The 72,089-nt window shown below is 33.4% G+C and overlaps 5 protein-coding genes across 21 annotated transcripts; 3 read left to right on the forward strand and 2 right to left on the reverse strand.

The window, feature by feature from the left end:
- Positions 1–311: 311 nt before the first annotated feature.
- Positions 312–5,050, reverse strand: LOC102617824 (probable metal-nicotianamine transporter YSL6). The gene is made up of 7 exons (XM_006470033.4): positions 4,403–5,050; positions 3,661–3,833; positions 3,103–3,200; positions 2,572–2,709; positions 1,978–2,167; positions 1,629–1,761; positions 312–1,381 (listed from the first exon to the last, which is right to left on the reverse strand). The coding sequence occupies exons 1-7, from the start codon at positions 4,755–4,757 to the stop codon at positions 447–449; spliced, it is 2,022 nt and encodes a 673-aa protein (XP_006470096.1). The 5' UTR covers positions 4,758–5,050; the 3' UTR covers positions 312–446.
- A 16,706-nt stretch (positions 5,051–21,756) lies between these two features.
- Positions 21,757–23,379, forward strand: LOC107175856 (protein LAZY 1). The gene is made up of 3 exons (XM_025095021.2): positions 21,757–21,762; positions 21,845–21,911; positions 22,559–23,379. The coding sequence occupies exons 1-3, from the start codon at positions 21,757–21,759 to the stop codon at positions 23,377–23,379; spliced, it is 894 nt and encodes a 297-aa protein (XP_024950789.2).
- A 462-nt stretch (positions 23,380–23,841) lies between these two features.
- LOC102616844 (ABC transporter I family member 11, chloroplastic) lies at positions 23,842–30,504 on the reverse strand. 16 transcript variants are annotated; one of them, XR_008052451.1, is made up of 13 exons: positions 30,289–30,504; positions 30,145–30,202; positions 29,408–29,487; positions 29,236–29,287; positions 28,987–29,120; positions 28,503–28,617; positions 28,334–28,420; positions 28,067–28,115; positions 27,373–27,457; positions 27,019–27,111; positions 26,217–26,342; positions 24,460–24,586; positions 23,842–24,297 (listed from the first exon to the last, which is right to left on the reverse strand). XR_008052451.1 is itself a non-coding variant. In XM_025095441.2 (12 exons), exons 1-11 carry the CDS (start codon positions 30,375–30,377, stop codon positions 26,264–26,266), a joined length of 921 nt encoding a protein of 306 aa, XP_024951209.1. In that variant the 5' UTR covers positions 30,378–30,504; the 3' UTR covers positions 23,842–24,297; positions 26,217–26,263. The 16 variants fall into 16 exon arrangements, 9 of the variants coding, with proteins under 9 accessions (XP_024951209.1, XP_052291243.1, XP_024951211.1 ...); XR_008052452.1 differs by having other exon boundaries at positions 24,460–24,620; XR_008052454.1 differs by lacking the exon at positions 27,019–27,111 and having other exon boundaries at positions 24,460–24,620; positions 30,289–30,502.
- LOC127900279 (protein LAZY 1-like) lies at positions 24,044–25,562 on the forward strand. Its single transcript, XM_052434890.1, has 3 exons — positions 24,044–24,151; positions 24,221–24,324; positions 25,499–25,562. The coding sequence occupies exons 1-3, from the start codon at positions 24,044–24,046 to the stop codon at positions 25,560–25,562; spliced, it is 276 nt and encodes a 91-aa protein (XP_052290850.1).
- A 29,281-nt stretch (positions 30,505–59,785) lies between the features above and the next one.
- On the forward strand, positions 59,786–63,025 carry LOC102616073 (uncharacterized). 2 transcript variants are annotated; one of them, XM_006470027.4, is made up of 5 exons: positions 59,786–59,953; positions 60,053–60,157; positions 60,293–60,492; positions 61,580–61,809; positions 62,558–63,025. In XM_006470027.4, exons 2-5 carry the CDS (start codon positions 60,066–60,068, stop codon positions 62,834–62,836), a joined length of 801 nt encoding a protein of 266 aa, XP_006470090.1. In that variant the 5' UTR covers positions 59,786–59,953; positions 60,053–60,065; the 3' UTR covers positions 62,837–63,025. The 2 variants fall into 2 exon arrangements, with proteins under 2 accessions (XP_006470090.1, XP_006470091.1); XM_006470028.4 differs by having other exon boundaries at positions 59,798–60,157.
- The last annotated feature ends 9,064 nt before the right edge of the window (positions 63,026–72,089 follow it).

Genomic DNA, 72,089 nt, shown 5'->3' on the forward strand with positions numbered 1-72,089 from the left:
AGGGCATCGGGCAAGTAGGCACGTGTAAAAGAACAAGCTTGATCTTGGGACACAAAAAATTTTGTTTGGGTCCGTTTAAACAAACCTTCAATGCTTAATTCACAATCTGCAGCAACAATCAATTAATAGTGTAGCCATGATGTAAATATGCAGATATCGATCCTACTCATCTGAGCCAAGTTCATCTCTTCTTAATGTGGCTTGACAACTGTTATTCATTCTTGTCGTCATGGACAGGCGTTCATCTATTCTTGATGTGGCTTGACAACTGTTCTTCATTCTTGTCGTCATGGACAGGCCTTGCGCGTGTATGATAATGAATAGATGTTCTGAAATTCCACATCAAGATACACTACAACGTACATATTTACATAAATAATCCAGTTCACACAAACTGATAGAACAAGTACAACAACATGGCCTAAAGGGTTTCCCAGTTTCCCTGGTCAGCTACCGACAGCAGGCCCAAAGTACATGCAAACGGGTGGATTGACCCTGAAAATTGAGAGGATTGCAGATGGTATTGTCCAAATACCATCCCCACATATTAGACCCGATGCAACTGCCCCTGCATAATCCTCAGAATCCTTTCGATTGACTAGCTCCCATATGAATAATATCACCGTCCCAACAAACATGTCAATTGCAAAGTACGCTCCAATGTAAAATGGGACTGCCATTGCCATGGGAACAGGAATGAACTGTGAGATTTTTGTCGGAGTTGCATCCCTTAGAAGATTTATAACCAGAGCAGCCACGAAAAACCCACAACATAAGGCCAGGCAGTGCTTGGGAAGCTCCGAAAATCCTTCGATGCCGAGAATGGCCATTTCTCTGAATATGACAGCATATGGTGCTTTGTACGGACCATCAGGTGACCCAATGTCAAAAGCAGTCCAGTACATCCAGAATGTGAGTGGGGCTATGACACAACCCATGGCTGTTCCTAGCAACTGGCTAACAAACATAGACTTGGCTGATGACAGAGTGAGGTATCCTGTCTTAAAATCCTGCATAAGATCAGCTGCAGTGGAGACAATGGACATCATAACCCCACAAGCTGCTAACCCAGCAATAACCCCACCATCGGTGCCAACCAGAGATGCAATGATGAAAAGGCCAATCTTTCCATAAGTTGAAGCCAAGTTCCAGTCTGTAAGTCCCGTGCCATAAGAGTTGCAGAAGGCTAGAGCTGGGGCAATAAGGTATGAGCAGAGAACTAAGTACCACTTGAGAGGTGGAAAGATGGTGGGAATTGTTGCTGTTGATATAGCTGCCAGACCCACATATCCAGAAGCAGCAAACCAGGTAGGTATCCCGTCTTTTAGAAACACAATCTCTCTTTTTTTCTGCTCCAGAAGCAATTTGGAAGTCTCAGTATCTGCCAAAGCATATGCAAGCATAATGATTATCTGTTTTAACTTCTGAACAAATATCAACAACAGAAATCTAACACAATTAAACAATCAAATTGGTTGAATCAGGCAGAAGTTTTGTTTGGGAAAAAAAAAAATTATAACTGGCTGTCAGAAGCTGAAACACTGGGTGCAAATGGTGAGCAGAACTATCTACCAAAATTCACAGATTCATCAAGATTTCACAGATAACGAAGGAACATGTATCCCCACCTTGAATGTCATTGACAAATGGAAGTTTGCTATCTTTGGTGCTTCTGTTCCACATTTCCTTAACAGTTATAGTGATTATCTTTATCAGATTGTAAAGACCATCCCCAAGGATAAGGGAAATAGCTATGAATACCTGCAAAAAAAAAAAAAAACAATTGCAGAAAAAGTAGCTTTAGAGCAGCCAAACAAGAGGAGACTGCTTTGCCAATGCAGAAGTGCAAGAAATAGAGAGATCCAAAACAGAGTAAATGCTTACAGACAATGAAAAAGCAACCTAGGAAAAAGTAAAATACACATAAACAGTAACAGAATTGGATTAGAGGCAATGAAAATGTCTGATTCACCTTACCTTATACCCATAAAGACCTTTAAAATCATTGCTACCAAGGTCAGCTGGATACCAGTCACCAGCATGTTGGGAGATGAAGGGCCAAAGAAAACCCCATGATATGATGGCCCCAAGAAGAACTGAACAGTTGACAATGTGAGGGCAAATAAGACCGCATCCAACATAAGTTGGACTGAAGTCAAAATAAAACCTGTATTTAAAAAAAAGCAACAATATTTAGAATCCCAGGACATCACCAAATAGATAAGATATGCACAAATTTTGACTAATTCACCAGAGAATGAATATTTGAAAGATAATACAAACAACACTTGAGGTAATGGGTATACTCTCTCTCTCTCTCTCTCTTATTTATTTTACTAAAGAACAGTTTTTCTTCATATGGTACCCATATCTGAGTACAGATATTCCATATGAAAACAAATAGACATTTAGGCTAGATCACATTGCTACTGTATCACATAATGGAGTGAAAATTGAGCAAAATAGGACAAAGAAGAAACAAACAAAGGTAATATGAATATGCAATAATAGCACAAATGAAATATAGAGAGAGAGAGAAGTGTGAGGAAAGTAAACCAAATAGATCCTTACGTGTTTTTAAATAGAGTCAAACCAAAGCTCGGAAAATTATCAAATCCACATGAATTCCCAACACCACTGAAGAACCACTTAAAGCAGCTCCAGAAAAAACTTATGCTCAAATATTTTCCAAGGCACCTGACTTGCTTCCTGAAATAACAAAAGAGTAGTAATTAGGAAGAAAGCAATCATTTTATTTTTCTCTTTATTTTAAGGTTCGGTAGGTGGTGAGAGAAGGCTTCAACTTTCCAATAAACATACAACATACCGAAGACTATAACAAACACAACTAAGGGGAAAGTAAGAAGCCATCAATAATTAGCGGGCACTACTTTTTGAAAATTGATAAATATCATGGACTTCCTGTAAGCAAGGATTGTGACACACATTAAAAATTCTTCTTAACTGGACCCTACAAAGTCATTCAATGATCCTTGCAGCCGGACATAACTATTTTAGTAACTATCCCCCATAGTTTTACATAAATTGGAAGTATATCACGACCTAAAAAATAATGAAGAGCATCATGTGAGTAACAAATACCCGGCAAGCTCTGCTCCAGTGTTGGTGTGAAAGCTATTAATTAACATTGCCGTGGCTGTTCCACTGGGATATGTAAGTTTATAATCCAAGATCATAACCTGATACAACACCGATGAAAAGAATGAGAAGTTAATACCCAAGAGGATAAAAAGGCCAATCATGGTGGTGAATCAACATGCTGAGACTGTAATAACATGTTTAAACGGTACTAATATACCAAAATTTATCCAATTTCAATTTCTTATAATAGTTAAAATCAGTTACAACATTTCCCAGGGTAAAAATCCTTTTCACCCAACAAGTCTAATATCATGGGTATAAACAAAGAAAAGAATAGAATAAACTAGATTAAGTCAAACATAGCAGGAAATAATTATAATTAAATGATTGAAAAAGTATGCATGACTGAGTGTATGACTTCCAGAATACAAACAGCTAACAAACTGGACTTCCACTTCAATCCAAACTTATGTTTAGCATTTATAAAAGCATTTTACCATGGTAAGCACTACTAGCAACACTAACGGTGTTGATAATGAAAGTGACAGTGGAAACTACCTTACGGAGTGGAACAAGACTGAAAAGTCCAAGGAAACTGACAACTACTACAAAACCAATCATCCAACCCAACCCTGGGTTCTTGACATCTTCTGCCCGGTTACCAGGGTAATCAGCACCAATTAGTTGATATGTTCTTTCATCCATTGCAAGCAAAGATGAACCGAATCCCCCTGATGGAAGTTGCGTATCCATAATCACATCAAACTCAAGAAGTTCAATAACCAAAAATATAAAATGCAAACAAAAAGACATAGGGTCCATTGAGCCATAGCCCTAACGTGTTTAACACTTGAGGCTGCAACTTGGAAGTTAAGAATGATTTTACCCTTCAGTTGTTTGATGAAAAACTCATATTATTTTTACTATTTTTGTTAAAATTATTAATTGAAAATCCTATTTACCAAAAACTATCGCCTTTTATTTCACAAGTTGAGCTTCTGTTTCACAGCAGTTGCGGCTTGTAAGCCACAGAATCAATTCCTCGAATCGGTCAACGAGTAAACAGATAGAGAAACTCGCGGGTGCATTAAGAAGTACTTTTTTGTCCAAAATGTTTGAAGAGGTACAATTCTACAAGAGCATCTAAAGTCGTTTTCCACTATACGATCTTAAAGCTCCATCTCAAGAAGCACCAATCAAAGACTCCCCTTTTATGACTTTTTTGAGAATCAAACGCAAGTACAAACACCGGTAAATGATTAATTGATTAATAAACACATATTAATTGACTAATCATTACCGCTAAAAGCGAGGCCATAACAAGCTACCACACAAGTTTGAATGACGGTGTTCTCTTGTCTCGTAAAAGGCTTAATCGAAAACCCTAGCTTCGACAAGAAGCTCGTCCACGACTTCACGAGGAAGAAGCCTAACAGTCCCGCGGCAACGTTGAGCGACGGAATAATTCCGACCGTCAGATTGAGCTTGTGCGTGATGATGCAGAAGAGCGTCCCCATAATCGCGCTCGCCACCAGCCCTCTGATCGTTATCTGATCCTTCCATTCCGGAATCGGCTGATCCGCTTCCTCCTCCTCGTCATTAACGGCCGCGATCTTCTCAATCAACGGCTCTGACACTTCTACTTCGGTTCCCATGATTTGAAGATTCCGTTTTGGTTTCTCCTTCTAAATGTTACGACTGTTCGAGGGTATACTACCGGCGGATACACGTGTTTTTAGGAATGCTATGGGATTTGCGTTTTTGCAAATAAGGGCATATTTGTTCTATTTTTAACAAATGGGTCCCTAACCCCTAAATAATTTGATCCTTTCAGCTTCAGACAGACGGCAGACCAATTTCTTCACGGCATAAAATATGTGAAAGTACGTACAATTAAGCATTAATACGTTATTGCTCCCCTTTGCATTGGGGTGTGGTGTGTGGATGAGACAGCCAGCAAGCTCTCTAGATGATTGCGTTGAGCACTTCGATGTAAAATACCGACCTTTTAGTTAGCTGGTCGAGTGAGAGTTTGACACGTGTTACCCGCGGGAATTGCAGTGATCAGTTTTCGTCGTTTTTACAGTTATTCGATTATGCCTTTGTGGCAATGGGACGCAGCCAAGTAGAAGTAATGTTTTTTTTTTTTAATTCAAATTATAAATAATTCTGATATTTTTATCTTGAGTAATAATGCTATCTACTTCAGGAAAAAAAGAAAGTGCAATAATGTTATCAATTATTGTAAAAAAAAATAATATTATCAATTGAAATAATAGATATATATATATTTTTATGGTCAACATAGCAAAAAATATAAAAAAAAAATACTAGCATTCTAGGTGATATTACTCATCACGATGCGGAGCAGTTGACCAAACCAAGAGAATTTTCAAGCAAATGGTCCTATCAATTCATCAAATGAATATTTTGAGAACCATAAAATGCCAACGTTTATTTCTAGAATTTTGGTGGGTGTAATTGCAATGTTTTTTAAAATCGATCTAAGGTAGACAATTATTTGTCATTTGCTCACTGGTATTCCGTATTCATGTTGAGGGCATAAATTTGAATTTATATATAGTTCACTTTCACCCTTTGATAAAGGTAAATTTCTTTTCGTATATTAGTGGGACTAGTTTTTGAAATTAATACTTAATGCTCCTGCGTAGATTTCGGTTTGACAGTTAAATTGAAAATATTTTTCTATGAAAGATACCGATTCAAAAGGGCACCTTCGTCAGTTGGGTTTCCAGGATGGTTACAATTGGGCATACATTTAGGTTCAATAATGGGCCTGCCTCCAAGACAACTTATCTAGACAATTTCGATTGAGAAAACGAGAACTTAAAATAGGGCTATTTTCAGAAACTTCCTCTGAAGTTTGATATAATTACACTTAGATGGCGAGTTTGATTGTATTCTCACTTAGCTCTCCTGCCGTTAGTATACATACGGTTTGACCATTAGTTGACTTATAAAATTATTAAAATATCCAAGCCACTTAAACCAAGCCCAAGATTTTGCGCCAACAACTTCATACGGGTGCTTTTACCAATGAGTGTGTTTATAGACAAAAATAGGGTACCATACATTTACCTCATCTTCTCTCCAAATTCAACCTAGGTCTTGACTTTTCCGGCAACAATCGACGGTGGGTGGATGGGCTTTTGACAGCAAGTTGATCTCCGGCAGCACGTGGCTCTACCTCCGCCATTTTGGCCGCAATATTTCTCCCTAGTTACTGGTAATCTTAGCTATGCTTATATTGCAAACTCCTTTTGTTTCTCATTTTAACATAAAAAAAAATCACCATGTTCATTTTCATGTTCATGTGCTTTTTTAAAAAATTTTTTGTGAGAAAGTCTATCTTTAATACGAATGAATCTCTCTCGTCTTTCCCCATCACCTTTCTCTCTCTGGAAAGGCTTTTTCCTCACTCCATTATCTTTTAAAAAACATGTAGAGACAAGAGCAATTAAGTAAAATACACATATATTGTTGTTTTTAATGTATAATATAAAGTAATAAAATATTGTTTTTGTATTTCATATATAAATAAATAAATATTATGACACAAAAAAGCAAAAATAGATTGCTCTCCCCATTTTGGCCGCATTTTCCAAAAATCATTACAGCTCTTGGTACTATGACTCTCCTCCGTCTATATATTCTTCACACAGTACACAATACTTGCTTCCCCCCATTCTCCATTAATCAGTTAATTTATATGATTTTAATATTTGTTTTTTTTTTAATTTTACAGGAAAGGAATAAACATTTTTTCATGCCCATTTGCTCTCTCAACTAATTACTACTGTAAGTACTCAATATTTAAACTAAAAAGTTGAATTGAACCAATCTCTTCCTTCCTTTTATATAAATAATTTTTCTTTTACTTTTTTAACCATATTTATTTATACCGAAATGAAATGAAACGATATTGATAGATGAGTGTAAGATTGATTAATGATAGATGAGTGTATAAATGATTATAGATGAGTATTAGGATTGATTGTAGTGTAAATATAAAAAACGGTTTAATTAAATTGGTAGGTAAAAAATGGCATATGAGGTGTTCGACAAAATGCCTATTAGGGTTTGTTTGTCTAATTTTAAGTAGATTAAGTAGAATGGCACATTAATGCGAAGACAAATTTTGTAAGCTCATCATGTAGCACGACAAATCTGTGAGAAAGGGTTTAAAACGACATTTACCAATTCTGCAAAATCACGCACGTGACAGGGCCCATTGAGCGTGAGAGGGGCACAGAAACGTGTGCGCGACGGGCGCTAAAACGCGCGTGCGACGGGCACTGAAACGTGCGCGCGACGAGCGCAGTAATGCACGCGTGACAAGCACTCGTCGCGCGGGCAACAAGTGTTGAATGTTAGAAAATGTATATTTATAAAAGAGAAAATCGTCATTTTACACTTCAAGTTTTACTAACACCCTTACTTTTATGTATTTAAACTTCTTGTCATTTAATTATGTGTGTTGTATTATAATTAAGTATTTTAGGGGTATCATAGTTATTTCACAATGAACGAGAGATCAGACGGCAAAACGAACATCACTTTTGAACTCAGGACGGTTGAAAACCTTAGGAGGAGCATAAAAGAAAAAATGACACTGTTCACACGTACAGTACTATTCACATGTACGGTAATGTCTACATTACTGTTCATGATACTATTCACATAGACGGATCGATGACGTGGCATTAATCGATGATGTGGCATTGACTGATGAGGTGTCACGATCTTGTTGGACTAAAATTCTTATGCACTGTTGATCGATGACGTGGCAGCATATCAGTGGACCAAAAATCTCGCGTACAATACATGCGTTACACAGGATTATTTTCAACCAAACCGCGTCACTGTTCAAGCCGGGTCAAACCGTATTACTGTTCAAACCGCGTGGTCAAACCGCGTACTGTTGACTGATGACGTGGTGCAATCCTGAGCGTCCGAAATATTTTTGATCCGATGGTCATGATTTACTCAATGTATCTATAAAAAGGGGGCTCTCCCCCCTAATTTGATATCTCTGAATCCATTTTTGGACTCCATTTTCTGTAATTCCTTCTCCATCTATTATTTTCTACGTATTTTAATAAATTTCCATTTTGCCCTTAGTTCAATTATGAGTAGCTAATTTTCTTTCAAGCTTGGGTTGAATGTGAAGTCTCAACATATGTCATGGGCTTTATTTGGTAAATTTACTTTTTCTTCCCCTCTAATTTTTGTGGATGATTTGACTTTTCGTTGACAAATAATACTAATCTTGTCTAAATATTGCCTTAGTTTCACCGACTCTCTAATACAAGGTTATTATTATTTGGCACGATAAGCCCTTAACATCATATTGATTAGAGTGTGGTTCATGAGGTGTGGATACCCCCCTCATGATTTAATTGGCACTAATAAGAAATATTTAGCCCATGGTGCATGTTGATATGGATCCAAATACCCAAGCGCTACAATTATTATAGTTTCCACTTTAATTTAATTCTGCCATTTCAATTCAAATATTAGGATATTCCAAATCATCTTTACCATAAATCCAATTACCCTTATAGAAAATTAATTCTACATATAATTAAAATCTACCTCCTCGTGGGATCGACACTCGTCACCATTAATCTGTTCTATAATAGATTCGTGCACTTACGAGTTTAATAAAATTTGCACAACAACAAGCACTCGTCGCGCGCGCAACGAGCGCAGTAATGTGCGCGCAACGAGTTCTATCGCACACGCGACAAGCGACCATTGCGCGAGCTTTGTTGCGCTGTCGCGCGCATCGCATTTTATGTGCCCATTGCGCGCGTGACATGCGGCCATTTATTTTTAATTTTTGGTTTAAGTTTCTTCTAAAGGAACATGAGGTGATGGATTTTAATGGTAGTATTTTTATTTGTCGCATGAAGTGTGACAAGCTTGTCATACAAAATTGTAGAAAGATGTTTATGTGTTTATTTGTAATATTTTGAGCTATGATTTTGATTAATGAATAAAAAATTGGATTTGTAGATATAATGGCCAAGAAGCAGTGGTCTAAGCGTAATCCACCCGGTCCAAGAAAGGAACTAGGCAAGATGAAGATTCCGGCATCGGAACATTTCCCCGGGCGTATTACAAATACCTCTAAATTTGGAAATATCATGGAAACCATCAAGAGGAAGTTGACAAGACAACAATTAAGATTATTCAAGAAAGACGTTTTTGGCCAGTTCGCAAAGATGGATGCCTATGTCTTCAGTGGCGCAATTGTGCACAACGTATTACTTAGGCAAGTAGTACATGATAAGCATGATGAAGATTAGATGTGGTTTGAATTTTGTGGCCAATTAGCACGATTATCGATCGGTGAGTGGTGTTTAGTTACTGGACTTAAGTATGGTGTATACGACATACACGGAAAAGCAAAGGTTGAGGTACAACACATGTTACGTGATTTGTACTTTGATGGTGATCTAGGAGCGAACCTTAAAGAATTTGACGCAAGATTTGAGGATTTGAACTTTAATGACATGGACGATGTTGATGCGCTAAAGATCGCGCTGTATTATTTTGCAGATTGAGTGCTTAATGGTAGAAAAGATGAGCGTAAACCAAATTCAAAGTTGCTACACGAAGTCGATGATCTTGAGTACTTTAAAAGTCTTCTATGGGGTCGTTCCTCTTGGCAAACTGTATACGACAGTTTGGATACCGCGCTGAATAAAAAATAAGAGCTTTTCAAGGATTTTAGTATTAAAGAAGTGAAGTACAACATTTATGGCTTTTGTCCTGGGGTGTAGATGCGTTGAAAAGACAAAAAGTTATGCTTGTTTTGTTCTGTACTTTATAATCATTAGGGTTTTTTTGGTTCCAAAATTTATATTTTCACTCGGTACAAGCTTGGTTGTTCGAAGTAAGTGAAGGGTTTCTAAATGAAAAGTGGGCCATCAAAACCAAAAAGAAGAGTCCGCGTATATTGAAGTGGGAAGGTGTTTCATCCATAAGAATATGTTTTACTGAGATGTATAAGTTTTTCAACGACAAGACTCGTATTGTAAGTATTACATATATTGTTACATTGGTTGCGAAGATTTATTAAATTATAGATAGTTCGGTTTACAAGAAATTTCGATTTCTTTATGCACAGGGAGTTGTTAAACAAACTCTCAATCTAACCACGCACGAGAAGGACTCGCTATTGTGAAAAAGCGTGCAAGCTTACACAAAACGAATCCCACATTGGGTGTATAATGTAATAAAATTATTGAACTTAGTTATAACGTTATGTTACCAATCTCGAACTGTTGCAAGTTGTATAATTTATTTTCGTTATTTTCGCTGCAGCATCAACCCAACATGTGCGTGTTGCCCATCAAAGAGGACAAAAATAAGACACCAGTTGGTGATGAATATGAAGCGGATGCTGAGCCACCTGTTCACGACAAATATAAAGTCGACGACTCGCATGATGTAGAGGTTATATGCTATTTTCAACATTTTAACTATTTATTTCACGAAAATGTAGGATTTAATAAATTATACATAAAGTTTTTTTTTTCTATGGTCACAGACAAGAGCAAAGCTTTCCCATGATGATGTTATCTGTCGAATAGAGAGGATTGATTGTTCGATTATTGACATGAAAGAAATGATGAATACGATGTTGTCGGAAGCTCCAGCTGAGTGTAAGGAGCAGAGACAATTTAGAAAAGAACAGAGAGAGTTTAGACAAGAGAAGAGACAATTTACGAAATCTGTTACGAGATTTATTAATTCATATATCGGCAATTCATTCAATCGCTCTTACAATAATACCCCAATGAGTAGCTCTTACACGGTAAGCTATTTAAATAGTTGTTCCTTTTGGTTGACTACATTGTAACTACAATATTTGATAATAACAGTTTTTTATTGTTGATAGGCCCCTAACGATGTTGGAGATCAATATGAGCACACCCCAATGTCATTGTATAGATTATATGGGGACTTAAACGATGACAGCACGCAAATCCTCAAGGAAGCACATCCCAACATTAGCAAATTTGGCCGTCCATATAGGACGTCAAATGTCCTTGGAAGTCCATACTTACACACTTACAAGCGAGTAAGGGGCATTAAGAGTCTCCCTACCGCAGAGCCGACGAATGGCGAGATTGACGAAAGGATGATTGTCGATATCAATCCACTTAGAGGATTGGATGATCTGACACTATTTCATGAGTTTGAGCAATGACTTGCTGGTAACGTTGCAGTTGATCATTAGATCCGTCAATCGATGCAATTTTATAGAACATTGTTGGGGAAAGACTCAATGAGGTGGCTAGGTGACGAGGTAATTATTGTTAATCTTTATTTAATTTACTTATGATTACATTAAGTTGGTTGTTCGACATATGTATTTGCCACGTGCAGCATATCCATGAATACTACCGGTTGATAAGTGAAAAGCAGAAGCAATATCCAAATGCCTTGTATCAACGTTGCACGCATATGGATGCCTTTTTTTGGGTAAGAGACTTGCTGTTCTAATCATCGATTTACTACCTTATACTAAAATATAACATTGAGATATTTGATTGCGATGAATTTAATAGGTTTTTTTGAAGGCTCAGTGGAATAACGGTGATTGTGATCTACATTTATTAGATTATACCAGGCTCAACACCTACATTGATGGCCGAAAAGACATGAAATCAAAACTGTTTGCGGACATTGATATGGTGTGTGTTCCTACATGGTTCAATATAGTTCTGTTAATAATAATTTCAAGATTTTATGATATCTTAACATTGGATAAGACTTCTTATGGCCATCTACAAGTTTTAATTCTAATTAATTTGGAAGACAACCATTGGATTGTAGGTCGGGTAGACTTTCGGCGCAAGCAGATCTCTATCTATGACTCAATGAAGGAGTTTCGCGAGGACAAAACGTATGGTAAGCTATTGAAGCCACTTTAATTTATCTTTCCCCAATGGCCGGAAGTTGTTGGGTTTTACGACATCCGACCAAACTTACATAGTGCAGAACCCTGGAAACTGGTGAGCGTTGAGGATGTGCCTCAACAACAGCCCGGAAGCGGCAATTGTGGGGTATTTATGTTAATGTTTACAATGTACGTAATGTTCAAGCTACAATTAATTATTGAATCTTGTGTCGATCGAACTTCCATTCATATATTTAAGATTGTTATTATGTCTGTTTTGATACCTTGTGTTAATGAGTTGATTGTTGCTTGGTGAAAATCAAGAGTTGCCTTCTTTTTGTAATTTCATTGAGATGTTGGTTGGTGAGAATCTGTGTTGTGTTATAGGTTGATAGTAGCTTGTGTCAAATATTGGTGGTTTGGTTTTTTTTAGCAAAATTGAATCCCTTATTGGTGGAGACTGGTATAGTCTGTTGCTGAGAGAAGTAAATTATGTTTTTGTAGTTTTTTATTTCACTTCCAGGCAAACATCTTGTAATTTGGGGAGACAACATTTATCTATCGGGAGACGAGCAATTGTTGCTCGAACTTTTCAGACAAGCAATTGTCGCACAGGAGACAACATCTTGTCTCCCCAAATTACAGAATGCTTGGCTCGAAATTACAGAAACAAATTTTCTGTAATTTGGGGAGACAACATCTTGTCTCTCCAAATTACAAAATGTTTGGCTCGAAATTACATAAACAAGTTTTTTGTAATTTGGGGAGACAAGATGTTGTCTCCCCAAATTATAGAATGTTTGCCTGGAGGTGAAATCAAAAACTACAAAAACATAATTTACTTCTCTCGGCAACAGACTATACCAGTCTCCACCAAACCACCAATGTTTTACTTGTCTAATGAAATAATAACTAAATTCGAATCCATCAAGTTGTTTGTCACCCAACTGGCAACACAAATAACAATATTTTAATTTGTGCCGAGACCTCGAAACATTAATATCAGTTAATTGAATTGAAAAATAACACTAACAAGAATGACACCATCACTTAAATAACAGTCACATGTGCATTTCCTCAGCTTACAATTGATCACAATCACAATTTGACTGAATTTCATCAGCCTATACATCTAGCAGTCACCCATATACACAAAAAGAACAAAAATAATAACTACACTAACAGTGTACCATGATAGCTGAGTTATACTTTATACATGGCATTATCACTATGTTAGTATCACATAGATACAAAATATACAAAATATACAAAAACTCAATCTTGTGCATATGATTGAGTAGAAAAAGATGATACGACATCTCAATTGCCTTGCTCGTACTGAAAATGTGTTGTATCATCAGATCCCTCAAAAGAATGTATTGTATGGGATTAGTTCGGGTGCTGCTATCTTTACAAAAAATGTGACATTTGTGCTACTGACATGCTGCTGAATGCACTGTACTTCATACTTGTTACTCTTCAGTTACTTGTTCTTCAATTGTAAATATACATAATTAGAAGATTATCTAATTTTCATGTATATATTATTTCATCATTTTAAACAAAATATAAATTAGATTATTAAGATAATACCATGTCCAATGACACTGGACTGAGTTGACACCATGTTTTCAGTAGATGCAGCACTTGAAGCAATGCCATCATCAACATACTTTGAACCAGAGCAATAACTTTTTCCCTATATATATATAAGTATTAGTGGTTGATAAGTTGAAGGGTAAATATTAATGCATAAAAATAAACAACAAAATTGTAATCACTCACCTTTGATGAATTTCGCTTTAGTTCCGTTTTCTTCAACTTCAAACACTGCATAGGTGTCTTACAACCCCTCTTATTGTGGCCCCACTGAGCACATCTCGAGCAGATCTACTGATAATTAGTGGTTGAAGATTATTGTGCAGAAGTAGAGGTCATTTACTCTCATCAGGCACTGGATATAATTGGTGAGAATAAGTGTTCTGAAATGATGTTTTCTTCAACAACGGGTGGACATAGTCATTCACGTTGAATCTCATGGCATCAATGCAACAAATTGCATGTTTGCAAGGTAGCCCTGATATGTCCCACTCATTGCAATCACAATGTTTTCCTAACAAATCTACAACAGTCCTCTTGGACACATCTTCCATGACCTCAAATGTCTGGTTGTGACCAAATATCACAGTCAATGATCTAGCCGCCTCTTTTTCTCTTGTAACTCTCCTCCTCACAACTAGAGGCAACTCATCCTACCAAGTGAGAACTTCTTGTTATCTCGTGTGAATGAAGGTCATTATTTTCCTCCTAATTTCTTCAAGCATTCGGAGGATCGGCATGCCTCTATAATTTTTTATCCAGTTGTTGAAAGACTCGGACATGTTATTAGTGACATGGTTACTTTTAGCATGGGCAGGGAAACAATGCTTCGCCCAACAAACCACTAGTATTTGCATCAATCAATCATGTCCAGTGGGACTGATTTTATTCAACTTAACCATATATCTCCTGAAATCATAAACATTTGCACTTTTATACATTTGCCAGAATGGTTTTTTAAGCAAAACACTAGGAAATTTTTCTTTGAAGTTAGCATAAATGTGTCTGCAACAGTATCTTTTCAAAGCATGAGGAAAAACCTTATCTAATGCATTCAGTATCCCATTCTGTCTGTCACTCATAAAATACAAACCTTCCTCATAATTGCAGCCTATTTGTTCATACAATTTCTCCATAAAATACACCCAAGACTCTGTGTTTTCATTTTCTACTACACATATGGCCAATGGGTAAATGTCATAATTGGCATCCACACTAACTGTAGACAACAACACTCCCTTATAAGGTCCTTTTAGAAATAACCATCAATGCCTATGAATTGCCTACAACCCCCAAAGAATCCCCTTCTGCTTGCGTCAAAGAACACAAAGAATCTCCTAAAATAAGGATCCACGCCACCCCCTAATCAATCTTCATCTAATGATACAATGGATCTAGGATTCGAAGAAAGTATGACATGCATATACCTGAATAGTTTGGTGTAGCTTGCTTTATGATCTTGTCACAACAGTTCTAATGCCTTGTTTTTTGCCCAATATAGCCTTTGATTGCAGCAAGTTATCCTATATCTTCTGAACAGTTCTGATGCAATGACATCAATTGGCAGTTGAGTATTAGCCCTAAACAGATGAAGAAAGGAAATAGCTATCCATGTTGATGTTGCTTCGTAATTCTCGTTGTTTTTTGCACAAGTATGCTCTTAACAGTATGTCTTGATCTGAAAATGGCCTTTATTCCAGTTAGGACTAGCATGTAGCCTCCAAGTACATCTTGTAGTAGCGCACATAAGTGTAACTCTTGAATTTTTATTCTTTACTCTTTCTAATATGAATGCATTTTTTATTGCATACACCTTCACAACATTCCTGAATTCATCTACATCTTTGAACAATTGACTCGGTTTAAGTACAATATTTTCACCATCGACTGCAAACTCAAAACCACATGAGTTTCCCTCATATCGACAACAAACTTTGTTCGCAGCCTCATCATCGGTTTCATCTGAATCACAACAACTATCATCACCAAATTGGTAGTCATCTAACCCATCATCAAGCGCAGTGCCAACAACTTCATTAACCTCTCATTCGCTATCAGCGTGAGGCAAATCATTTTCAATATTATAATATGTACATTCATCTGCAAACACATCTCCATCGTCATTTGCTGCCATAATCTCAAGAGAATCTTCTATTGCCGTCATTTGCTCAATGTGAACCTCATCATTCAAATTAGGGAGAGCAAACTTATTCTCATCCGCCAAGTCAAACCAGTCTATTTCAACTGGCCTTTCGTCTCTATCATATGTGAATAAGCACACGTTAATAAGTGAAAATAAAGTAATAATTATGAATAATAATAATAATAATGACATTACTAAACAACAACAACAACAGTTACAATAATAAAGAAAAATAATGATAATAGTAATACATTTTAATATTTTTGATGTGACATGCCTGTCACCTATAAAACAAAAACTGAGTTCGTGCGACAGAAATTATCGCACGGGAGACAACACTTGTCGCCCAAAAATACAGAATGTCTGTATGTGAGACAAGAGCATGTCATCGCTCAAAAACAATGTTTCACTTGTCGCCAAAAAATGCTATATGTCGCTTAAAAAAACAAAAATTGCCTTCGTGCGACACAAAACTGTCGCACATGAGACATCAAACTGTCACACAAAAACACAGAATGTATGTGCGACAAGAGCATATCACCGCACAAAACACAAAAATAATATTTTTGTGCGACAAGAGTTGTCCCTCGTGCGACAAATTTGTCGCCTAAAAACACAAAAACTGAATATGCGCGACATCAGTTCATCGCACGTGCGACAACAATGTCACCCAAAAACACAGTTTGTATTAGTGTGACAAGGACTTGTCGCACCTGAGATATTCTTGTCGCCCAAAAACGTAGGAACTGTGTTTCTGCGACAGGAACACACAAACACTGCAAATTCATAAACATATCAACTTAAGCAAACTTTGGCGGGAAAAATAAAAATTACAGCTAAGACTCCTTCTATTTTACATACCCATTTGCATAACAATAATAAATTATTGGCTTTATATGCCTTATTCTAGTATGTATTGTGTAAATCACAAACATAAAATAACCAATAATTAAATTTTTTCAACTCATGGCCACATATGGCTGAACTCATTCTCCTTTTAATCAATTTTTCCACCACCAACCCATGAACAAGACAAATCAAACACAACCATCAACCATTTATAAAATCTCCAAAAATAAAAAAAATCAAAGATATTTAAAAATTTTAGACTTTGATAAAGTAACTAACTGTTAACATGAATATGTTAATAATATTGATTTTGATGACAACAAACTTTAAATGGTTTTTGATTAAAATATTTGAGCTATTCCTTAATAAAACGAAAGCCTTATAATCATTCCAATCATATTCATAAAAGATGGACTTTCAAATTAGAAAATGATTCTTTGCAAAATTTGGTTTAAAATGTGATTCAAGAAATAAACGATTAACCGATTAAAAACAGAGAGCTACATATTACCTAAGCTCTAACCGATTAAGAAAAATGGAAAACACAAAAAGCTGGGAAGGCTACTGGAACTTAACGGTGAACCGTTTATTTAAACGGTTAGCCGATAAAATCCAGAATTGAAGGTTGTACTCTTCTGGCACCGTTTAACAAAACCGGATAAGGCTAAATTATTTTGCAGGTTATTGGAAACAAACGGTGAACCGTTTATTACAAACGGTTAACCGATACTATCCAGAGAGGTTACTTCATGCAAATCCTTAACCGTTTAATGTAAACGGATAACTGATATTCATCTTGCAGGTCTCTGGAATTTAACGGCGAAAAGGTAAACTTAAACGGCAAACCGTTTATTTAAAATTTGGCCCAACGGTAACTTTTGACCAGCCTAAACGGTGAACCATCAATGGTTAACGACGAACCGTTTTCGGGCAGACAATTTGTAACGGCTAGTTTTTCAGCTCTAACTATAAATAAGCTCATTCAAATTCAAACAAGATTCATCACAACACGACCATTGAGTTTATATTCGAGAATACAATCTTCATAAAGCTTTAAAACACATTCTTGCTTCATCTATTCACACATTGGACATTGATTTGTAATATTAAATATTGTGTGAGAGAAAAACAAATTTTAATCTTCTACTTTGAGTGATTGTAAGTGTTGGGATACACTTGGGTTAAGAGATTGGGGATAATCTCTTGTTGTAAAGGTTCATTGACATCTTGGAAGTCAAGTGTAAGCATTTGAAGCCTTAGAGGCTTATTTAGTGAAATCCTCAAGCTCGGAAAGCTTGGAGGCGTGGATGTAGGCGAGGTTGGCCGAACCACGTAAAAATCTTCGTGTTTGAATCTCTCTTTCCTTATCATTTTATATTGTAATTGATTTAATTGTTATTCCATTAAATTCATTTTAGATTTGCATGATAATTTGTTTTAGAATCTAATAATTTTTAGAATCTCAATTCACCCCTCCTCTTGGGTTGCATACTTATATTTCACTAACCTCTTACAAACTCCAATAACAGTGGCATATTCTGACCGCCATTGATCGTCACCGATCGGTGGCCTTCTCCGACCACCCATGTTTTTCTTCTTCATGGGTTATGTATGCTCTTGCTGTATATTTCTTTTTGTTCCAAATGAGAGTAGGGGAGTGGAGTGAAAATTGTGAGAGAATGTCATCCATTGCTTTTTTGTGCTGGGGAAAGAGAAGAGAAAGAGAAATTCACTCTTTTACACAATGGATGTTGTGTCTAGTCGGTTAATACAATTTTCCAATAGATTTTAAACCATTTTTTATTATTATTTGATTTTTTAATAATTTCACCTTATCTTTTACATTTTTATCCTCGTCAACTAACAGTCAAACCGTATGTATACTAACGACAGGGGAGGTAAATGAGAATACAATCAAACTCGCTATCTAAGTGTAATTATATCAAACCTCAGGGGAGGTTTATGAAAATAGCCCACTTAAAATAATAAAACATCACGCATACGAAAACATAAATTCTTTAAGGCCATTGGGACTGGTTAGAGCATCTCAATCTTTCCATTTAGAATCACAAATGCAATTGAATTAACCAGCCAAAATTCTTTGCATTTCCTGGCGAATATTGAAAATATTTTCAATTGCATCCTGATTTGGGTCCACTAAATTATTACAAAAAAAAACATAGTATCGAACATACAACGATAATTGCCGGCATGGCCATCACATTACTAGTACTGCTGCAGTACAAAGTCCAGAGTTTTTTTTAGGCGTGCGTTCGTGTCAAAAACCATATGGGAAAGCCCAGTCAAATTTATCTGTTTCCACGTGAAATTCAGGTGTTCACGGTCTAACCATCCAATTGAGTCACAAAAGACCACACTCAATGACTCGAAAATTTAGCTGGCCATGCGTTTGTCTTAATGTATATCTTTAGCAAGTGACCCCACTCAATGGCTCAAAATCTAGCAGGCCATGCGTTTGTCTAAATGTAGATTTTAGCAAGGGGTGAGTGATTCTATTGTCTCTAGTCCGTCAAAGTTCAAAGGAGGGTAATATCACGTCCTGCGTTTTCTAGCTGCTTGTTGGCTAGCTAAAAATGAGGATCCCATAACAACTACCTCACCATCTACATTCTAAAGAGAGTGAGTGTAGATGGATTTGGCAAAAAAAAGAAAAGCTTGTGTATCGCCTTAATCAAAATTGCAACCATGGAGTAAAGAAGATGCTCGAAACAAAATTCCAAACAAAATCTGTTCACGTAAAAAGATCTATCAGATCAAAATGGAAGTAGATTGTCAGTAAAGTGAAAAAGCAGAAGCACAGTCAATAAATGAATGAAAGTTGCTGTTTCAGAGAGCAGCAACGATGCAACTGAACTCTGGAGTTTTCATCGAATATACACAGTCCCATAGAATAGAAGACACTGAATAAACTACTCAAAGGTCATGCTAGCTATATCTAACTCCTAGAGTATCATAATTATGCTTTGCTTAAATATAATACTCAGCATGCATGAACATTATGCTGATGTTGGTTGGAAGAAAGAATTATTGCCTGCAAACAGTGACCATACATGTTGCAAATATATAACTATTAAAACTACCTTGATGCTCTATCTGCCAGGACTCAAAAAAGCAGAGTAGATGATTTGTCACGAGTCATCATCCACGTGTACATCATTAAACAACATCATATGACGTTAATTGCATTTATTAATAGCAAATGAAAGTTCAGGAAATTTTATTCAGTTACCAAGATTCCAGATTAGAAATGGTAGGTTAATGAGATTACAGTTGCATGATGAGTATTGATAAGCACAACTCATTAGAATATTGAAACACGGAGCACAAAAGTACACTTATGTTTATCAAAACTACTCACTTGAAGAAAGGTTTCTCAAGTTGAAATGCTTGGGTGGATTTTGTCCCTATGCTTACAACAGCTTCCTCCTTAGCTTAATGCAACTTCCATTGATGCTCGTGGGACATGTTTATAAATCAGGGCCAGCAACCCAGATCTAAGTGGGCTCCTCATTAGAAGAATTCTATACATGGCAATGTCGGTACTTTGAGAAGACAAGCTTCTATTGCTGAAAGATGTCCTAGTCATGCCTGCGACAAGTGTACAATTGCATGATGAGCAACAGGACAAATCATAGCCTAATGGCTTTCATAGCATCACAACATGCAAAGCAAAATCAATCTCTGGAAGTAAAAATAGTGACGTTTCTTGAGATGATTGGGGGGAAAAAACCAAAAAGAAATTAATTGCTTTTATTCCAGAACCTGCATGTCGAGAATATTTCAAATTAATATGCACAAGTACTTGTGCATTCGACTCTGCATTTTCTGCTTAATACTGTGAGATAAAAGAACAAGATTGCATTGCAGCTCTTTCAGAACAGGAAACAATTAGGACAACAAAAACTTCTCAGGTACTTCTGATGAAGCCTACCGCAACATGACAGAAAAGACGGACGTAAGGAAATATGACCTTAAAGATATTTCAGAATTGTATTAACTATAAAGACGTTAATTTATTAATTTAAATAAGACACTCAAACATAACTACCTACAACACAACCCAGAAAAAATAGCAAAAAAATTGCACCAAAACTGTCAGTTAAGAACACCTGAGATTTACGTATTCTTTACTATGTTATGGAGTTTCTAAAGTATGGTCACAGAGATAAGAACACAAACAAAGATGACTAATTCAAGAAAGGAACAACAACAGAGAATATCATAGATGCTTAACTCAGCTCCCAAGGCCAGCACTTGCAACGGCTCCCCCATTAACTTGTACAGATAACAGATACTTGGAAGAGGCAACAAATTGCGACAAATGAGTTACAGCAGAATCTTTTACGTAAAAAATATCTTAACTGAACCATGACCCACAAATAAGTTTGTAGAATTGAATCCAGTCCCTGTGGGATCCCTCATGACTAATAAAATATATCTCATTATTTAATACTCATCTGTGTGCCTGACAACATTCAACCAAAATATTTTTGTCCTGCCAGACATGGTGGGCATTTCATTCACACCAGGTTCCTCGTAAGATAGTTGTAAATAAAGGATGATAAGACGTAAAGTTATTTTCACAGATCATAAACTTAATAACAGATTTTATTATGCTGGCATGTAATTTATCATTCAGATACATGATAATTTCAGATTACAGACTGACTTAAAAAAGAAATACTCATATTCTCATGAATTGCTGACTAACTTAAAAAAGAAATACTCATATTCTCATGAATTGAGAAGTGGCTAATTGCCATCTGTTCTTGTATCTTTGAATCCTACTCCAAATATCCATACACGCAAGGAAGCCGTAGCATTACCAGCTTGTGGGTCTCCAAACCACTCTCCAATTTACATGATTTGATCTTGACAAAGAACAGCCAACCAAAATCTTGTATCTTTCTATTTGTCTCGCCACTCAAACTCAAGTCTATCTGAAGACTCTTCTAGCAATGACTGTCCCTTAGTAATCATGATAAAAGATACTCATTATTTCGATCTTGAGCAATCTAATAATCATTTTTAAGGTCTCTCTCCCCTTACATATCTATATCTGTCTTCGTATGTGTTCCTTCATCAAGCCCTCGAAAGTGAGATCAAAATGAATGTAAGTACCTACTCTACAAATTTTCAAAACATCATAAATGTTACAAATCTTTTAACTTCATCTTTGCCTGAAATTGTAGCAGATACTAGGCTGGAAGCACCAGAGAAAACGGCAAAATAGCGTTGAGCCATTCAAGGATTTCACCCTTGGTATTATAACTACTTCATAAACTGTATTCCAGCTTAGCAATCCCTATGGCATGCTACCACTTACAAAAGAATCACATAACAACTTACTAAGATAACTTAGCCTGCTCAACGTGTAATCTAGCACATCAGTTTAGTTCAAGATTGTATGATTAAGTTAAACTCCTCTGGAATTACTTATATTTTGAAACTGATAAACTTCTGCAACTGCACTCGAGGATTAAAAAACAGGTCGTTCTCAGAACGCCAAAAAAAAGTGCCTCAGCAGCATAATTTTCTGCCAGAATCATATCATACGTTCAGGTTGTCCCAAAATTATCTCCATGAAAACTGGCGGAGAACACCCATCTTGGGCATAGGACCACCAGTTTTCTCCACAAGGAATAGTATTAAATAGGCAAATCAGCACAAGTATTGTGGCCTTCTTTTTTGTACGCGTCCTCGATAACTGCAGGGTTATTGCAATTAATCGGTCTCCAAGCAACCATGATTACAAATCTGAAAGCGTTGCAGCGACTAGAATAGGTCCATATTGCCCTATCGGGTAGAAAAATAAAAATGGAAAACCAGTTCACTTTCTCAAACTAACCGGTCGGATCTTTCTTCACATTTGTTGATAATGTCCTAATTCCTTTTGGGTTCAATTTCAGGAAACTACTGCATTTGCCTTTCAGCTCAGTCAACCCTTGATTACCAAGACTATGATTCAAAGCCAAACTTTGGATCAAGATATGGATCAAAATCCTCAAAGCATTCCAGAAGGGAGTATGAAAACTCCACTTCTGAACTTGAGGCCGAGGAAGCGAAAGAAAGCTTCAATGAAGAAACATCTGCAGTTATCTCCGAGCCCTTCCACGGCTTCCTTACCATTGGAACTCTTGGTATGGAACCCATTTCCAGTGAACCAGCAACACCAACGTTTGCTATATCTGGGGAAAACATAATCGACGAAAAAACAGAGGTCACAGAATATGACTTAAAGCTCATTAATGATCAACTAGAGAAGTTCCTTGAGGCTGAAGCAGAAGAAGAAGAAAATATTGAAACATCGGGAAGAAATAGTTATGTTAGCATTGTTACACTCTGTGACAACCCAATGGAAGGAGCCAATTCTGAAGATTATGGAAAGATGATGGTGTGTCCACTCCAAGGATATCTATTTGGGTCTTCAATTGAATTTCCAGAAACAATTATAGAGGTGAAGAAGGAAAAGGCATCACTTATGGAGCTGTTTCATAGAAGAGAGACAACAGACAAAAGTTCCATGGAAAAGTCTAGTAAAGTGGAGATGCCAGCCAAGCAAAAGCATAAATCTGTCAAAAATCTCATTAAGAAGATGTTTAAAAAGTTTCGTGCATCTTCCAAAAGCCCAACCCCTTCGGACAGTGATACTGCATTTGTTTCAACCAAGAAGAAGCTGCATAAGGTATGCCTTCTAGCACTAGATTTTCCAAGAGCTACTATTTACTAATTGTTTTTTGGTAGAAACCTCATATTAATAATCAGTAGATCATGATGTTGTAGTCTAAGAAACTTAATGCATTAATTCTGCAAACAACAAAGCCAAGACATCCAGGATAGATGGAAGTGAACTACTAGAATCAAAGGGTGTAGATTGTCTGTAACCTTTTTTCCATTTTAACAAAGAAATATTGGGAGTGAGTAATTCAGAGGTGGTTTCACATTTTCTACAAGTGTAAGGGCCTGATCAAGGCCATTCATTGAGAGTACACTGCATGGTGTAAAAGTCATCTGTGCTTAAAATGTTCAGATCTTATATTTCAAACCATCCATTTCAAAAAGGATCTCATAGCCAGGTTATCATCTGATGATTCTAGCACAAAATAACACAACCTTATGTAACCATTATTGCAGGATTATAAATTCTGTAACAAACAAGATTTTTACATAGTTCAAAATTAACTACAGAGTATATACTGGATAACATATTTTTCCCATTTTTATTTTATCAATCCTGTAACATGATTGCAGGAGTATCATCAATCCCTATCATACAAGAATGTTACATGTTACACAATAAATTTTTTGGGAGGGAATCTTTGTCAAATAAAGATGATAACTTCAGGCATATATACTGGATAATATTATTTCTGTTCTAACTATATATAAGTGCCATGCAGGTGATACAAATGTTCCACAGGAAAATTCACCCTGAAAAGTCTATAGCTGAAAAGGAGTTAAAATCCCGCACCAATAAGATCAAGAGCAGTCCTTATGAGGGTGTCCACACTGATGGAGGCCTGGACAATGACAACAAAAGTTCTCCCCCGGGATGTGAGTCGAAGGACCAGATAGAATATCACAAGATCGAAAAAATGTTGTCCCAATATGGGCTTAGGGGCAGTACTTCAAGTGGAAATAGGGAGCACTGGATCAAAACAGACGCAGACTGTAAGTATCTTTTTCTTAAATTTTTTAGTTGCTTTTTTTTTACCCATAAAAAAATAAGATATTATAAATTGCAAGCAATTTTTTTGTCCTTCACTTGGCCATGCATGCAAAATAAGCAGGAAAGAATCTGTGACCTTACCGTAGACAAATTCTTAGGAAGAAAAAATGCCATGATGCCAATAGGCTTTCAGCATGCATTCCAGCATGCCAGTTCTACTTCTTGTCCAGAGGAGAATAGAATGACAGTTTTACTCAACTTCTAACAACTGCAACATCTAGTTTTGATTATTTTTCTTATCACTGCCACCAAACGACAATACAGCTAATCTTTCTTCAGATAAGATGCATAAAATGAAAAATATCTGATAAATGTTTTCAGTAATTCAAGCATTCAAAAGCATAAGTATACTGATAAAAATGTATGAAATCTGGAAAATAACAGAACTGTAAGTAGAATAAATAACTAATGATATATAAAGGAAAGTTTGGAAGATAATAGGAAACTAGATTCAAGCACTGTATGGAAAAACTAGACGAAAAGAGTGGTCAAATACTAGGGTAGAATGTGCACTAATTAGCATGCAGAAACACTTTTCCTATAAAATAGCAATCATCTATTTCTTCCATATTCCAACTTTAATACTATAGTTCAATAAAAGATGAAAAACACAGACGCTCAGCTCTTTTAGTGTAAACCATATGGTATTCCCATCACCATCTCATCTCCAACCATAAAAAAATCATGTCTCATCTGTTTGTACACAACACAAAACTTTTCTTTTTGGCTGGTACTCATCACAATGTACAGATTTAAAAGCGCTAATCTATAAAGAAAGCCTCATATATGTTTATTTAATGTGATCAGCAGCACCAACACGCTGATATATCGACTAATTTTTTCCTTCTATCAGTTAACTAAACCATATCAACTAATATTTCTTCGCTTTAAAAAGACTTCGCCCCATACAATATATGAAAAATACCAATATGCATTCAAACTTGATAGAAAATTGACCGTTAAGAACTGTTAAAAAGCAGTAACATAATTGAAATAAATTGTTAACATGTTTTTGCCAAAGACACTGGATTATAAACCATGTCTTGTGGCCACACTTCTACAAAAGACTATAATTTTTATAAATATGTAGCCTGACCCTTTTCTATTGATTGAAATGTAGACCTGGTGTTGGAGCTGTAGCAGAGGAGCTGAGGGAAATGCTTAGCAGCAGTGGTTCTTTATGAGTTATAAGATGCATCAATGTGATGGTTTGTAATATTATCTATGTTCTTGTAGATTGTGAGAAAAACGGTAATGAACTCTGGAGAAAGAGAGAAAAATAAGGAGGATTCCATCTTCCACCATGTATTAAAAAGGCTGTGGCACTAAGTGCCTTGTAAGGTTCTTAATTACATGATGTTGTTTGAGACTCGTGACCTGTAAGGTTCTCAATTAGTAACGGATGAGGTTGATTGTGTCACTTGAATTCTTAAACACCCAAATACTTCCTAGATGCTTGATTTTGACACCTGTGTTATGCACAGTTCAGTCAGTCAAAATAAATTGCATAGAAGAATCAAAATCTGGAATTGTTCAATATTAGGTTTCAAATTACAGCTTTCGGAGATTGAAGTTTACACACATTAATTTCCCTGCCAAACACATAAATTTGCAGATGTTGGTCCCAATCATGTTGCCTGATAACATGAAAAGGTAGCCTTTGACTGTCCACCCACAAATTCATTTATCCCAACCTTTTTGGAGTAACTAAATAGGAGAATCATTAAAAAGGTCTCAATATATGAAGTTGGATTTATATTTCTTTTCTATTCTGTGTTGTGGAATTTTATAAACAATTTCAATTGTCGACAAAACAACTAGAAGGATCAAGGCCCCACCTCATAGTATAATGTATTGGAAAGGTAGGAAGTAGCTGACTCCCAAATTACACCGGTATGCGCTGTTCAACCAGAAATCCACCCATGTCCATCCTCCAAGAATGATCAACCAGAGCTGCCATCTCTCTGAGATGAAAAAAACCAGAGCTCCATGTGAAAGAAGTACACACAAATGCATATGATCAACGAAATACCGGTGAAGCAAACACATCAATGACTGTAAAATAAAGGGGAAAGGTTAAATTTCTTATAATGGAAGTTCATGGAAACATATTCCACTTTATACCTAAATGAAACAGATTATTATGCACTGGATGACATGAGTATCTATTATGGGTTTTGATGACATTAGTATTGGTTTAGTTATACTTTTAAGAAATTAGGCATTCAAATATACAATTAGACAACATCACTTCTGCATTTCTTCAGCAGAAGAGATGTAACTACATTAAAAAACTGTAAGAATGTTTTTGTATGTAGCAAGAGCACTAGAATTGGGCGACATATTAAAGGAAGAAAAAAGATTGAGGGATCACAGTACTTCCCCCTCTCGTGTTGTCTCCAAACCCAGATAGAAGCTACTTGTAATCTACAGAAACTTTAATCTTTGGTAAAAGGAAAATTGATTTGTGAAGCGCATTTTTTGCAACTTAAAATTTTTACTACTCATCATAATTTCTTAGTCTGTGCCATGCCGAAAACTGCCATGGTCAGAGATTATCAAATGCTCATTAGAGATAATTTCTTCTTTTCCCAGAAACGGTGGAGAAGAAACAATGAACTTATACATCAGGAATGAAACCTGTCCATAGCTACCACTTCTTTCACCATATACTGGCTAAATCTTTTTTGTCCACATACAGAAATTAAAAAAGGATGCACCTGTCCTTCTTTCCTAGAACATAGACAAATACGTGCTCATTAAAATATGTTCAAATGTCTAATATTTATGGAGTTTCAGAGTCCAAAAATTTTTAAGATGTCAAATTGGATTTACTGCATGCACAGGATATGTCAAATTGGATTTAACATGTCCATGGGACAATCTGATGTGTCTCTGGTCTCAAAACCGTACTTAGACAGCATATTGATAGAAAATAAAATAATTTTCTAACAACAAAAATTTAGAAGAGGAAATTGAAAAAGATAAACTTACTTGAGGTCATGACTAACAACAAGTATAGTTAATTCTTTCTTCAAATGCTTCAAAAGCTTCACAACATCTGCACGTGCTTTCCAATCTGATTTCCAAAATTGCATTATCAATAACTGGTGGAAAATTGGCTATAGCACTTAGGAAAAGGTAATGCCAGATGAGGTTCTGATTTATATACAGAAATTTCACACAAGCATCAATATATTCAACTACCCTGCATTAATTCCTAGATATTTCCTGATTTCAGGCTCACATCTCCCGAAAGAGTTAAAACGGTAAAAAGATTTATATTAAGTAGGAGATTTTCAAAGAGAAGAACAAATTATCCTGTAAACAACTATGCATCTGGCAAATAAAAACATTCTAAAAAGATAAATAAATAAACAACAGTATACTAGCTTTATCATGTAGCTACCAAGCATCCACTAGGAATTATCAGTTTATGAAACAAGAATTACTACAGTGCAAATTCTGCAAAAATTCTTAAAATTCAGCTACCCAACCAGAATTGAAAGAAGAGGACTTATACATTTAAAAGGCTTGAAAGGTTTTTTGCAAGTATTAACAAAGAGAGAGCCGAAGAGTTGTAAGAATCATGCAAGATTAATTGTTGGATAAGTCTAGATTTGTTAAGAGTCCCTAAGCGGAAGACAATCAGTAATGCAGGAAAACAGCACTGGATGAGATATCATACCAAGACCAGCAAGAGGCTCGTCCAATATCAATAAATCTGGGACTTGTACCTAAAGGATAAATCTAACCAGCAATTAGCACTCGAAATATTCTGCAGCTATGCACAATCATTAGTAGCAATTTTTTAACCCATGGCCAAAAATAAATAAATAAATAAAATTAAAATTAAAGAAAATTTCAAACTATTGAAGCATTTTAGCACTTGAATGTTTACATGCATTTTTGAGCGGGTTTGAATTTAACTATAAAATGATCTATAAGTTCTTACCAATTGAATTGCTAATGCAAGCCTACGTTTATAGCCACCGCTTAGAGAATGAGGATCTTTATCCAAAGAAGTTCCATCTAATCCAACCTGAGGTTAGCAAATGGATATATGCCCATTAGATATGAAATACATAGAGAATTTTTGTAAATAATGAAAGGCACATAGATACCCAGTTAATAGCTCTTTGGAGATTCAAAGCAAGGTACTCCTTCAATTGAATGCTACCACTTTGCCTTGGCCACCCAAATATAACTTCATCAAGTACATTATCTGCCACAAAATACCTGGTTTGCAATAGCATAACTTGTTAGCAAATTAACAGAACAAATGTTAGGCACAATAATGAAATGAATAACTGTAAGAGAGGCACACAGTTGAAAGTGGGAAATGATAGTCTGGAGTACATTACAAGCAAGAGTCTCCTAGAACTGAATTATAATGGAAATAAAGTAACATAAACACAGATGAACCATAGAAAGAAGATTCAGAAAATAAATTTACTTTGGCTTTGCAGAGTATACTCCAACTAGGAACAAAATCAAACTCGCTATATAACAGATGAGAAAAAATAAAAGTCCACAACATCTGAGATCCCTAAAATTCTTTATCATGACAAAAAATGAAAGTGAAAATGTCCAATTGACTTCTGATACCGTTCTGGAAACTGAAAGACAATTCCCACTTTTTCTGGTGGTAATGGTTCAGGAGAGTTATTTGGTTCGCCATCATTGTTATATCCTCGTATGTTAATGGAACCAGATGTTGGTTTGCTCAACCCTGCAAGAAGCTGAGACGGAAGGAGAAGGTAAACACTCATACATTATAAAAGAGAAGGGGGATGTACAAAATGCACGTTAAAAACTTCCATGAGGAAAACAATAGCGTACACACCAGTGAATTACCTGCAAGAGAGTGGTTTTCCCACTTCCACTACGTCCAAATATTAAACCAAAACTGCAGTAATTGACCACAAACAGTTTAGTCCATGAGTACAGAACCCTACGGTTGATCCCCACACAGGACCAATTGGACAAAAACAAGCTCACACCATGAAATCAGACCACAAACACGTACCTTTTCTCAGGAAGGGAGAAGCTAACTCCATTTAAAATGTCGACCTGGGTCCCTGGGGGCCGATAGGAAACATCCCTAACCTTAAAAGTAACATTTTATATTTTCTTAGTAACTTCCAGAACCATCAACTTTATATTCAATTATAGCAAAGAAGCTGTTAATACTAATACATGAAGCATAAAAAGCGAGCAAATTCCTAACAATTAACTACTGCTATATACTCTCGGCAACACTGAAATCCAAAAATTTCCATTTTGTAGAATTCACATGCCATTATCATGAATGGTTGTAAAGATATGTTCCCTGTTTAAAAATTATCCTATCACTAAAATGCTAGAAACAAAAGCCAATTAGCAACGCTGGCTACATGCAGGGGGAAACAAATAAATAATAATTATTCACAATTACGTCACAAATCAAAACTATTACAAGCAAATAAAAATAAGATTTCACATATTATCATCACCAAATTATTATAATAACTATTTCAAAAGAATTACACTTTTGGGAGGTCTCAATCTGATAAATTATACTTTTTACTTAACAGCCAAGTACTCCCAAAATATCAAGCTCATTACGTTCAATACAAAAAAAAAAAAAAAAAAAATCGAGTGCCTCGCTCGTTATTTCGTAGAAAGCAATCAGCTAAGAAGTATATGTACGCAGCTTGACAAAAATTTAAACTAACAACAATATATTTTGAACAATATTAAAGAAGCAAGAAAAAAAAACCTCACTTCAAGGCAAGAATAATCGCAGGAGATTCCGCCAGCGCGCTTTTTTCTAAGGTTCACTCTGTAAGTAAATGAATGGAAATTGAATTAAAATTAACAGACTCTCAATTAAACAAGTAAGTGTCATTGTCGTATTAATTTGCTTACCTGGAGCGTGAATTACGTGAAATTAAGATCGACGATTCAAATTTCGTCCAGTGAAGCGCAGAGGAAAGAGCCAAAGTAGAGCTCGCCATTACTAAAAACACTGAAGAATTTGTTTGTTTGCCGGCTCCGCGGGCGTTCTTCAGGACCCCTCCCCAAGTCGAGTTAATTGCAGCAGGTACACCTCCGTACTTCAAAAATTACCTCAATACCCTAAAATCTGATTTTGGCAAAATTTTAATCGATACCTTTAAAAGCTTATAGAAAATTACTAAGTTATCTTCATTTTAAAACATTTCAACTCAACGGACAACACATCTCCCCCCTCTACTCAAGCAAACAAACACTCACATTTGTTACAATTCCCTCTATTACCTTTACTCAAACAAACAAACACTCAGCCTCCATTCTCATACATGCTAAATCAAATATCAACCAGCATCACCTCTGCAATTCGCTCACCAACATTACCTCTACTCAAACAAACATTCATTCTCCATACATGTTAAATCAAACTTCAACACTTTGATCACTGTAAATAGTATTCTTATGTGTATATGTTAGAAAAATATACTCTTTAAAAGTATATGTGTTTATTTAATTGTAATAAATATTTTTTCTGATTAATAAAATTAATGAGGTATTTTATTCAAATATCTTAATTGCATTAATATTTTGATCAAAGTCCAATTAATCATATTATATGTATTTATGTGATCACCATATGGATTCACAGAAGACATAAATATAAGTTATCTTATGATTAAATAAATTTAGTTCACAGTTGATAAATAAAGTTGGGCACTTTATTTAGGTATAGACTGTAATGAATTCATTGAATGATTTGTCTTAATCATGTATGAATTTATTAATGTAGTACGACTACATTGAACATGATCACATATGAGATTTAATTAACATTGAAATGACTGTCAGACTTATTAAATCTCATAGGCATTGATTTTACTGTAATCTTAATATTGAGTTAATTATAATTTTATGATTGTAATTGTTATTCCATTTGAGTTATCAATGGGCACGACACATTTTTGTGGTCACAATTTCCCGGTATCTTGGTGGGAGCAATTATGGGTATTGGAGTTATAGATTAACAATATAGAATTTGTACAACACATCTCTTGATGGGTTTTCGGCACTTGATCATAGAATTCTCTGGCCAAAGTGTGTCAACATATTTAATATGTTGAAAATGATCATTAGAGAAAACCAGCAAGTATCAAGGAACAAGATGTTATTAAATTGATTGGACAGTTGAGATATCAATTTAATTAATGATGTGGTACAAAAGATTGTGCAGTAAAGAAATCAATGTGGCTTGGGACGAATTATTATTCGAGCATACAATTATGGAGGTCAATTCCAATCTTTTAGTGGAGTGGATTTGGAATTAAATAATTAGACTAGTTTAATTACAAGCCTAATTGTTATAGCCACTATTGTATATTCTCAAATGATCCCTGGGTTAGCTCATTTAATTGACTGCACCACTACTGGACTAATAAGTAAGATAACTAGCTATTTGGGTCAAAAGCCTAAATATATCTTTTAGTGGGAGGCTCCATTTAATTAGCTTGTGTGTAAGGGGCCTTATGTTATTTTACAAGGTGGATCCCCTATAGAAAAAGCAAGTAATCATAAGTTTTGTTTTTTTATTATTTGGAGCCTTAGGGTTTTCACTAAAGGGAGATATAAAAGGCTTATTTTCTCTAAAAAAAAATAGAGCAGTCACTTTATACAGATCAGAGAAAAAAATTTTTCTCTCTATTGTTGAGAGAAAAATTTTCTCGTGCTAGTTGTTTTGGTAGTGATAAAGGCGCCCACACGTCAAGTGCAGATCGAACCTGAGTCATAACCTGGAAGATCATTGGTGACAGTTCGTGATCTAACAAGCGTGGTGGTGACGGATGGTGATCAAACAAGAGTGGTGGTGATGGATCGTAATCTAGGAGCCTAAATCACTCCAGCGGAAAAAGCCAAATCGGATTTTCAAGGTACGATTTCTGGATTACGTATTCCTATATATTATATGAGAGCGGTCCTTAAAAGGTTTTATAAAATTTTTAAAACCTGATTTTTCCCCAACAGTATAACATTACATTAATTTTCTATAGTTGATATTTTTTTTCTTAATTGATTTCATGGATTAATTATATGCAGGCATTCCTCATGTATGCTTGTATGCTTGGGCAGAGGAAGAAAACACTTTGAAGATCAAAAAAGCTTTTTAAATGGCTGTAATATGTTTAATTGCGATGTTCATTAGTGTATCATATCCAAATATTGAAAAATTTGTGCACTGATAACTTTGTTTATTTATATTAATTAATCTAATCATTTCTCAAACTGTCGGATTGCAAATTTAGTTTTTTTACTGCAATTTATGAACACACGATTTGGTCGTGTAAGGTCATGTAACATATGATTCAAGGTCGTGTAATATACTCGTGTAATACATGACCCTCAATCGTATATGACATGACTTTGTGTATTATTACACGATCTTAAATCATGTATTACGAGTCTTTCACGACTTTCAGTTGTATATTACACGACCTTCACATACTACACGACTTTATGTATTACATGACTTTATATATTACGCGATTACACGACCTCCATGAATTACACGACCTTAAAATTACACGACTTTTCCATTAATCATTAGATTAATTTAAAGACTTAATTTGTGCTAAGAATTTATATTTGCTGCTATGCAGAAAATATCAACGAAAATTATTGAAAAAAAGAAGTGAAATTAAATTAGAATCTAAATAAATTCCACATCATCATTGGTTTGAATTGTAACTAGTGGCATACGATCAGATGTCTTAAGCTTGAACTTCATTGTGATTTCGAATTCTGAAGTATCCATATCAATAACTTGAGCTATATTCTCCACCAATTCGACATATGTTGTTGATCGTGGTATCATTATCCCTTTAGTCTTGGAACCTTTGAACTTATACTCGTCATTTTGCTCAATTCATTCACCATTAAAGAGAATAGACACACATACCAAAACCATATATGATGATACAATAAAAACAATAATATCAAATTTCATATACAAGTAACTACAAGAACTACACGACCTACACGACTACATTACTGACATGACTTACACGACCTACATGACTATATTACTTACATGACCTATACGACTTACACGACTATATTACTTACACGACCTACATGACTAATTACATGGCGTACACGGTATCAAAAGGAATGCACGACGCGAAACATTTTTGCCATAAATAAATTATATTGCTGAAAAAAATAATGAAACAACCAACATTGTCATATATTTCTACATATAAGAAAAAATGGTGAAAATAAAACATTATAATGTGAGGAAAATTTCTAAATTTTCCTAAAAATTAAAAAAACTTAAAACCCAACAACATTAACATACCTTATTGGGTTGTTTAATGAGCAATGCACCTCATTTCAGTTAAATAAAGAGTGGATGTTAAAGAAATGAATATATAATTGTATTTGTGTAAGAAGTTATAAGAGATTTTGAGAGATTCTAGGAGATTTTGAGAGAATTTCGGCCACAAAAAGAGATTTGGGTGAAGACAATGAAGTTGAGTGAATTTGATGCATTTATTAAGGGCATTTAAGACTTCACTCATATTTATTAGGGTATCCATGAAAACCAAAAAGGGAGGGGGTATTTAAATAATTTTGAAACTATTAAAGGGTATTTAATTAAACCCTTTCCAAGTCACGTGAGAGGGTCAACTCTTTGCCATGTCAGCATCAAAGTGACTTTGCTGTTAAAACACAATTATCGATATACCAGTTGAGTAGGCTGATAAAATAAGTTGTTGATTAAAATAAATAATTTGGTGTTTAGTAAATTGCATTGTTTGGTTGGTGTGAATTTAAAAAGTAGAATATATGCGTTTGATAAATTTTATTACGAAAGTGTTGTTTTATTATATAATAACTAAAATAAATATAGGTTTAAATTGTCTTTTACTTTTAGAGTATATTTAATAAATTATTTAGACATATCTTTTTTTCTTCTTAAATATATAAAATTACATTAAAAACTCAATTAAAAAAATCTAAAGAACTTCATAATCTATTACATAAAATATGATTAAAAATTCATAATTATATGTAATCCAAATAAAATAAAAAGTAATATGTATTACATTCACATTAAATTTTTTGTAATAAATTTTTTCAAATTATAGTAGTATTATGATATATACTGATTTATATATTGGGGTTTATAGATAAGTAAGATATAATTATTTTTTTATAATTGTCTTTTTATTAAAATACTAAAGTTATAATAGGAATTTTAAAAAGGTGTGGTATCTTATTGAATTAGCTGCTTATGAAAAGTAACTCCATATCTTCTTTTAAAAACTGCTGACAAGATGGAAAAAAATTATGAAATAAACTACTTTTGCATAATTTACCAAACATTATTTTTGTCAAAAATTATGAAATAAGCAGCTTATTGAATTTTAACCTCAATACCAAACGAATAGTCACTTATTGCATCACTGAAAATTTACTTCTACATTTAAACATTGGCGTGAAATTATTTGTATTTAGGACTAAGCTGGCCTTTTTATAATTTTTTTTAATTTATAATTAATAGTTATTAGATAAAAGTATGAAACTAATTAAATCTTAATTGTGTATTATTATATATGTACAAGTGACAAAATATTAAAAAAAGTTGAACATGGATTAGCTAAGTAATAAATTTAAATCTGTAAAATTTATCTTAATTTAATAAATCCAATTATATTGCTTTTGGGAGCACCATACTCCTTATTTTCTCTTTTTTTACTTTTAAATTTAATGGAAAATTTAATGGTGTGGATATTTTTATTTGATTATTGACGTTACATTCCTTATTGTTTGTTAAAAATCAAATTAGTCAAAGATGATTTCAAAATTTTGATAAATATTTTTCCTCAATGTTCTTTTCTTCAGCCTTTTTCATTTTTTTTTACTCTTATTCTTCCTTTAATCACTCTAGTCTAATTCATTCTTTCTTTCTTCATCTACTCAAATAAATTATTACTCTCAGGGAGAGATTTCTTTCAATCACTAAGCGAAGTTAGTGATTTCACCTCATTGTATACATATACACTCTCTATATATTTTAAGTCTTGAGCCTCCCTCCATTTTTTATGCTTATTGCATAAATTAGATTGATTGCGACCATCTCTATATTGGATAAATTAAACTGACTGTGACCATTTTTATGTGTTGTATGTATGTATGTGCAGTCGATATGCTTCAGCAACTTGCCTTTCTTCTTAAAACTAAGAAATAAACGGCTATATGATGTTGTTTACAGACTTTATAATAGCCCAAAAAAGTATATTTTATGGTTTAACAAATTCAATAAATCAATTTACTGCAAACTCCTCTTATTATCTTTGAAAATTTGAAGACTGAAATTATCTATGAAAATCTAATTATGAAAGAGGAGAAGAAACAAAATTTAACAAAAGAAAAAAGACGAAGAGGAAGAAAATGAACTTGAAGTAGGAAAGCAGAGAATGATTAAAAAGAAGAAAGAAAGAGTAAAGTCACTCCCAGGTTGAGTGTAGGTTGGATTACATACTTGTTTTACTATTTATGATAGTCAATGTAGTTGTTTCTTATGAGAGTATTGATGGGGAGAGTAGAGTTGGTAAGGGGTTTTAAACAGAAGGTTACTACATATAGGTAAATATAATACTCTCTTCTTAAAAGCCATTAACTGCTATGGATATAGAGGAGTTAATCTGCAAATTCAAAGCGATAACTGTAAGAAAGGAAGACAAAAATAAAGTGATGTTGGAAGTGTGAATGGAAACAAAAAGCAAGAAAGTCTTGGTTGGATGTTTGGTCGCCAAAGTCCTCCTTACAAGAGGGGTCAATAAAGAGGGGCTTAAGATTGCATTACAGCAAGTATGGCGAACTTTCTGAGAAGTTAAGATCGAGAGCTTGGGCAACAATATCTTCATGTTCAAGTTTGCAGAAAAGGTTGATAAAAGAAGAGTGATAGCAGAAGGCCCTTGGCACTTTGATAGAGTAATAATTGTCCTCACAAAACAAAAGGAATTCGGGAGGCCACAAAATAATCTTTTACTCACACATCTTTCTAGGTACAGATTCGTAATGTACTAATCGCATGTATGGAAAAAGATTTTCTTCAAGAATTAGGTGGAAATATTGTGATAGTAGAGGAGGTTGAAATTAATGAAAGTGAATAGTGCATTGGGGAATTTACAAGAATAAGAATCTCACTCAATATAACATAGCCATTAGAAAAAAAAATTTATTTCTCAAACAAGAAGGCAAGACTGATATTCCAATGCCAATGGTGTATGAACGTTTGCCAAATTTTTGTTTCTGCTATAAAATTATTGGCCACCAATACAAAAAGTGTGCTAAGTACTAGGGTCAACCAAATGAGGAGCTACCATATGGGATATGGATGAAAGCAATCATGGTGGGAGGACGCTTAAAGAAGTACCGTAGTTAAGAGAGATGAAACAATAATGATGGTAGATAAAAAAATAAATTTGCAAGTTCAGAGGATCGTTGTTGCTCACAACATCATCAATAGAGCTAGGAAAACTCGAATGCTGTAATTGGGTCAGAGCCTAACAACAAAGAGATAGGTTAAACTAATGAGTTAGCTAGAATTGATGGGATAGAGAGGATAATTGAGCAGCATTTAATAAAAGAAGTGATGGAATCAATGACGAAGTAGTAAATAAGCAGCAAAAAGCAAAGTGTGCTAGCTAGAAAAAAAAAACTTAGAAATTTGGGAATTCAAGCGAGAAATGAAAATGCAAAAGAAACGGAAAACTTGAAGGCAGCTTCAGTTGAGGTGTACAAGGAGATAGTAGGCTCAAAGAATAAACTAATTAGCATGAAAAAAACAAGATCATGAACATACAGAGGAAGTTGAGATAGAAAATGGGTCAAAAATTACTGAAGTTAGTCCCAGCGAAGGAAGTATAAGTAGCAGGCCCAAAATCCTAACATTAAAGGTGGACATAAAATTAGGCTAGGGACCTTAAAAAGGCTAAATAGTGAGTCAATAAGGCCAATTATAAAGTAAAAAAGAACTAAATTTGTTAGTCCACTTAAATAAAATAAAAAAATGATAGCAATTCTAACCAGTGGCGAAATTCAAATTGAGCTGGGAACCATTGGTAATAGAAGATATGGAATTCATAAATTCTAACATAGTAGAAATTTCAGCGGAGGCTGGTGGCCAGTCCCACCGGAAGCCATGAAAATCCTTAGTTAAAACATTCAAGGTTTAAGGAATCCCTAAATCATCTAGCATTACCAAAGATTCTCCAAATGCAGAGACCCCAATTTGTATTTTTGAGTGAGACAAAGTTGTTGTCTATGCAAATGAATGTGGTTCGTAATAAGTTAAATTTTAGAAGTTGTTTTGCTATGAATAATAGTGAGAAAGGAGATGGACTAGCAATGTTTTCGAATTACCTACGTGCAAATAAAATCCTTCAGTAAGTACCGCATCAATGCTTAAATACAGATGGAAAATGGAAGCAAATGCGGTGTATAGAGGTGTACCGCTATCCACATGAACACTTTTAAGGCACTTAACACGTTTATCTTCTACACTTTAGCTGTGTTTTGGTGATTTTAATGAAATTCTACATCCATATAAAAAATAATGGTGGAAATGATAGGTATTTAAGTTTAATCAGTGACTTTAGAGAGGCTTTAAAAGATTATGATTAAGTAGATGTAAGATATAAAGGATAGCCCTTTACTTAGAGTAATGGAAGGTTTGGACTTGATTTTGTTTTAGAACAATTAGACAAATTTGTGTGCAATAAGGATTAGAGTGACAAATTCGTTGATTGTGCAGCTACTAACCTTGACAAACGGACATCTGACTATTGCCCTGTGTTAATGGATGTCCAAGATAGAGGTAATGGTTAGAACTATAAAAGAATAAGTATTCACGAATCCATTTTAAAGATATATAGAGCCCGTATGACAATTATTAGGATTCATCAAGGAGGAATAGAGCAGACACGAAAGCTAGAACAGTGACAATCCTATACACTTGTTTCAAAAGGTGACTAATGAATCAATGGCTAGTTTACTTTTTTGGTGTAAAGAAGAATTTGACGGAAGAGAAAAGAAGCTAGAAAAGTTGATGAAACAGTTACAAAGCTGGAAGTAAAATAGAGTGCAATAAGAAAATGAGGATAAGATCAAAAGAATGGAGAGACAAATGCACAATATTTTAATTGATGAAGAAATTTACTGGAAACAATACTCGAGAGCAAATTGGCTTAAAGAGGAGGATAAAAATACCAAGTTCTTACACCATAAAGCATCATCTAGGAAGAAAAAGAACAGAATGTAAGGGATTAAAGATAAAATAAAAAGATGGACTGAGAATGCAGAAGAAGTGGAGCATGAGTTTTGTAATTATTTTACAAAACTATTCACTACATTCAGGCCAAGTCAAGATCAAATAGCAACAAGATTAACATGGATAACACTGAGAGTTTCTAGCGACATGAATGAGCAATTGGAGAAGCCCTTCACAACCAAAGAAGTTGACTCGATGTGCCTAACAAAGGCACCAGGACCTGATAGACCGCTAGCAGTATTCTATCAGAAGCATTGGCAAATGGTAAATTTAGGGTTATCACTACTTGCCTTCACATCCTTAATAAGTAAGGTAATATTGCTCCTCTTAGCCATGCATACATTACATTGATACCAAAGGTTGTGAAACCTAGAGAAGTCACCAAATTTAAGCATATTAGTCTTTGTAATGTTATTTATATGAGTATTATTAAGATAAAAACAAATAGGCTTAAACAAATCTTGTACAAAGTCATGTTCCCAACACCAAATGCTTTCATTCCTAATAGATTTATAATGGACAAGATTATTATAGGCTATGAATACCTTTAAAAGATAAGACACTGTAAAGAAAAAAGAAATGGCTTGGTGGCTTTAAAGCTTGATATTAGTGAAGCCTATGATAGATCGGAATGGAGTTTCCTTGATCAAACCATAAAGAGTTTAAGCTTTTCACAAAAATGGGTTAGTATAACTATGAGATGTATAAGTACTATCTCTTTTTCTGTTATCATAAATAGCATGGTTAGCAGTTTAATCCAACCATAAAAAGAGCTAAGATAGGGCTGTCCATGATCTCCATATTTTGTTCACTATATGTGCAGAGGCTTTTTCCTCTCTATTGTTGTAGACAGAACAACAGAAGCTCATTTATAAGCTGTCATTTGAAAAAGACATAAAGATTTTCTATCTCCTATTTGCTAATGATAGTCTTATCTTTACAAGAGCCTCAACCACCGACTGTGAAAATCAGAAAAAAATATTTGATTATTATGTTGTAACCTCTAGACATAAATGAAATACCCAAATATTTTTCATGCCTTGAAACAATGATAAGCTAAAAAATATTCTTGATTGCTAAGGCTTGACCATTTTGAATATTGCCACTTAAGAATATAAAAGATTGGGAAAAAGAAAAGCAGTTTCTTCAATGAAATCAAGTTGAATATCAACAACAAAATATCAAGCTGGCAGCACAAGTTCTTCTTATGTGGGGCCAATAAGTTTCAATTAAAGTAGCGGTACAAGTTGTTCCAGCTTATACCATGAGTGTTTTTATAATCCCAATGGGTATTTGTAATGACATTCAGAGAATAATTGCTAATTTCTGGTGGGGTTCTAAGAGTGACAAAAGAAGTGTCCACTGGTCGAGATAGGAAACGCTGAGTCAGGCCAAAGGTAGAGGAGGAATAAGATTCAAAGATTTTTCAAGCTTCAACCAAGTTTTAGTAGTAAAGTATGGGTGAAGGATTTTGCAATTTTCAAATTTATTGGTGGCAAGGGTTTGCAAGCGAAGTGTTTTAAGAATAAAGATTTTCTGAACGCGAAACTTGACTCTAATCCATCTTTCATTTAGAGAAGCATTTTATAGGGAAGGTAAGTTATACATAACAGCTTATGATGGAGGATTGGAATTGCCTAGGATGTTTAGATTTATAAGGCAAATTACATTTCCAGGGCATTAACTTTCAAACCTATTTCTAGACCAACTTTGCCAGATGATGCTCTAGTTTTTAAATTAATAAATGATGAGAACAAATGGAATGAGAGGCTGATTTACAGCCATTTTGATAAAATGGATACTAATAATAGAGTCAACATTCCTCTACCTAGAAGGGCAATGAGAGATAAACTACTTCGACATTATGAAAAGAGACAACATACTGTCAAGAGTGGATACTGGGTTGCTTTAATACTGAAATTTCCTATAAAAAGCTTAAAAGCTATAAAGAATCAATGGAAAATCATCTGGACACTTGCATTGACATAAAAGATCAGACTTTTTGCTTAGAGGGCAGCAAGAAATCTCCTTCCATCAGTAAAAAACCTTTAGAAGAGAAAAGTGGTTCAAAAGCCTATTTGTCAGTGTATAAAAATGGTTTGGAGCATTGCTGGGTTGTATGGATGCTAGGAAGATTGGAATCTCACACATCTTGCAGATGATCTCAAAGGATTTATTGAATAAGGCATTTTGAGTTTGTTGCATGGAATGACTAGGGTGAGAAGCAAAGCTGATGTCAAATTGTTGGTGGCCATTTTTTTGGGTGACATGGAAGCAAGAAACCATTTCTTATTTAAATGAAGAAGGGAGAATCCTCAGGTGCTAATAGCCAAGGCGGAAGCTGTGGTTGATGCATACAAAAGAACTCAACTACCACCACCTGCATTTATTAGAATCAGCAGGGTTTGATCCAAAAGACCTAGAGCCCTTCTTACCCCATAAAAAGGATATTTCAAGGTAAATATATATGCAACTACGAACTCAAAAAAGCAAATCTAAGGGTTAGGAGCTATTATCTGAGATGAATCTAGAAATGTAATAGCAGTTGCAATTAAGACTTCAAAGTTCTATGGAGATGTAGCATTTGTGTAGGCAGAAGTGATGGAATGAGGTATGCAGATTGTGGGGTGTGCATGCTTAAGATTATTAATTGTTGAATCAGATTCTTAAGAAGTGGTTAATTTTGTAAACAACAAGTAGGATAGAAGATCCGAGATTTTCTGGGTTATCTCATAAATTCAGAACTTAATAAAGGGCTTTGATCATGTTAGTATTAAGTATGCTCATAGATCTTGTAATACTATTGCCCACTTTTTAGCTAAACTAGCTATAGAGAGATGCAAAACTGTTATATGGATGAATTCGTATCCTTCACAACTGATGTATTTATTTTCTTCTATAGAGTGAAAGTAGCTTTTATTCTAAAAAAAATGCCAGTAAGGGACACGGGAGCAACATAGTTCTGTCCGAATTTATATCTTTATAAAAAGAGAAAAACGTCCAATAAGACTTAAATTGATGTCTTCAACAAGAGATAACGTAGTTAGAAATAAGAATTAGTTGTGACAATTGTTTATAAAACCCCACAAATTTGACAAGAAAATTATAATTTTGTGTTATAATAATTGATATGATGACTATGTTGTGTTCGAGTCACATGAGAATTTTTTATGAATCATTTTATTATTTGAGTAGCACTGTTACAAATATTTTAGGAAATATATTTAAAATATATGTTAAACATGTGAATTTCAATTAAAAAAATTTGTGAATGAATAAACATAAATATAAAAGTTAAAAGTATGTTAAAGAGGTTCTGACTATGATACAGTTTATAAATGGGTAATTCAATTAGCACAATTTTTTTCTCTTCTCTTTTGAAAGATCTATGTTACGGATCCTTCTGCAATGGATTTTGGGCTGTCAGAGAATTCGGCAATGGGTCTTTATTTTAGGGGTGATGTTGGATCTTTAAAAGATCTATGTTATGGATCCCCATAGTGAGATTTTTCTATTGAGTGGAGCTTTTAGTGCCCTCTAAAATGTTTATAACACCCCTTTTTGAATTTTATTTACTAAAATATTCTTAGTTTAATTAACAAAATACAAACACATATATTAAAACTAACCATCTTAAAATTTTTACCCCAAAAAATGTATATTTTTATAATTTTTTTATTTATAAATTACATACAAACTATTTTTATTATTAATCTTGTTATTTTAATAATAATAATAATAATAATACATAGGAAAATAACTAAGGGTATTTTAATAACTTGTTACATATCATTCTGATTCCAAAATAAAGTAAATACATTAATACAAAAATAGCTTATTTTTATCTTAGTTCCTACAGCTTAAGTAAATAAATTATTCTTGTTCTCATTTAAGTCTATTATCATTCTTATTCGACCCTTTTCGATTATTAATTGGTAAACACACTATCAATACAATCAAAGCTCACAAGAAGTTGTATAAACAATTTGAGGTTATCCCAAGTTTTGTATTCAAACTTGATGTAATTTTGTATTTATGCCAATATGGCAATATATTATTAGCCTTTTTTTTGTCCTTTTAAAGAAATTTACTAATTTCAAATTAATATTAATAATAAAGTCATAAGTAGTTGTACAAATACTCTTATATAAATTGAGTTGACAGCGTTGTAATGGATTCAAATGCTATTGATGTCAATGTGGAAGTGTATATAACATATAACATAATGATAAGTATTCAAGATCATCTCTACAGGGATTGATATTATTAGATTTGCTACAGTAATCTCAACAGTGCAATTTTGCTTTAATTGAAAATAAAACAAATAATTAAACTGGTAACTTAATTAATAAAAAGAAAATGCAATAAAGTAAATTCTCATGTCACACACAAGGACAAAGCCAATGAGAATGGAGTAGTTGAGTGATTAAACTTTTTTAATGGATTTGACTATTTCTTCTAATTTTAAATTTAATTACTACAACATCTACTACAACACTGGGTATAATCCTTATGTATCATCAGCTGTCACATGTTGAATGTCTTACATCTATATGCAACCTATTAGTGACCAATTGTTATGCCAACATAACATATAAATTTAGTTCATGGTTTGCGAAAGAAAAATAAATAAATGAGTTTCAACCATCAAATACATCCCCTTGATTAAAGAGTAAACGAGAAAAAAGAAAAAAAATAAGAAGGACTGGTTTCCCAATTGATCTCTACAATTTTTTTCCTCTTATGCAGCCCTAAATCTTGCTCTTGAATTTTTGTTTTACTCTTATTTCTTTTTGGTTTTTATTCTTGGTTTCACGCCCCCCCCCCCCCCTCTTCCTTTGCAATTGTGCTTCTTTTATAGTTGAAAATTAAGGCAACCACAAGTCCAGGGCGCGCATCTTCCAAATTTGGAAACTCCAAATTGCAATCTTCTAAGTATCTTGTGCAAAATTTTCTGTCAATGCTCCAAGATTACTACAGTAACAACTACAACATTTGTATTATTCCAGATTTGTTTCAATTTTTCTGTTACTAAGTTCTTTCCTTATTTTTACAAGCTTATTGCAACAACATTCAGTCTTGAAATTTGAGCTTCCGGTCATTTACAATTATGCATGAGATTTAAGCACATAGATTATTCTAAATCAAACAAATTTGATTAAAGATAAACTAAAATAGATGTTTATGCAAAATATAACTAAAATGCAATGAAAACATGTCATTTGCTCTCTAAATAATCATTATTTAAGTTTAAAAGTATCATGATAACTCTCATTTCATAAAGTTATTAGACAACTATTTATGAAAGCATCATAAGGGCCACATAATATTTTCTTAAATGGTTTTCAATTTATATAAACATGCTTATAGCCACAACTGTTTATAACTACACTAGTATTATAATTGTTGTTATCGCTTGATTCTCCTCAAGGAGAACTGTTCATGAATATGAAAATCCACCATGCCATCTTCTGCTACAATTGCCATTGGCAAGTGTCTCACAGCCTAAATCTGCAGTTCATTAAACCTCCTCTTGATATAAGAAAAGGTGCTAAGGATTTGGATGAGATTTGCGTACCTTAATTTTATTATTGTAATTTTTTAGGAGAAAATAACACTTTAAAATTGACCTAAAAATATTTTGATCTTTGCAAATTCAAAAATGTCAACTTTCTGTTCATACACTTAGTAATACAATTAAATTAACATTTGACTGATTTTGACTTACAAAACTATTCACCAAAATAAAACAAAAAAAACTAAAAAGGATTCATTTAAAACTTATAAATAAAGGAAAAATGATTCTTTGATCCCTCTTAAGAATTGTTTCTATCAATTAGGTTTTAGTAAATTTTTTATTACATGTTTCATATTTGATATGTTAAAGCACTAACAAAAAGATATAATGTTAAATGGTAAATATGGGTTTTTCATATATAAATTGATTATTTGATATTTCTATAAATAAAAACTATTTAATTTATTTGTTAAAACTTCATATTTACCATTCAATAGTGGATTTTTTATATTATAGTTTTACTGTTGCTTAGGCAGGGATTTTACTAGGCCATGTATCACTTCTGAACTGGCTAAAAGGTCGCCCTCGGTAGGATAGTATTGGGCTAGATTGAAATTTAGGCTTGGTCTATAATCTACTTGATTCTATTGTACGGTTTGAAGCGTAAAGTTCAAAAGTGTATCTAAACGTTGGTGTGGCCCAAATATGCCCCTATTGAAACTTTGACCTTTGGTTTGTTGACTTATAGAGATTGGCCTTTTTGTAATAGAAAAGTTATTGCTGAGAGTGGTGGTGTGGGAGCAAACTAAAGAGAATAATGTAGAACCTTGTATTGATATTCTAAGGTTAACATGATTGTAAAATACAGTTGTAAACCAATGAAAATTTAAAAGTAGTGTTTGAGGGTTTTAGTGATTGAGAAGATTTGATAGTAGGACTTTGAATGTGTTTTTAATATTGGACAATATTTTTTGAAAGTTTTAGTGGCTGGCCTTACCTAATATGGCCGTAGCTATGAACAAAGTAGATACGATTTAAGCTTTTTTATAGCTTTAATCAAGAATATAGGCTTGTTCTTAATTAGAGAAGGTGTCATGGTAATGAATGAATAGTAAGGATGATGTTGTGGGTTAATTATGGCTTAAGGTATATATTTTTTTTTGGTTCTAATTAATGGATATTGTAGATTAAAGGATTAGTGTTAATGGCTTAAGATTGTATGGAATAACTAAAGCTATGATTGCTAGGCTGAATCTTCTCGTGTGAGTTTGTGAATAAAGTCTATATTTATATACTTTATATATGGTATAGCTCTAGTCCTATAAGATGAACATAATCCTCGTAGAAGAGGGATAATATCGTGATCTTATTCTATTTTAATGGAGAGAGGATTAGATTTCTTTCTTAGATAGAATTATAGCTACTTTACAATTGAGTTACCCTATTCATTTATCTAATTGCTTGATTTGTAAGCATCAATTGAGTCTAGGATGAAATTATGATTTCAAGAGGCTTAGCGGGCTTGAGTATCAATTTTGTTGCAAGATTTAAGTCAATAATCCTCTCATGAGTTTTTTTTATGATCATGGGTTCTCCAACAACCAATTATACAAAGCATTTTCTTGTGGGTCAAGTACTCTCTACGTGGGCTTGACCAAGAGTTTAATGCATGTTAAATCTCAAATATAAATATACGTGCCTTTCAAACCACAATCCATGGTAGATACCCTGGTTTAGTGGCTTAGGTACGCTATAAGGATATAAATAACTTATATTTCGGGCTGGGGCCTTTGGGCTTAATGCGATTTTTAGGCAACAATAACTATTAAGGATGAAATTGAAGGTTAAAAATTTATCGAAGGCTTAAATTATGAAAATAATTTATAAGAGGGATCAAAGTGTCATTCTCCATCTCTGATAAACAAATTAAGTATGTAATAATAATGTAACTACGCATAAAATAATACAAATATATAATTTTAGCACATATACATTAAAAAAAAGAAATTAAGATAATGTTAATTAAATTACTATTTTAGATAGGGTGTGATTAGATAAGAAATCATAAGAATCATGAGCACATGATCGATGATGGTTCGGGATTCACGTTCACCACGCAGTATTTTCCAAGCCCAATTAGAGTCCAGCTATTTCATTTTATTAATTATTATTGATTATGGCACGTTAATACGTTATTAATGTGTAAAAAGGTGAATTTTGTTTAAAATTTGAAGAGATATAAACTGAGACTTCGTCTTTAACTTTTAATTTGATGATGATCCCTTGTTGTGATGGTGCTGTCAACGAATGTAAAATCTAAATCAAATCCTAATAATACCTGAAAAGGGTGTGATTTAAATATATACAAGCTGCTATTACAAGGAAATAAGAAATACATGAGCCATGATCTCTTGGTGCGTCTTCTAACCAAAAACCCTTGTAGTTAATAATCTCCCTCATGACTTCTCAGAGAAAGTCTTAAGATTATTCTATCAAATATTTATGGTAAATTTATATTTAATAATAAGTGTGTATGTGTGGCTACTGGGTGGATATGGTTTGGTTTGTTTCAGTTCAATTTCAAATCGAACTAAATCAGTCGATTTTTTTGCTAATTACAACTCAGTCTGTTCGATTCCCAATTCGATTTGGTTTTAAACCGTAAATTCTCTTCTATTTTGTGGTTTTTTTTCTCATATAAACCAATCATTTCTTTTTTTAATCCCCAACCCCTAGTGGCTACTACCGTCTTAATGTCAACGACATAAAAAAATAATTCGATTATATTAATTGATTGTATGTACAATACAAAAAAAAAAAAATCTCATGTACACATGATAGGCACACTACTTCATCTATGTGATCGTTTCAAAAAAAAATTAACATCAATCCATACAAGCATTTTGTTAGGGAATTTTAATCCTACCCAAGATCTTAGAAACAAAAATATTATACAAATAATAAAAAAAAAAGATAGAGAACAAAACAAATTACATTGCATAATAATTTATATGGAAAACTCCTATATTGGAGAAAAACCACGACGCCATGGATGACGAGAAAAAAATTCATTATGTGAAGAATTATTATAATCACTTTATTGTTTCTCTCACATTAAAAATTGTCTACTTGCACAGAGCTGATTGTGCAAAATCTTATTGAAAAATAAGGTATATTTCTTAACACATGTTGAACTGAACAAATAAAAAAATAAAAAATAAAACAAGTGATGTAATTTGATTAGGGGGACCCTTTCATCTATGACTTCCTCTGCAGGTGTACCACTCACCTCCTCTGCAAGTGTACCACTCATGCAAATATATATATGTGTGTGTGTGTGTGTGTGTGTGTGTGTGTGTGTGTAGGATTTTAAGTGTTGAAAAATTCAGGAAAGCTATTAAACGACGCAGTTTAATAGTATATCTGGATAATGCTATTAAACTCTACGATTTAATGGCTTTCCAGAATTTCCGAACTTTAAAATTATATCCAGAATTTAGAAAGCTCACTTCATGAATAAACACTGATTTCGCACCTTTGCTGACTGCAAGAAATAAAAAAATTCCTATATGATCACTTCATGAATATGCCTATATGGTGAGTGATAGAAATGTTATTAACTAGAAAGTGAGAGAAGGAAAAGAAATGGACATCGACAAAATCCTTCTTTCTCCGTTGTCTGATGATCATTCGACTAAGAAGGCCAAGTTTAGGGCCCAGGGTGATGATGGTGATAACCCTTAGCAACAAATTTTCAGAGATAAGCTGATGGGGTCACAAAGAGCCATTGTAGAGGATTTGACTAGTCATGATGATGATCTAGATTTTGATCATATGGATGTTGTTTTTTATAGATCAAACAATATTCCATCCACCTAAAAGGTCCATACCCAACTAGTCAAACCCTGGCAGCACACAATAGTTGTTAAATTATTGGGACGATCGATTGGGTACAAAGCTTATAGCAATCGGTTAAAAAGCCTTTAGAGCTCGATGATAGGTTTTACTATAATTGATTTGGAGAATTAATATTTTCTGGACCGTTTTCAAATAGAAGGAGAATCGGAATTTGTTTTTGACTTAAGGGCCATGGAAAATCTTGGGACATTATCTTGTGGTGCAACCATTGAACCTACATTTTGATAACTTTTAAGAGGAAATTCAGTCGATTATTGCTTGGATCTGGCTACTAGGCATGGCGTTGCATCATTACTACAAAAAGATTCTTGGGATGCTTGGTTAGATCATAGGATTAGTGATTTGTATTGACTACAATGCGGAGTCCGATATAAAGGGAAAATTTGCTCGCATTACAGGTTAAAGTTTTCCCTCAACAAACCCTTTGTCTCTCAATTCTTGTTAGACAGCAAAATATAGAAATTAAAATATGAGAGCCTTCCTAATATTTGTTTCAACTGTGGTAAATATGGCCACTTTAGAGAAGTGTGTCCTAATCGAGCAAAAGAGATTGGAAACTCCAGTGAGTTGGATGCTCCCATTAATGACAACACCATCGTAGCAATACGGGGAATGTTTCAGGGATTAATTATGACAACAACCTTAAGTTTGGTTCATGGATGGTGGTGATCAGCAAAGGGAAGTATCGTGCTGATAGGAGGAGACATACTATGCATGATTATGCTCAAGGTCAATGGAGTAATTTTGGCAAGGAATCCAAATTTGATGTTTTGTCCCATGATAATGAAAAGAAAACAGATCATATGACCAGTAAAGAACCCTTTATTTCCATAATGAATGATAATTTGCCATCCAAATCTCCTAAAAAGTCTAAACCAAGGAAAAAAATCCACATTCCTTAGACCAAAACCCATTCCACATGTGACACATGATACCAAACCCACAAATGCTATTAAAACAGCTAAACCCACACGTCATACACCAATGCATTTCCCTTCCCGTTCACATACCTATAATGCAAACTATACTACCAAAATAGTTGAACCCTCACATTCCACACCCATGCATCTACCATCTCATTTACGTACCCACCATGCAAACTCTACTACTAAAAAAGATTCAACCACAGTCACCACAAGTTTAAACCTATTATACCATTCAGCTGTTTCTTTTATTGCTAATACTTTTTCATCACTTTTGGACACTAAAACCAGCCCTTTTGACCCCCCCCCCAATTTGGGCTTACTTTAAATTACCCTGGTCAATCATCTGAACTTAAAGGTGATCCACCTGATCATGGCATTTTGGGCATAAGTGATCATATGGATGATGATGCTGAGGATAGTGATTATATCAATAGCAGTGGAGATGAATCTGATGAGGATATCTCTCTTCATGATGAAAATGACAAGGAGATGTTGCATGAGGCCTCTGATTTGAATATATTCAAGGGCCCTTTCCATCTTTCATTTTATTTCCTTTGTCTATTTCTATTATGTTTTGGAACATTCGGGGTGCTACTTCGTCGAGTTTTGTTTCTCTTACTAAACGTTATAAGGTATCTATGGTTATGATCTTAAAACCGAGAATTAATGGTTTTAAAGTTGATGAGTTCATTAAGAAGAGTGGCTTTGACAAATTTCATCGAGTTGAAGCTATCAGATTCTCTGTTGGAATTTAGCTACTGTGGAAGAATTGTTTTGACTTCGAAGTTGTTATAAATCATAAACAGCTTATTCATTTCCGTATTTCCATGAAAAATTAGTTTCTATCCTGGGTTATGGTTGTTTTTGCTATTTCGGTTCCTTGTACTAGGAGACTTTTTTGGGACCACCTTGGACAGATTTCTCGTACAACTCATGAGCCTTGGATTGTGCGAGGTGTCTTCAACTCCATTATTTATACTTAAAAAAAAACGTGGGGGTTCTTTTAATAGTAATGGTGTTTGTGATCAATTTAATAAATGGTTTTGCTCAAATAGATTATATGATTTAAAGTTTAAAGGTCCAAGTTTTACTTAGTCTCGAGGTTCCCTTTTCAAACGGTTTGATCGGGCGATTTGTAATAAGGAATGGCTAAAGAAGTTTGCTCAATCTTTCATCTTTCAAAAGTTGAATTTGATTATCGACCTATCTTGGTTCGTTTTGATAGGGCTGCTAAGAAGCTTTAGGGTAATCTTCCGTTTCGTTTCTTTACGGCTTGGCTTACTAAGCAAAACTTTGCTGATTTCATCGAGTCTAATTTGAACTCTCACTTGTCTTATCTTCAAATGGTTGGAATCTTTACTTGTGAAGTGTCTCATTGGAACAATCATTCTTTTGATAATATCTTCCAAATGAATCATTGCCTTCTAACGCAGATTGAAGGTATTCAAAAGGCTCTGGAAAAACATCATTTTCAAAGCCTTATTTGTCTGGAGATTAAGCTTGAGATAGAACTTGAGGAAGTTTTAATTAAGGAGAAGTTGCTCAGGCAGCATAAGTCTAGAAAGGATTGTATTATGCATGGGGATCGTAACTCTTAATACTTTCATCAGAAAATTATCATTAGGAGACGACGAAACTAGATTAAGGCTGTTACAGATGGCTGTGGTCAGTGGTTGTATGATGTTGAGGCTATTAAAGCACATGCAGTACAATTTGTTTTTTTTTTTAGTCTCTACACAACTGATTAAAGGACTTACCAACCGTATCACCTTCAGGGTCGTTTTCCATCTATTGATGTGGCTAGTTTGTCTATCTTTTTTGCTTTTATATATGACAATAAGATTAGAAGAACAATTTTTAATATGAAGCCTTTGAAATCTTTGGGTATTGATCGTTTTTCAATCATTTTTTATTAGTCCCAGTGGAAAACAATTAATCTTTCTTTTTTCCGGTTGATTAAAGATATTTTCATCACTAGATATATTCCTGAAGAAATTAATCGAACCCTGATTGTACTTATCCCTAAGAATGACAATCATCTCAATTTCAGAATGTATTGCCCAATTAGCCTGTGCATTGTAGTCTATAAGACAGTCGCGAAAATCATTGCTAATAGATTACAATCTTTTCTTTTCCAGCTTTCACCAAACAAGTGTCATTCCCAGACATCATATTATTAAGAACATTATGGTTGCCCAAAAAGTTATTCATTCTATGAGAAGAAAAACTGGTCGTCAGGATCAAATGATGATTATAGTTGATTCGGAGGAAGCTCATGATAAATTAGGCTGGAGATTTATTCATGAGACTCTTTTTGACCTGGGGCTGCCTTATACTTTTATTCAAATCATAATAGAATGCATTATCGCTGCAAGGATAAATGTGCTAAGGAAAGGGGAACTTACTGAGGATTTTTGGCCATCCAGGAGGATTAGGCAAGGGGATCCTATTTCTCCATATATCTTTGTATTGTGTATTAAGCGACTGAGCCATGGTATCTACCATGCTGTGAAAAAGTGATAGTGGAAACTTATCCTTCACGTCGTGGGATCACCCTTACTTACTTGTTATTTGTGGATGACCTCTTTTTGCTTATTGAGGCCTCGTATAACCAAGTTATTATTCTCAATGTCTCATGTCAATTTTGGATGATTTTTGCTGTGGCTCAGGAGCGAAGGTTAATAAAGCTAAAACTCAACTCTATTTCTCTAAGAATGTCTACACTGCACTTGCTAATAATATTAGCACTATGCTTGGATTTTCTACTACTAAGGATCTTGGTAAATATCTTGGAATGCCCCTATTTCATTCTAAGGTATCCAAGAATGCCCCTCCTTCATTCTAGGGTATCCAAGAATACATACCAAAGCATTCTTGATAAAGTGGATCAACGGCTGTCTGGTTGGAATGCCACCCACTTATCTTTAGTAGTACATATTACCCTTAGACAATCTATTATCCAAGCATTCCCCATCTATGTTATGCAAACAACCAAGTTGCCCTCGTTAATTAAGTCTAAAGTTGATCAATATTGCAAGCGTTTCATTTGGAGTGAGACCAACTCTCAACGAAAGATTAGTTTAGTTAGTTAGGATAAGGTTATGTTACTGACCTTATCACGCTGTTACACACTTACTGTGAAAACACACTGAAAACTTGCACAAAAAGTTATTTACACAATATTTACAAAGAAAATTAACTCCACAAATTAAACTAACTTATCTCCCTGGCAATGGCACCAGAAACTTATTGTACAAATTTTATTGTACTCGAAAGCGCATGAATCTATTGTAAAATAGATTTATGGTGATGAGCGTCAGATCTCACAAGAAGGTAGATTTAATTATGTGTAAGGTTAATTTTCTAAGTGTGTATGTGAGTTGGTTGGAAGTGATTTTTTCATCTTAAGTTTAAAATAAAATGTTGAGAATGATCCATAGATAAACCAATGCAAATAAAATGCTTGAGTATTTGGATTCACACTCAACATTTCACCATAGGCTTAATAATTCTTTTTAGTTCGAATTAATTTATGAGGGGGTATTTTCACTCCTCATAATCCTCACTCTAATAAATATAGTATCAAGCGCTTAGTGTACCAAAGGGAATGATCTTCCACTAAGTGTGGTGTCAAAAACACGTTGTGCCAAACGATAATAATTCTCCTGTCGACAACGTGGCAAGACCATCCACTAAATAGCTTAGATGCACTCTTTGTCAACACTGACTCAAGACGACTGACAAAATACTAAAGAGAAATTTTTCTCTTAAAGAAATATGGTGTAAAGTGCTAATTGTGCTAGACAATAACAATATTTCACTAGGGAGGCAGTATACTGTGCAAAATCTAAATAAGGTCCACTGTCTGTTGACAATGAGTCAAAACAACCACATAAATTAGAGAGAAAAAAAAAACTTACTAAACTAAACCCATGGATCATTTTAAGGCTTTACCTTCAACCCAAACTTGAAACTAAGCCACTCATAATTAAACTAGGGACAAAATGATAATTTTATAAAAATACGTAGAAAATATAAGATGGAGAAAGAATTACAAAAAATGGAGCTAAAAAATAGATTCAAAGGTGTCAAATTAGGAGGGAGCCCCCAATTTATAGATACAATGAGTAAATTATGGCAATCAAATAAAAACAATTCAGATGCTCAAAATTACGCCATGTGGCAAGTTTTGATTGATTGGAACACATCATCAATCAAAGCCACATCAATATTACAGTCCAATAATATGCTGCCATATTATCAGTCAACGCCACATCATCATTTCGGTCCAATAGAATCCTGCCACATCATCGATCAGAGCCACATAATCAGTCAATGCCACATCATTGGTTCAATAGGATGCTACCATGTCATTGGTCAATGCCACATCATCATATCGTACATGTGAATAGTTATGTATATATGAACAGTGTCGCGTACCTCTTTATGCTCTTCCTAAGGGTTTCAACCGTTCGAACTAAAAAATGTCATCCATTTTGCTATCCAACTTTTCATTAATTATGAAATCACTAAAATACCTCTGAAATACATAAAAATATTTAAATTGTGATAAAATACGCACAATTAAAGGTTAGAGGATATGAACACATAAAAATAAAAATATTAATGAGACTTGGAATAGAAAATTATAATTTTACCCTTTATAAATATACATTCTTCAATACTTAATTGTGTCAGCCTAAGAATTTTGGTGGTTTAGGTTTCAAAAATCTTGATGTTATGAATAGAGCCTTGTTGATGAAATTGGGCTGGGTCCTGGTGTCGTCTCCAACTAAGCTTTGGTCTCGTTCTGCTCACCAAGTATGGCTTGGATAATACTAAACTTCCTCCTGATTTACCAAGTAGGTATGGATCTTGCTTGTGAAAATCTATGGGGAAAGTGTGGAATGATACCAGGATGGGGATCCGTTGGAATATTGGTGATGGAAATAAGGTTCGGTTTTGGTGGGATTGTTGGGTTACAAAATCTCAGCCTCTGTATATTTCAATTCCGGATGATATTATTAATAAAACTGTAGCCGATTTTGTGGATGATAATGGGAATTGGAATTGGTTAAGTTTAAGTCACTTCCTCCCTTATCATGTTCTCCTTAGAATTGCATCCATCCATCCGCCAATGGCAGTGAGAGGAGAGGATCAAGTCTATTGGGGGGAATCTCCCAAGGGTATCTTTACAGTGAAATCGACATACTATGCTATTTCTCGGCACAAAAATAATGGAAATTAAGAAGAAAATCCAGAGGAATTTACCAAGAAATCTTCAATCAAATGAAATTTGAATACGGGGAGTATTTTGATCGTTGAGACTTCAACAACTATTTTGATGACGAACATGTATAAGTCAAATTCGCCAAGTTGTGAACGTGGTCATACACTACCTACTTTGATTCATGAACTTTGATGGCGAAAGTTTTTGTTTTGACCGTACAGTACGCGTACTCCGAATGTGAACCAAGTACCAACAAAGCCTCGTGCTCGAGGGAAGTTTCTCTTTTCATTCTTCTTGAAGCCACCGCTTTAATAATATTAATAATATTAATAAAATATTTGTAAACGTGAAATTACAACTGAAAATTCATTTTAATAAAGCCATCGTTTTATTGATTATAACCGAAAATCTGATATAGGATCAATAAATTGAAAATTTTAATACAAATTCATAATTCTCTCATCCATTTAACACTTATTAATATATAAAAAAAGTAAAAAAATAAAAATAGTTAAAACCTAATTATGCGCTATTACTAAAAATACACATGACAAATAACTTTAGAAATTTATGAAAGCTTCATTCAAGGAGTATCCTAATCCTAAGTGAAGCCAGCAATTGTTTGTAAGGTGGACTAAAGGAAATTCACTTTAGCCGTGTGAATTAACTTAAGAAAATAATAAAATTGAAACAATAAATTTAAAATGTGTGCTAAATTCTTTGCCTTCACATATTTGTGTACATAAGAGAAAAAAAGAGTGAAATAAAGATTAAGAAATTAAGAAAGGGATGAAAATTGGGTTTTAAAATTAGAAAGGCAAATCTCTAATAAATTATGTGATAATTTTCTAACAATTGAAAATCGAAGGTAATTGTTTAAAAAATAACTCGAAAAAAAAAAGTGAGGTAAATGATTTTGAAAATAATTCACACTTATGCTTCAAGTTTGTAAATTAATCTACTTACAAAAGCAATTTTGTGAAAATGCATTAACAGTAATATTTGTAATAACTAATAATCTTAAAGCTCTGTTTGGAACAGCACATTGGAATAGATTAATTCTTAGAATTAGATTGAGTTAGAATAGATTGGACTATAGTACATTATAGATTATGTTAAATTTAATCTAACAAAGGTAAAATAACTATTTAAATAATATATCATTTTTTAAAACTGTTAAATTTAATATTCAATATTCTTGTTAAAAAATAATTGAATAATTTTTTATGTTTAATATTACATACTAGTTAAAATAAATTATTGAATTAAAATTTGGACATTTAATCTTAAATTTGAAACAAGTTAACAATGATTATTGAATAAAATTTTGATATTAGTAGAGTCCTATCTAGACCCATGTGAAAATGAGGATTAATAATCTTATGAAGATTGGATTAAAATTTAAACTAATTTATTATTCATGACACTCAAACACAATTTTAGATTGGATTAATTTTTTTTATCTCTTAAATTAGTTTAATCCCACCTTTTATCCCGCATTCAAACATAGCCTAAAATCTTATAGAAAAATTTATTAATTAACAAATTAGTTTAAATTTATTTTAACTAATTTATTAGTCATGACAATTTTAGATTGGATTAATTTCTCTGTTAAGTACTTTTCAAATCTAGGCTGACTAAGCGGAGACTTTGGAGTTGACAAATCGTGTTATAGATTGTAAGCCATTCCAAGATTTGACTTGGAAAATATATTTGGCTAGACACTGACATGAATTGAATATAGTACTCAATTATCCTTAAAATACAAAATGAACAAAAGAACATATAATCAAGGGTCACATCTTTAAGTACAGCACTTTAACATAAAAATCTAAATTTCCAGGAAACCTTCAAATGAAATGAACCTTCCATCAACTTGAAGATTAGTTTAGTTTGAACACGAGAGACTTCTCTCTTTCAATTCATTTAATATACGTGGGGCAGGCAACGCTTAACAGTTTGCCGACCAAAATGTGGTTCATGCACAGAGAAAATTCAAGTGAAAAAAGTCACCGTGGACTTCGTGGCGAACGTTTTAGTTTTAATTTGAATTGAATTCAATTAAATGAACTCACCGGATGTTTTCTTGGCCTTTTGCCTCGTCATTCTAAATTTCTAATTGTTTTGTCCGTCGGTCTAGTCGTGGTACGTACATCCAGTTAAATCATTTTCTGGAATCATGAGAGTACATGCAATAGCGATAATTTAATGACAGACAGACAATTATTTCGTCCAAAATCCACTTCCCTGAAAGGTTATTAGAACTGAACTTTGTAATCATATACTTTCTAAAATAATGTTCTTGAACAAATTAAGTACATATATTGTTTTTTTTTTTTTTGTTTAAATTCAATAATCTCATACCACATAGTTAATAAAATAAATGCTTCAACTGTTAAATCAATTTAATAACCTTATTATTATTATTATTATTATTAGTTTTTTGTAATAATCTTCTTAACGCAAATAATGATGTTTGTACTGAAATGAGTACAAAAAATAACACAAAAAAGTGAATGAGACAAAGAAAATTTTTTCTTGTGGTAGAATTTTTTTGATGATATAGAATGTGTTTGTCACCACTCATAACATTAGACTGTATTGGATTATTATAATAATTATATTATAATAACTAATATATAAAAATTGATTATTATTTAACAATTTAATATAACCAATAATAATACTTTAAATGTTAATAAATTTAAATAATATTAATTTAAAATTAATTATAATATAAATGATGATATGAAATATTTTAATGTATACTATTGTCTAGATAGCATCAAATATGATATTGCATTACAATTTAATGCATCTTAATGCAATGTATCATAATGCAATACATATACAATGTGCCAAATGCATCCATAATGAATATTTTTTAGTCTTTTAATTTCAACACGCTCACTATGTTGGCACACTTTGGTTGTCAGATCGAATTCTATAATTAAGTACTAAATATCCATTAAATGTGTGTTGTACAAATTATAACTAACTTATGATTAATTTTGATATTGTAGTAAAAGCAATGCCTATAATATTTGATAGTTATATCATTACTTCATTATATAAGTAAATAGTGCTGATTCTATCTATCATCAATTATGAACTCTAATAATTAATTTGATTATAAGATGACTTATAATTATGTCCACCTTGTGATTGTATATAATATGGTTAATTATAAAAGGGCGGCCTAATTCAAATATCATGCAATTTTTTTAATGTCCTGAAAATGTATGTTGGTTCGACATTGTCATGAATTGAATAATGAAATCCTCAAAAGCACTAAATAAAAAAGGCAATAATAATATTTTCACTATTTTCATTTCACTTATCCCTAATATATAAAAACAATACACAATATAGAAACGTTGCATCTTAAAGTAACTTTATATATAACTTTTTTTTTTGGAAATTGATTTCAATCACATATAAGAAAACAACATCAACATTTCACTCTCAACAAGCCAGGGGCGAAGTTGGGATTTTTTTTGGAGCGGGCTAAATTTTTCTTTTTAATTGATATTGTATATCACCATATGAAGTTGTTAGGAATTTAAATAAAATAGCAACTGATTACAATTTTAGTTTTTTCAATTTCTATGTTGTTGTGCTTATCTAAATAATTAATAAATAAAACGTGTATTTTATTTTGTGGCTAATTTATCTTCAATCTGTTTTAATTATTGTTTGACTATGGTATACATGACATTTTTATAAACAAAAATAAAATTTTTTTCTCAAATTTTGGACGGACTCTAGCCAACATATAGCCTCGTCCCTACAATAAGCGACAATGAAAAACAGCAAAACAGCTTTTCATTCAAATATATATCTTTATTGGATTGGCTCCCCTTACCTAACATAGATTATTGGGTAATTTTTAAAAAATTTTCCTGAAGTTTGGGTTTATTGTAAGTAGATAGCGAGAATTTATTTATTTGTAAAATATTTTTTACCATCAGTTAATTTTAACATTGACCGTTAGTTGATTGTGCAAAGACAATATTACCCTTAACAATAGTTTGTAGACAGAAATAACTAAAAAAAAAATTAAAATTGTTGACGCAAAAAACATAAATCTTATTTTTTGACAATTTTATCCTTGTCAATTCCAAAGATTTATAATATCATAGGTAAAGATTATAACTATTTCATTTTCAAATTTTTAATTTTATCTTTTCTGTAGTAACTTTAAAAAAATATTAATAATTTAAAGAAGATTTTTCAAATTTTTAATTTTATCTTTCTTGTAGGAACTTTAAGAAAATATCAATAATTTAAAGAGGGTAAAATAGCCAACAATTTTAATTTTTTTTTTAGTTATTTCCGTCTACAAACTGTTGTTAAGGGTAATATTGTCTTTGCACAATTAATTAACAATCAATGTTAAAGTTAACTGATGGTAGGGTATTTTTTATAAATAAATAAATTCTCGCCATCTATTTACAACAAGCTCAAACCTCAAGGGAGGTTTTTAAAAATTATCCTAGATTAATGGGTGTGCCAATGATACACCTCCTATGTGTATATAGTGTGGACCAATCTACGTTACAGAATCTGTAACGTACACACGCAATGGGAAGCAGCACACCTGTCCTGAGGAGAGAGAAAAACCGTGCAAATGCAGGCAATAGGAGTTGGCTACAGTTGGATCTGTAAGTTACAGAATCTGTAACTTAGCCAACTCCTGTGTGTGTGTGTGTATATATATATTTGTTTTTGGTTATTATTGATAACAGTTTTTTCCTTTTGTTGGTTATAATTTTATCCTAATTATAATTTATATATGTAATGTGATTATATGTAAGAAAAAAATATTATTATCACTAACAAAAACTTCTTAACAATAATAAAAGAAATTGTGTCGAGTGCAAGCAGCCAAGCTATGGATTAAACAATGGAATGAGCCTCTCTTTTCCAGTCTAATATTTGTGTGTATCAACTATTTGACGAGTAAAAATGTGATTCAGATCCACGAAGAGAATTCATACGAAGAACTCAAGACCAAGCGTTTTACTTTTGACTTGAATTAATTCCAGCGTCAGCAACAGCAACAACCAAATTAATTGTGAACCAGCAAAACCATTTGGGAAGTTTCTGTTCAAAACTCATTCATCTTTTTCGACGCCGTCGCTGCATTTTGCAATTGCGAGTCACTTTCCAAGTTTCCACCCTCTAAATTTCACGACAAAACTACAACAATCTCCTAACTTGTCGTTTTCGCAGCATCTTACTAACCTTTCCCAATACAGTAACCAAACTTTTGGGCCTCGGCTTAGCTTAGACTCGCTTAAAAAATAAAAAAACTTTTTTCCAACCAATACGAACACGACACGTAAACGCCAAATATAAATCCCTACTTGGGTTGGTTGAACCAAACATGATCCTGTCTATTGTGGAGTAAAATCGAGCGGCAGAGAACTTTGGTCTCTTGCTGAAGTGGTGGTCCCACAAAACGTGGGTAGAGACATGGAGTTACACGGAACAGCAGTGCTCACAGTTGCTGTTCTGTTGTTTCACGCTTTTGTATGATTTGTTTTTCCTATTTAATAGAAGAATAGATTACATGCAAATCTTGTGTGAGTTCCAAAAGTGTACGACTTTTGTCTTTCAATCTAGTGCCGGAATTTTGTTCAGCTTCTTTTATGGTTTGTTCATGTTATCTCTCATTTCTCACTCTCTTTCAACCGTTTCCAATTTTTTTTTCCCCGATTGCATCTGATGGGATTTTGATTTCCCATTTGCAGCCTGTTTCTGAGAATGGAGAATCAAGCAAAGAGAGTATTGTTGACTTCTGATGGCGATGAGATTTCCAAAAACATTGCTTTCCATTTAGCCAAACGGGGTTGCAGGTTCTATTTAAAACTCACGAATCAATGAAAAATCATATTCTGTTTCTGGGTTTTTTTTTCTGTTTTTGTTCATTTGTGTGGGTGGGATTAAAAAGATTAATTTTTTTTTAAATTAAGTTTCTGGGTTGTGGCCAGATTGGTTTTGGTGGGAAATGAGAGGCGTCTTAGTAGTGTCGCTGAGAAGATGATGGGTTCGTTGAAGGGTGGCCAGCCAGTTGAAGTGGTAGGATTGGACATGGAAGAGGACAGAGAAGGAGCTTTTGATGAGGCAGTCGATAAGGCATGTCAGATTTTGGGGAATTTGGACGCCTTTGTGCATTGTTACACTTATGAAGGTATGTGTGTTCTTTGTGATTTTGTTGACTGAATTTACCTTTTTATTTTTTTAATACTGAATTTACTGTTATTTAGACTAACGTGCTAATGTCACCTGTGCCTTAGGGAACGTTTATTGTTATTTTAATATTTGGTGGAAAGTCTTGAGACTATGATGAGACTCAAATGATTGGTTGGGGTTAAAAATTTGTATTATATAGAATGATTAGCTGGGATTTTAGCGGTGGGCTTGTGCCCTCAGCTTTGATCATGACACTAAGTTCGAGTCCCCACTCAATTATTTCTTCTCCTATACAAAATGATTAGCTGCAATTCCCATTTTCTGTTGTGATACAATTTTCATTTGATGCATGTTTGCCGTGTTCTTCCTATGACTTAGACTTGCTTGGGACTTTTATCGAACACATTGATGCAAATAACTTTACCTTTCTCAACATGTAGAGACAATAGATTGAGCTTTAAAATTTTGGTGGTGCTTTCAACCGACCACTCAACAGGTTTGAGGAAGCATTGGTTTTTGTGTTTGGACCTCTAAAGTGAGTTTTTGGAACACTTTGTAAAGATGGATCACCAAGCAAGTTACTTATCAATGGAAGGGATGGATTAGGAAAAAGAAAGATTTGTATAATTCAGATTTGGAGTCTGATGTCTAAAAATGTGCTATCTAGGAGTCTGATTGTGATTTTTCATCTGTGCTGATTCTATTATTATTAAATGGGAACATAAAAGATTCAACTTCCCTGATTTATGTTGATGAAATTTATAGAATTAGGAATTTGGCAATATGCAGCATGCAACTTAAAAAAGAATGACAACTTCTAACTTCCTGATTTGAGATGGTGAAATTAGAGAACTCTGGATTTGCTTGCATTGAAGAGAACAAAATGATGTGGTAAGAAATTAAGAAGATTATCAATAAGTAACTAACAATTCGAGATGACTCTTGTACTAACAATATGAGTTGCTTTTCTTAAATTTTTACTTCCACTTGGTTTTTCTTTTTATCTTTTCGTATTTGATTATATTGAGGCTGATCCAATGTGCTTTTGAGTAGGCAAACTTATGACTTCTGATCTTGTGAAACAGGAAAAATGCAAGACCCTCTACAAGTGGGCGAGGATGAGTTCAAAAAGTTAGTGAAAATTAATTTTGTAGCTCCATGGTTCCTGTTAAAGGCTGTTGGCAGAAGAATGAAAGAGTCCAAGGCAGGAGGTTCCATTGTATTCTTGACCTCAATAATTGGAGCTGAGAGAGGACTTTATCCTGGAGCTGCTGCCTACGGTGCATGTGCAGCAAGTATCCATCAGTTAGTTAGGGTAAGTACATTCCAAAAGGATCGCAATTCATTTTTGCATATATTGTTCTTACCAAAACGTTTTGCTATGAACTGAAGCCCATTATATTAAGGATAGCCATCATCATGAACCCTGTGATAAACCCTGGAGTCAAGATTGGCTTGGTATTACTAAACATCTCATTTGGAGTAGCTTTTTAGTTGAGAAGTTTTATATGAAGCATGTGATTTCAAATTTTTAACATGATCATATTTGGGCTGTTTAACTTGAAAAGTTAATGCACATTTGAGCAGTGTATGGTCATAATGAAGGAAATGTGATATTTTAGTATCATTATTGTTCTGGAAATTTGGCAACTTTTTTCAATGGCGAAAATGAGCTCTTTTAGTTAGCGAATGTTAATTTCATCTCACTTTCAACTTTGTTTGAAGTTGGAGAATGTTAATGTCATCTCACTTCTCTGCTTCATGCCCTTTTGAAAGTACAATGTCATGGGGTTGGTTTGGCTTTGATGGGTAGACTTTTCTGCGTTTTCTGAATTTGGCCTTAGGTGCTTAGAAATATAGGTCTCTCACGTCTTTTCGTAGTACTGTCAGAAAATCTGTTCTCTGTGTCTCCATGTTTCTATTGAATTTGGACTTTAGTATTAAGAGCTCTTTTATTTTCTCTATGTAATTGCTTCTCCATCATAGAAACATTAAAAAGTCTGACTCATTTCTATTTAATCTTTTGTATTACTCTGTTCTAATTTGTTCCATACTATTTCCAGACAGCCGCAATGGAGATTGGGAAACACAAGATCCGGGTTAATGGTATTGCCCGTGGCTTGCATCTGCAAGACGAATATCCAATTGCAGTGGGCCAGGAGAGGGCAGTGAAGTTGGTCAGGGAGGCGGCACCACTGCACAGATGGCTGGACGTTAAAAATGATCTGGCTTCGACGGTCATCTACTTAATCAGTGATGGTTCACGCTATATGACTGGTACAACCATATACGTAGACGGGGCACAGTCTATAACCAGGCCGCGGATGCGATCTTACATGTGATTCTCAATAACTTTATTTCATTATTGTTAATGCAACAAGGGTTGTTAGTAGAATAGCAATTTATAATTTATTTCTCTAGGAAAAAATAACCTTAGCCTTTGCCAGTTCTATGTTAGTTAGCGGAAAGGTGGCTAAATTGTTTAAAGTTCAATCATAATTTGTTTATATTATAAATTGTAATTGGTGGAATCTTGATGCCATTAATTGTTGAAATTTCATTTTTTTTTTTGGAGAATAATTATTGAAATTTCAAAACAACTTTGAACTGAAAACCGTCAAGCCCACCATTGGTGACAGCGCCCACCATTGGTGACAGCGCCCACCAGATTCCATTCCAATCATGGCAAAGGGGAGTCAAATCTAACCGTTTGATGCAACATTCCAGCGTGCTACTTGGAAAAGAAAGTTTGTGCGTAGAAAGAAGAAGAATCAAAATTTCGGATGATAATAAATAATAGAGTTGGACTATTAGCACCTTTCTATTTCCTCATAAAATTCCCCATTTAATTATATTCATTTTATTTTCGAAAATACTTTTTTTTTAAATACACTTTTCTAAGTTCTTAATTTTCATTTGATTTGTTTTATTTTTAAAATTCAAAATATTATTGTACTATTTTTTAATTATTTTTAATTTTATTATTACTCTACACACAAATTAAAAAGTTATATGGGTGATAAGTTTTTTAATGTTAATCATTGGCTGAAAGAATACATATTTCAAATTATAATTTCAAAGCAATTTTAAGTATAAAAATATTTAAACAATAAGAAATTAAAAGAGAACAATAGATTATTCTAAATTTGTACAATTTATTTTAGTTAGATAGGAAGTAACATATAGATTTTTTTTTTAAAGGATTGATTATGAATTAAGTAATTTCCTAGAAAAAAAATCTATATGTGTTTAATTTTCAATTGTCCTTAATTATAATTTTATTTAAAGTGGGGTTTTGTAAAAATAATGTAAGGGTGCCAATAGTGCCAATAGCTCCACTCTAAATAATAATAAGATTTAATACACGAAATGCTCTGTGATTAATTATCAAAGTAAAAGTTATTTAATAAATTATCATAAACCGTGATTCAAGAATGAGACAAACAAGGTCAAAAATTCTATGGTGGAATTAATTGGCACCTACTATTTTTATACATAAGATAAAAAAGTCGTTTGTTCATAATTGTAGAAGTAAAATAAAAAAAAAATGCAGCACAAAATTTTTAAATAGAAATTACCTCAAATCAGGTTCATTTTAGAATACCTTATCGTAAATTGATTATTTTCAAATAGGCACCTTATTTTCAAAATTCTCAAGTTACCACCATTTTTTCTGGTACTACCGTCACACCTCTGCAGCTTTCATATTGAATTGATTAAATTATTTTGATAATTAAATACTTTTGCCACTTTATGATTTAATATTCTAATTCCTGAATTAGTTTTTGCCTTTTTGAATTGAATAATATTATTAGCTTTCAGTTATTATGGCAATGCTTCGTGAGTTGATAAAGTGCCATTGCTTTTAGCTTTACTGATTATAAAAAATAGAATAACAATGCCATGGGTGATGTCGTGATGGGCTAGTAACTTAGTGGTTGAGAATTTAGTCAAGCAATTGCTTTATTAAATTAATATTTTGTAATTTTTTCATTCTTTTTAAATTTTGACATGAAAATTGTCTTCAATTTTTCTTTAAATTCTCACAATTAATTGTGTTTATTTTTCATAGTTATGGAGAAATATTACTCAAGAAAGTCATTGTTTCGCCACTTGGGCTTGTAGCCCAGTGGTGAACCATTGCCCTCAAAGTTAAGCATGACTATGAGGGCAATGGTTCGAGTCCCCACGGACTCAACATCCCTTAATTAAACATAATTGTGTGGAGACTTCTTATAACGTCTTTCTCCCTTGCGAAATGCGAGTGGAGTAGAGACATCTCTCCTCTGTGAGGGGGATTTGGATGGGCATATACTTCATAGAATAAAAAATGTAATAATATAAGTCCCATGTATATATATCTGATTGTAAATATCAGTGTAATGACCTGCTGTCATAGCAGTTGTATATATCTCTGTGTAATACAGTAACCAACTGATGCTTAATCAGTTTAAAAAAAAAAAAAAAGTCATTGTTTCGAACTCAAGGGAGATTACAACACAAGGCTCAAAAGATCACAAATTTACATCGTTTTTGTGTTGAATTATTTTATGTAATTTTGAACATGCAACTTCAAGAATTAAGCAATCTTTTCAATGAGATGAATATTGAATTGCTTCTTTGTGTGGCATGTTTGTGCCCCAATGGCTCATTTTGAAAAAAACAAAAAAAAACTACTTCGCCTTGCTGAATTTTATCCAAATGATTTTTCTCCAGCGGATCTTGTGGCACTTAAAACTCAACTTGATATTTATATTATGGATGCGGGTTCTGACAACAGATTTTTAGGATTGAAAGGCATTGGTGAGCTACCAAGAAAATTAGTTGAGACTAAGAAGGATCAATTATAATTATTAGTTTATTTATTGGTGACATTAATATTGATTTTACTAGTTGCCACAGCTACAGTAAAAAGAGCATTTACAGCTATGAATTTTGTGAAAAATCATCTACGAAATTGGATGGGAGATCAATGGTTGAATGATAGACTTGTTGTATACATACAAAAAGATATATTTTGTAGTCTCAATAATGAGGTTATTCTTCAACGTTTTCAATATATGAAACCTCGTCGAGGACAATTATAAGTGTAGTGAATTAAATACTTTAATGAATTTTTATTTTGATATATGTTATTTGTTAACTACTTTGTTGAATTAAATAATTTTTGGCACTGTCACTAGATGATATGATAATCATCAAAGATGACAGGGAGTAGATTTCTTAACTCCAAAGGTATTTAGAACTCGAGTTCGAAATTAAAGATCTTTGAGGCTTAAAATATTACTTTTAGGGCATTGTAAGTGGCTTGGTTAAAGCAAAGCATATTTTTATCCTAAAGATATTATATCTTAGACTTACTTTCAGAGATAAGATTGCTTGACTTAAGCCTGCTGACACTCCAATTGTTCAAGATCACATTTTGAGAGAGTGTCCTTATCAAGTACCTACTAGTAAAAAAAGACAATAAAGATTAGTTAAGAAACTAACATATTTGTCTTATACAAGGCTACAAATAGCTTAATAGCTTAAGCTTAGTAATTTCCTTCATTTATTATCCTAGGGCAGTTCATATGGATGTAAAAATTTGAATTGTTCGCTATCTAAAGTCTGTTTTTGGGAAAGGTTTAATGTTCTCTAAGAATATATTGATAGTTATAAATATGCAAAAATTGAGAAGGAAGTGTCACTTAAAAGGAGATCCACATATGATTATTTCACCTTTGTGGGAGGTAACTCAGTCTCTTGAAGAAGTAAGAAGTAGAAGGTAATAGTAGCAAAAGTTGAGTTCAGAGGAATGGCCAAAGGGCTATATGAACTTTTTTGGTTGAAAAGATTATATTGATATCAATATTAGGCACAATAATAAAGTTAAGAAAGAGTTATTTTACTTGGGGAACAAGATATGAGAGAGCTTGATATCCTTGGTAGTGCCATTGTTGAGAGTAAAGAGATTGATTATCGGAATCCTACAAAACAATCAGGGGGTAATGCTTAAGTCAGAGATCAAAAGTAGACGATAACAAAACAAAAAAATTAGAGAAAGAAAAGAAAGTAAGAGAAAGGCTTAGAGAATATTACACCTACCTATTTCTCATCTATCTTGTATACATCTACCTTAGAGTGATGACCTATTTATATAAGTGAGATAATCAGACATATAATTAAGTTAGGAAAACTTATCTCTTATCTTATAGGATTCAAGTTTGACGAGGATTAGGACTTGTATTATTTTATCCTATTTAGAATAGGACATGTTATTGGATTTGAGTCCTTAGGCTCGACGCCTATTCGTTGATGTCGACTAATCGAGTTTGGTGAAAATATGGGTGAGCATGTTACTAATAGAGACTACATGTACCTCTATTTCTATTTTGAATTTATTTTTTGGCAATAAGGCAACAATTGACATTTCTCAAAATCTAGTTTAGCATGATCGGACAAAACATGTTGAGGTGGACTAACATTTTATTAAGAAAAGGTCGAGGACAAGATAGTTCAATTCCTATTTGTTAAATTTGAAGATCAACTGGCAAATTGATGTTCTTATAAAGTCTGATTCCAATAAAATATTATACAAATTACTCAACAAGTTAGGCATTAGAGACATCGAAATGAATAATATGTTTATTTACTAAATTAAAGCTGAAAATTAGAATGAGTTGCATGGGGCCCACATAAATTTTGAATTTAGAGCAGTAAATGGATCTCATTACCACCTTTTAAGTCTTTAAAATATACACAACAGTCAAAATTGCACTTTTGAAGACTATGCTAAGTCATAAAGGTACCAAAGACCATATAAAAACTTCTTGAGATAAAACACCTAATCAAATTTTTCTAGAACAATAGAGCCATATGGTTGAGACATCAAAATCATTTTACCCAGCCCATCATGCAAAAAAGCTATTTTTATATCCATTCGTTCAAGATGTAAATCGTTGTGGAAACAAGTGCTAAAAAAATTTTCAAAGAACAATGTCTGACCACTGGTGAGAATAGCTTTATAGAATTTATGGATTTGGTAATAAGTTAGCTCTAAACCTTTACGGTTCAAATCCAGGTATACCTTCATTGATTCTATAAATCCATTTACACCTAACACTTTCTTGTTTACTGGTTTTTGAATTAATTCCCATGTTTAATTCTTATTCATTGTTGCCTTCCACTTTTCTAGTCAGTGCTTTCAATAGTCTCTCTATTTTTGGTTCTTCAATTGACAATTCAAGAGTTGTTGTCAATGCATATGCTATTAAATCAGTATAAGCATACCTCCTTGGTGGTTTAACTACTCTCTTTCCCTTTTCCTTTGCAAGATAACCTTTCAAAGCTTGATCATTAACTGACTCACTTTTTTATTCAGAAATCTCCATTTTAGAGCCAAAATTATGGTTAGGTTCTAAAAAAAAGTCCTTTTTGCACTACCACCATATAACTCTACCAGATAGCCTTATTATTAGATGCTTAATGTTTATAATGTATCTTTTTTTCATTAAACACAACATCCATGCTTTTGATTGCTTTTGGTGGCCACAATTCTATACACTATAGCTTATGCCCCTTACATTATCAGGGTATCTATACACTAAAGCCATAGGTTTTAATTTACCTTATTTAATGTATGTATAGGCTAGACAACCAAAGATCTTTATGCTTGAATAATCTACTAGTTTCCCTAAACATAGCATTATTGATGTCTTGAAATTGATACTAGATAAAGGATTTTGTTTACAATGTAGCACGCAATAGAGAAAGCTTCTGTTTATAGTGTCATAGGTAATTTAAAATGGATCAACATACACCTCACTTTGTCAATCAAGGTCCTATTCATTTATCTGAAGAGTATGATTGATTGTCTTGTGTCTTGCAATTCTATTTTCAGTACAATAATCATCAAACCTCTTATTATAAAACTTTAAACTATTGTTAATTCTCATCATTTTGATCTCTTTTTTTTTTTTGTTTGGGTTTCTACCAAGGTCTTTTCGGTTTTGAATTTCTTAAAAACTTCATCTTTATTCATCAACACATATACTTAAACCATCCTAAAATAATCATTAATAAGAGACATAAAGAACCTATCTCCACCTAAGGATGTTGTCTGTGCTAGCCCCCACAAATGAGAGTGGATATATTCTAAAGTGCCCTTACTTTTATGCGTTGTATTTCTAAACTTGACGCTTAAAGACTTGCCTAGGACACACTTTCCACAAACCTTAATGTATTTATTCTCTCCACACCTAAGACCCCTTGTTTACTTAGTTCTTTCAAGCCTTTTTTACTCATATGGCCTAATCTTAAATGCCATAACATTGCCTTGTCTTAACTTTGATTTGACACACTAACCTCACCAGTAACAGCTGTTCCCTTAAGAATATATAACCCATTACTTGTTACACTTTTCATTAATACTATTGACCCTTTGGGCACCTTCAAAGTCCAAGATTCAAAATTAACTAAGAATCTCATCTTATAGAGCATCCCAAAAGAAATTAAATTTATGTTTAGCTCAGGTACATGTTTGACATCATCTAATTCCCTAATCTTGCCATCTGACGTTTTAAGCCTAATCAACCTTTACCTACAACTCCACAGCAGGCATTATTCCCCATTATAAATATCCCACCATCATAGGTCTAATAGTTTATAAAAATGGATTAATTTAAGCATGCGTAAAATGAATATCTAGAGTCAAATACCCAATTACCTTCAAATTTGCCATTTGTAGCTATGAGAACACCGGATGAGTCATACCCATCAGAATTTTGAGCTTATGATGTAATAGCAGTATCACCACTTCTCTCATTTCCATCTTTGTTCTTGTATGTTCTTTTTAGGTAATCTTTCTTGAAATGTCGCTCTTTATGGCATTGGAAACATCTCAAGTTCTTTGGCTTTGATTTGGACGCCTTTTACTTACCATTTGAACCATCTCTCTTCTCTAATCTCTCCCTTGAAACTAAGGGCATATTTCATATTGTTTCTGAATTTGTATTTTCTAAAAACAGAAATGAAAATGAAAATGAAAGTGGTATTTTACAGTTGTTGTATTTCAAAATTTAGTATGCGTCTAGTATCATTTTCTGTATCCTGTATTTAAAAACTGTAAACAGTAATATGCATTTGGTAGATACAATTGAAAATGATAAAAATATAGAATATGTGTTCGATAGTATCATTTTCAAAAATAATTTTTACTAAACATTTAAGTCATAGTTACAGTTAGAAAATAATTTTTTAACTAATACATACACTAACATACCATAAATAATTTAAACAAAATAATTATAAAAAATTACATGAGAATAAAAATTTAGTATTATCATTAATAAAAAAAAGTTTACATTGTCATTGTTTTTACACTATAATTAACATACAACAACAAATTAGTTATTTACAAAACTAATTAACAAAATGGGATCAATCCAATGAAAACAACGTGGTATAGGGGGAAAAAAAGACACTAGACAAACACATATACTAGTGAAAAAAGTGATGGCAAAAATCATCCATAAAAAATCATCTAAGAGGACATGTTTCTTGTGCAATAATAGATGCCAATTGGCACAAAAATTGCCATGAATACATGCTTTCGGTTATGATGTCCTACATTTTGCATTCTCAAGGTCTCAGAGTTTGGGACCATGCTCACATGTCATTGCGACTTTATGAAATTCATACTCCTGATTCAAGTCATGAAATAGAAGATATAGTTCAGAAATCAATACAGAATTATCATCGTCAGCAAGAAAACGGGAATATACCACAATGATCATTTAAGTGATAATCCAAACCAAACACTTTCTAATTCTATATTGCAATATTTTTTATAGACATTTAATGCAAGATCACTAAAGCAACCCAAACAATAAAACTATATAATTAATTAACCTAAAGAACTGGTACTCTGTAAAGGCCATGGTCCTAAGCATACATAAGCATTAATGTTCTACTTACTAAAATAAAAAAAAACAAGTAAATAAAATTGGTGCATTATCTTCCTTAGCAAACACAACATACCAAACTCACCAGTAAATAAGGCATTTGGGCATGAATTGCACACATGGTGACAAGTGTAATATGTGTTAATCCAACAATTAACCAAACAAAAGAAGCAATTGTTAGCCTATATGGCTATAAAATGTTGATTTTGATGATAACAAACCACATGTTTTAGATAAATAAAAAATTACACATTATGCTTTTAAAACAAGAAAATGATTTTATGAAATTAGTTATTTTTCAAGATGTGAACTAAAATGAAAAAGATTGCTTTTAATAAGTATTGTTTTAAATTCTGAATTTGGACCTATTTATAAATATTTGAAACGACACTGAACATGACCTAAGCCCTCTGTTTCTTTCACATATTTCTTTGTGATTTGTTTTATTTCGAACTCGAGTCTGCTTTACATCTGCTATTGTAAGTGTTTGTCTATCATACATTAATGTGTCAAGTAGATGCTCATAAGACCTTGGCAAAGAACATAGTAATATCATGGCCTTATCTTTATCATCAATTTTCACATTTATGTCTCTAAGATCTAGAATAATCTTGTTTAATGCATTAATATGATATAAAATTGATGACGCTTCCTCCCTTTATAGAGTATACAACTTCTTCTTAGTAGCCAGCCTCTTTGCCATGATTTTTTAGCATCTTCAAGTTTTTTTCTACAATCTAACCGTTGTTTTTTCACCACCAACCTCTCTTAAAACACCATCACCAAGGCTTAAGTTAATGGCACTATGTGCCTCAATTAAGAATAGAGGGTAGGGTTTCATCTGAGACCTTTCTTCATTTTTTGGTTGAAGATAATTCTCCAAAAGCCTCTTCCATTCTTTGATGCACTAGAAATGCTCTTATCTTGATCCTTTAGAGATGAAAATCATTTTCCCCTGTAAACTTGTCCACATCTAGCTCTAGAATTAGCATCTTGAAGTTCAAAAGCTAAAAAAGTAGCTTTGATACCACTTTATTAGGGTTGAACCAACAAGATGTTGATTTTAAGTCACTTCAAATCCAATCTTATGCTTTAACCTTTAAATCTAAACCTAATACCCTATTAATGTGTATCTAATTTGATCAAAACAAATTAACAAGACATATACACAAAGAAGAAATGAGAATCACAATATCAACATGAAGGATTAGAGTAGTTCGGCTATAAAAACAAGAGATTTCGCTATTTTGAGAAAATACAAGATAAAATGTTATCAAGGAACCATAGAGGAATTGAATTAATCAAATAACAAGCTCTGAGGCTTTATATACAATTAGATATAAATCTAAAAAGATCACTCAGCAATCAACAATTGTTTTTGGGTTTTGTAACAAAATTAGAAATTTCCCACCCTTTTCAATAGCTTATAATTGCCATTTGAACTCCCGTGTGTATATGTCTTAGCCATCAAAATGGTAGTTGAACCATGCCGTTTAATTCAAATTGATTTAAGTGATTCACATGACTATTCACATGTATTGGTAAATTTTCAATCAAATATTATTGATGCCAATGTGCAATTGTACACAACAAGTAATAACGTGATGAGTATTCAAGATTGTCTCCACATGAATTGATGTTACTATAAATG

The sequence above is a fragment of the Citrus sinensis genome, chromosome 2 (genome assembly GCF_022201045.2).
Source record: "Citrus sinensis cultivar Valencia sweet orange chromosome 2, DVS_A1.0, whole genome shotgun sequence".
In the NCBI taxonomy this organism is placed as follows: Eukaryota; Viridiplantae; Streptophyta; class Magnoliopsida; order Sapindales; family Rutaceae; genus Citrus; species Citrus sinensis.

Excerpts from the sequence above, each read along its gene's own strand:
- LOC102617824 (XM_006470033.4), bottom strand. The coding sequence starts at position 4,757 with ATGGGAACCGAAGTAGAAGTGTCAGAGCCGTTGATTGAGAAGATCGCG. Across the intron at positions 2,710-3,102 it reads ACTGGAGCAGAGCTTGCCGG|GAAGCAAGTCAGGTGCCTTG; the intron begins GTATTTGTTACT and ends TTGTTATTTCAG. Across the intron at positions 1,382-1,628 it reads ATTTGTCAATGACATTCAAG|ATACTGAGACTTCCAAATTG; the intron begins GTGGGGATACAT and ends ATGCTTTGGCAG.
- LOC107175856 (XM_025095021.2), top strand. Across the intron at positions 21,912-22,558 it reads ATTCAAGGATTTCACCCTTG|GAAACTACTGCATTTGCCTT; the intron begins GTATTATAACTA and ends GTTCAATTTCAG.
- LOC127900279 (XM_052434890.1), top strand. The coding sequence starts at position 24,044 with ATGCAGGTGATACAAATGTTCCACAGGAAAATTCACCCTGAAAAGTCT. Across the intron at positions 24,152-24,220 it reads AGAGCAGTCCTTATGAGGGT|ATAGAATATCACAAGATCGA; the intron begins GTCCACACTGAT and ends TCGAAGGACCAG. Across the intron at positions 24,325-25,498 it reads AAAACAGACGCAGACTGTAA|ACCTGGTGTTGGAGCTGTAG; the intron begins GTATCTTTTTCT and ends ATTGAAATGTAG.
- LOC102616844 (XM_025095441.2), bottom strand. The coding sequence starts at position 30,377 with ATGGCGAGCTCTACTTTGGCTCTTTCCTCTGCGCTTCACTGGACGAAA. Across the intron at positions 28,618-28,986 it reads GTCTTTCAGTTTCCAGAACG|GTATTTTGTGGCAGATAATG; the intron begins GTATCAGAAGTC and ends ATTGCAAACCAG. Across the intron at positions 27,458-28,066 it reads CGAGCCTCTTGCTGGTCTTG|ATTGGAAAGCACGTGCAGAT; the intron begins GTATGATATCTC and ends TTTGGAAATCAG.
- LOC102616073 (XM_006470027.4), top strand. The coding sequence starts at position 60,066 with ATGGAGAATCAAGCAAAGAGAGTATTGTTGACTTCTGATGGCGATGAG. Across the intron at positions 60,158-60,292 it reads TTAGCCAAACGGGGTTGCAG|ATTGGTTTTGGTGGGAAATG; the intron begins GTTCTATTTAAA and ends GGTTGTGGCCAG. Across the intron at positions 61,810-62,557 it reads GTATCCATCAGTTAGTTAGG|ACAGCCGCAATGGAGATTGG; the intron begins GTAAGTACATTC and ends TACTATTTCCAG.